The following is a 72,089-nucleotide window of genomic DNA, read 5'->3' on the forward strand; positions in this document are numbered from 1 at the left end:
CAAACACATTCATTTTTGGTATTATAGCAGATCTCATGATGACGCATCATATGTCTAATCAACTATGTGAGCTGCTCGGCCCCTACAACGCTGCTTGCAGCTTTAATCTTCTTCTTCCTCTTCTTCCGCCGCTTTTTTGCCCCTCTTGATCTCAGGAACCGCTTAACGTTAACCTCTCAATCTTACAGCGCTAATAGGGACTAATGGGTACTAATGCATGTTACCCTTAAAATTTTGATCGGTTACGTGACCTGGCGGCCACTTTGGATTTTCTAAAAACCTAAACATGCCTTTTGCAGCTTTTCTGCCCCTCTTGATCTCAGGAACCACTTAACGTTAACCTCTCAATCTTACAGCGCTAATAGGGACTAATGGGTACTAATGCATGTTACCCTTAAAATTTTGATCGGTTACGTGACCTGGCGGCCACTTTGGATTTTCTAAAAACCTAAACATGCCTTTTCCTGCTAACCTAGGGGTCTAGTCAGCTTCAAGTTTTTTATATAGCAAGCTTGACCTAAGGTCATAAGAATTGGCAAATAAATCGCGTGCGGTCACGTGACCTTGGCCGCCATATTGGATTTCCGATAAATAGCTATTTAATCTTTAAAAATCTTCTCCTCCAGAACCAACACTGATTGAGCTGAAATTTTTCTCATGTCATCCTTAGAGTGGTCTTTTTCAATTTTGCGAAAGGCGTCCCGATCAGTCACGTGGTTTGGCCGCCTATTGGATTTTGAGAAAATCGTGATTTAATCTTTAAAAATCTTCTTTTCCAGAACCAACACACGGATTCGACTGAAATTTGACATGTAATATCTTAAATGTGGTCTCTTTCAAGTTTGAGAAAGGCGTTTTGATTGGTCACGTGGTTTGGCCGCCATATTGGATTTTGAGAAAATCGTGATTTAATTTTTAAAAAATCTTTTACTCCACAACCAACGCACTGATTCGACTGACATTTGACATGCAACATCTTAAGTGTGATCTCTTTCAAGTTTGCGAAAGACGTTTTGATCGGTCACGTGATTTGGCCGCCATATTTGACTTTGCGAAAATCGCAATTTAATCTTCAAAAATCTTCTTCTCCAGAACGAAAACACCGAATGAGCTGAAATTTTACTCATGTCATCCTTAGAGTGGTCTCTTTCAAGGTTGGAAAAAAAACTTTTGGATCGGTCACGTGATTTGGCCACCATCTTGGATTTTGCGGAAATCGAAATTTAATCTTCAAAAATCTTCTTCTCCAGAAAGAAAACACTGATTAGGCTGAAATTTTACACATGTCTTCTTAGAGTGATCTCTTTCAAGTTTACAAAAGACATTTGGATCGGTCACTTGATTTGGCCGCCATATTGGATTTTCGAAAAATAGCAATTTCATCTTTAAAAGTCTTCTCCACAAAAAAGATCACCGATTGATCTGTAATTTTACTCGTGTCATCCTTCTAGTGATTTCTTTCAAAATTGCTCATTTCGATCGTCACGTGATTTGGCCGCCATCTTTGATTTTGCGAAAATCGCAATTTAATCTTTAAAAATCTTCTTCTCAAGAACAAACACACCGATTGAACTGAAATTTCACTTGTATCTTTTTAAGTATGATCTCTTTCAAGTTTGGGAGAGACATTAGATTGGTCACGTGGTTTGGCCGCCATATTGGATTTTTCGAAATTTGCAATTAATCTTTAAAAAACTTCTTCACCAGAAACCAACACACCAAATAAAATGACATTTTACTCATATCTTTTGTAGTTTGAGCACTTTAAAGTTCCTGATAGGCAATTGGAATGGTGAAGTACTTTGGCCGCCATATTGGATTTTCCGTAAAAACATGCAATTCCAGGTGAAATGCACAGTAACTATGAGATGATGTTCAAAATCCTACTTTTCCAAGCTCGAATTTTGCACATAATACATTAGTGCAAGAACTTTCAACCATGTTTACCGCTTGGGCCCCGCCAACGCTGCTTGCAGCTTTAACCCTTGACTACCTATGGCGCTGGATATATCCGGCGCCATATTGAATTACCATATACCTTGAGTGCCGGAAATATCCGGCACAGTTAAATAGGCGTATTTGCTTCGTTTTTGTCGCTAAAAATCCCGTAATTTCGGCGTCGGCACACAGCGCGACTAAGATTGATGTATTCCGATCTGGCCTGAATGTGATTGCGCCCCCGTACGTCCGAGTATGGCCAAAATCCGGAAGTAAATGTCGTGACCCATGACCTCGACCCTGAAAGGTCAGGCTGATCACAGAAGCGTCGTGCTGATTGTTTACAGTTTTCAGAAGTACGGACGATCGCGAAGATGTTTATGGGTTTTTTTTTTTTTTTTTATGAAATGAAATGTTTATTTATTGAAAACAAATGATTTATATGTAAATATGTTCTATTAACAGCAATATTCGTGAATGAAACTAGAGGAAATACAATTTTTTACTATAAGCCAGGGAAATTTTTATAGCAGCCATATTATCAATATGACTGGTCACATGACTGGTCATGTGTTTGGTCATGTGATATGTTGTTCCCTAAAATGTATTTTTAAATATTGTGAATTATTTTTTGATAAATCATAACCATTTTAGATGCATGTTTTTGCAAGGAAGACATAAAACAGGTGTTTACAAATATAAAATGTGTCGATTTTCAAATACAGAATGATATCAGGTGCCGATCGATGTTTGTGGTTCATTTACTCTGCCTTTTGTGAGAAAAATCTTAAATTAGTACATTATAAATATAGTAAAGTGTAGTTATTATTACATATATGTAAAGACAATGCCATGAAAATTGCAACTGTATTAAAATTTGCGTTATTTTATGGATTCAAAACACATCCTGATGGTTAAAATATTCTTATTCTTTGCCAACTCTGGTCACATGATGTGTCATGTGATCAGTCACGTGACCTGGAAATACAAAACTTATGAATGGAAAGTGGGAAATTTCATGCTGATTCAGAAAATATATGGTTTATTGGTACTTACTTAATTTTTACTCTAAGCAGTGTCAATGCAATGACCACACCCAAGATTTTATCAATATTTACATAAGGGGCCTGGTATATAGGAATACATTGGCCTTGGTAGTCAAGGGGTTAATCTTCTTCTTCTTCCTCATCTTCTTCTTCTACTGTCCCTATTTTTGTCACTCTTGATCTCAGAAACTGCATGACATAAACTTCTCAAACTTGCAGTGCTAATAGCTACTTATGAGTTCTCGTGCATATTATCCTTAAAATTTTGATTGGTCATGTGACCTGGCGGCCATATTGGATTTGAAAAACTAAAAAATGGCTTTTCTTGCTGACCTAGGGTTCGAGTCAGTTTGAAATTTTTGTATAGCAAGCATGACCTAAGGTCTTAAGAATTGAAAAATAAAATCGCGTGCGGTCACGTGACCTTGGCCGCCATATTGGATTATCGAAAAATACCAATTTAATCTTTAAAAATCTTCTTCTCCAGAACAAACCACACCGATTGAGCTGAAATTTTGCTCATGTCATCCTTAGAGGGATCTCTTTCAAGTTTGCGAACAGCATTTGGATTGGTCAAGTGATTTGGCCGCCATATTGGATTTTCAAAATCTACCAATTTAATCTTTAAAAATCTTCTTCTCCAGAACTAACACACTAAATGAGCTGGAATTTCACTCATGTCATCCTTAGGATGATCTCTTTTAAGGTTGTAAAAGGCATTTTGATCGGTCACGTGATTTGGCCGCCATCTTGGATTTTGTGAAAATTGAACTTTAATCTTAAAAAATCTTCTCCTCCAGAACCAATGCTCTGATGTGGATGAAATTTTACTGACATCATCCTTAGTCTTTCATAATTGCAAAAACCATATGGATTGGTCACATGGTTTGGCCGCCATCTTGGATTTTGTGAAAATCGCACTTTAATCTTTAAAAATCTTCTTCTCCAGAACAAACGCACCAATTGAACTAAAATTTTATTCCTGTCATCTTAAGTATAATCTCTTTCAAGTTTGCGAAAGCCATCCTGATCGGTCACATGGTTTGGCCGCCATCTTGGATTTTATGGAAATCACACTTAAATCTTTAAAAATTTTCTTCTCCAGAACCAACACACCTCTTGAACTGAAATTTTAACCGTATCATCTTAAGTATGACCTCTTTCAAGATTGCAAAAGGCAGTTCAATCGGTCTTGTGGTTTGGCTGCCATCTTGGATTTTGCGAAAATTGCAATTTACTATTTAACGCTCTTCTGAAGAAGAACCAACACACCGATTCAATGACAATTTACTCCTATCTGAGCACTTTATTGTTTCTGATAGGCAATTGGATTGGTGAAGAACTTTGGCAGCCATATTTGATCTTGCATAAAACATGCAATTACCAGTGAAACATACCAGTACAGTAACCATGAGATGATGCTCAAAATCCTACTTTTGAGACTTCAATTTGCATATAACATTATAAGTGCAAGAACTTTAAACCATATTAGCAGCTTGGGCCCCACCAAGGCTGCTTGCAGCTTTAATTCTTCTTCCTCTTCTTCTGCTGTTTTTTTGCCCTCTTGATCTCAAGAACCGCTTAATGTTAACTTCTCAAACTTACAGGGCTAATAGGTATTAATGGGTACCAGTGCATGTTATCCATAAAATTTCGATTGGTCACGTGACCTGGCGGCCATATTGGATTTTCCAAAAACCTAAAAATGCCTTTCCCTGCTGACCAAGGGGTCTAGTCAGCTTCAAATTTTTATATAGCAAGCATGACCTAAGGTCATGCGAATTGGCAAATAAAATCGCGTGCGGTCACGTGACCTTGGCCGCCATATTGGATTTTCGAAAAATACCATATTAATCTTTAAAAATCTTCTACTCCAGAACCAACACACCGATTGAGCTGAAATTTTGCTCATGTCATCCTTAGAGTGTTCTCTTTCAAGTTTATGAAAGGCCTTTTTAATCGGTCACGTGGTTTGGCCGCCATATTGGATTTTCAGAAAATCGTGATTTAATCTTTAAAATCTTCTTCTCCAGAACCAACGCACTGATTTGACTAAAATTGACATGTAACATCTTAAGTGTGATCTCTTTCAAGTTTGCGAAAGGCATTTTGATCGGTCACATGATTTGGCCGCCATATTGGATATTCGAAAACTACCAATTTAATCTTTAAAAATCTTTTTCTCGAGAATGAAAACACTGATTAGGCTGAAATTTTACACATATCTTCCTTAGAGTTCTCTCTTTCAAGTTTGCAAAAGACATTTGGATCGGTCCCGTGATTTGGCCGCCATATTGGATTTTCGAAAAAATAGCAATTTAATCTTTAAAAATCTTCTTCTCCAGAAAAAGATCACCGATTGATCTGAAATTTTAGTCGTGTCATCCTTCGAGTGATTTTTTTCAAGTTTGAGAAAAACATTTCGATCCGTCACGTGATTTTGCCGCCATCTTGGATTTTGCGAAAATCGGAATTTAATCATTAAAAATCTTCTTCTTAAGAACCAACACACTGATTGAACTGAAATTTCACTCATATCTTTTTAAGTATGATCTCTTTCAAGTTGGAAAGACATTTAGATCGGTCACATGGTTTGGCTGCCATATTGGATTTTGCAAAATTTGCAATATAATCTATAAAAAACTTCTTCTCCAGAACCAACATACCGAATAAATGACATTTTACTCATATCTTTCTTAGTTTGAGCACTTAAATGTTCCTGATAGGCAATTGGATCGGTGAAGTACTTTGGCCGCCATATTGGATTTTCCGTAAAACATGCAATTCCATATGAAATGTACAGTAACTATGAGATATAGTTCAAAATCCTACTTTTCCAAGCTATAATTTTGCACATAATATCATTAGTGCAAGAACTTTCACACCATGTTAACCGCTTTGGCCCCGCCAACGCTGCTTGTAGCTTTAATTCTTCTTCTTCTTAGGGGCCGAGCGCCCTCATGGGCGAGGCCCCTATTGGTATTGCTAAAGTTCTACTTCCTTCTTCTTCTTCTTCTTCTTCTACTTCTGCCGTTTCTTTGTCCTTCCTAATCTCAAAAACTGCTCTATGAAATTTTTTGAAACTTGGTACAATGTTTAAGGTCAATGAGAGGTAATGCATGTTAGTCTTGAATATTAAATTAGTCATGTGACCTAGCTACAATTTTGAAGTGAAAATGTTTTTTATTGTCCCATTTCCATAAAATTTGACCGATCCGAAATCTTTTCGCAAACTTTATAGACAATACTATCTAGATGCTATATATGAAATTTCAAGGAAATTGACCAGGCAGTTTTTGAGAAGAAGATTTTTAAAGTATTATTTTTTTGATTTTTCAATGACCTTTGACCTCCCCTATACCTCTGCAGCTAAGCTATACCAATGTCTTATTCTGGCCTATGTGAGAGTCCTGGGGTGGCGGGGGCTAGTGACTACTGAACAATGACCAACAGGGGATCAAACTGCAAATCAATATTTTGAGGATGAACTTGACCTATGACCCTAGCATGTTTCTATACCTCATTGATTATGCACATATCTAATTCCAGCCTTCAAACAGGAGCTAGAGTTCTAATTTTTGGTACACACGGACATGTATCAGTGTTAAGGTTTTTTAACAAAATGTCACGTGACCTTGATGACCTTTGATCTCAAATATACATATATGTCCATAACTCAGTAACCACAAGGGCTACACCCTTCATACTTGGTATGATGGGAGACCTTATGTTACTATAGGTCATGCCTCATTTAATATGCACATATCTAATTCTGGGCAAGACAATAGAGTTAGAGGTCTGGTTTTTGGTATATAGGGATAACTATGGGATACAATTTTTTTGACCAAATGTCACGTGACCTTGATGACCTTTGACCTTAAATATACATATATGTCCATAACTCCATAACCACAAGGGCTACAGCCTTCATATTTGGTATGATGGGAGACCTTATGGTACCATAGGTCATGCCTCATTAAATATGCACATATCTAATTTTGGTCAAGCCAATAGAGTTAGAGATCTGATTTTTGGTAAATAAGGATAACTATGGGATACAATTTTTTTGACAAAACGTCATGTGACTTCGATGACCTTTGACCTCAAATATACATATATGACCATTACTCAGTAACCACAAGGGCTACACCCTTCATATTTGGTATGATGGGAGACCTTATGGTACCATATGTCATGCCTCATTAAATATGCACATATCTAATTTTTGGCAAGCCAATAGAGTTACAGGTCTGATTTTTGGTATATAGGGATAACTATGGGATACAATTTTTTTGACAAAATGTCAGGTGACCTCGATGACCTTTGACCTCAAATATACATATTTGTCCATAACTCAGTAACCAACAGTGCTATACCCTTTGACCTCAAATATACGTATGTACCTAAACATGAGCAACAATTAGTGCAAACAACTTCATCTTTGGTATTATAGCAGATCTCCTGATGACACATCATGTGTCTCATCAACTATGCGACTGCTCGGCCCCTACAACGCTGCTTGCAGCTTTAATTCTTCTTCTTATTCTTCTGCCGGTTTTTTGTCCTTCCTAATCTCAGAAACTGCTCTATGAATTTTTTTGAAACTTGGTACAATGTTTAAGGTCAATGAGAGGTAGTGCATGTTAGTCTTGAATTTTTAATTAGTCATGTGACCTGGCTACAATTTTGAAATGAAAATGTTTTTTACTGTCCCATTTCCATAAAATTTGACCGATCCAAAATCTTTTCGCAAACTTTATAGGCAATGCAACCTAGATGCTATATATTAAATTTCAAGGAAATTGACCTGGCAGTTTTTGAGAAGAAGATTTTTAAAGTATTATTTTTCTGATTTTTCAATGACCTTTGACCTCCCCTATACCTCTGCAGCTAAGCTATACCAATGGCTTATTCTGGCCTATGTGAGTGTCCCGGGGGGAGAAGGCTTGTCACTACTGAACAATAACCAACAGGGGATCAAACTGCAAATCAATGTTTTGAGGATGAACTTGACATATGACCCTAGCATGTTTCTAAACCTCATTTATTATGCACATATCTAATTATGGGCAAGCCAATAGAGCTGGAGGTCTGATTTAGGTATAAAGAGATAACTATTGAAAACAATTTTTTCACAAAATGTCACATACCTTGTGACCCTTGACCTCAAATATACATATCTGTCAATAACTCAGTAACCACAAGAGCTACACCCTTCATATTTGGTATGATGAGAGACCTATGGTACCATATGTCATGCCTCATTTAATATGCACATATCTAATTTTGGGTGAGCAAACAGAGCTAGAGGACTGATTTTTGGTATAAAGGGATAACAATGGGAGACAACATTTTTAACTAAAATGTCACGTGACCTTGATGACCTTTGACCTCAAATATACATATCTGTCCATAACTCAGTAACCACAAGGGCTACACCCTTCATATTCGGTATGATGGGAGACCTTATGGTACCATATGTCATGCCTCATTAAATATGCACATATCTAATTTTGGGCAAGCCAATAGAGTTAGAGGTCTGATTTTTGGTATATTGGGATAACTATGGGATACAATTTTTTTGACAAAATGTCACGTGACCTTGATGACCTTTGACCTCAAATATACATATATGTCCATAACTCAGTAACCACAAGGCTACACCCTTCAAACTTGGTATGATGGGAGACCTTATGGTACCATAGGTCATGCCTCATTAAATATGCACATATCTAATTCTGGGCAAGCCAATAGAGTTAGAGGTCTGGTTTTTGGTATATAGGGATAACTATGTTATACAATTTTTTGACAAAATGTCACGTGACCTCGGTGACCTTTGACCTCAAATATCATATCTGTCCATAACTCAGTAACCACAAGGGCTACCCCCTTCATATTTGGTATGATGGGAGACCTTATGGTACCATAGGTCATGCCTTATTAAATATGCACATATCTAATTCGGGGCAAGCCAATAGAGTTAGAGGTCTGGTTTTTGGTATATAGGGATAACTATGGGATACAATTTTTTTGACAAAATGTCACGTGACCTTGATGACCTTTGACCTCAAATATACATATCTGTCATAACTCAGTAACCACAAGGGCTACACCCTTCATACTTGGTATAATTGGAGACCTTATGGTACTAGAGGTCATGCCTCATTTAATATGCACATATATAATTCTGGGCAAGCCAATAGAGTTAGAGGTCTGGTTTTGGGTATATGGGGTTAACTATGGGATACAATTTTTTTGACAAAATGTCACGTGAACTTGATGACCTTTGACCTCAAATATACATATATGTCCATAACTCAGTAACCACTAGGGCTACACCGTTCATATTTGGTATTATGGGAGACCTAATGGTACTATAGGTCATGCCTCATTTAATGTGCACATATCTAATTCTGGGCAAGCTTGGCACTGCATGAAAACCCAATAATTCAGATAAATTCACATTAATGAGTTGCCTGTATTATAGTATAATACACGTGAATTCACATGAATCCACATGAATACAGGCTTGCTGAATACAAAAAAAAAAATTCTTGACTGTATTCATCTGTATATGCACTCTTCAGCTAAAATACAGGCAATAATCCACATTAATACAATAAGTATTATAGGGTTTTTATGCAGTGCAATAGAGTGAGCGGTCTGGTTTTTGGTATATGGGGATAACTATGGGATACAATGTTTTCAACAAAATGTCACTTGACCTCGATGACGTTTGACCTCAAATATACATATCTGTCCATAACTCAGGAACCACAAGGGCTAGACGCTTCTTATTTGGTATGAAGGGAGACCTTATGGTGCAATATCCGGTACCTCATTAAATATGCACATATCTAATTTTGAGCAAGCCAATACAGCTAGAGGTCTGATTTTTTGTATATGGGAATCAGTATGGGATAAAATATTTTTGACAAAATGTCACATGACCCCAATGACCTTTGACCTCAAATATATATATTTGTCCATAACTCTGTAATCAACAGTGCTATACCCTTTGACCCCAAATGTACGTATGTACCTAAACAGGAGCAACAATTAGTACAAAAACCTTCATGTTTGTTATGATTGCAGATCTCAAGATGACGCCTTATGTTTCTCATCAACTATGCGAGCTGCTCGGCCCCTAAAACGCTGCTTGCAGCTTTAATCTTTTTTAGGGGCCCAAGCCGACCGGCTGGGACCCTATTGGTATTGCTCGAGTTCTACTATTTCTTCTTCCTCCTCCTCCTCTTCTTCTTCTTCTGCCGTTTCTTTGTCAACCTAGATCTCTTAAACGGCTGAACGAAAACTTCTCAAACTTGCAGGGCAAGTGCTTGGTAGTTAGTACTCGTGCACCTGACCCTTGAAATTTCGATTGGTCACGTGACCTGGCCGCCATATTGGATTTTCCAAAAACCTAAAAATGGCTTCTCCAGAATACCTAGGGGTCTAGTCGATTTGAAATTTTTTGTATAGCAAGCATAGCCTAAGGTCTTAAGGATTTGCAAATAAAATCGCATGCGGTCACGTGACCTTGGCCGCCATATTGGATTTTCATTAAATACCAATTTAATCTTCAAAAATCTTCTTCTCCAGAACCAACGCACCGATTGAACTGAAATTTTACTCATGTCATCCTTAGAGTGATCTCTTCCAAGTTTGCAAAAGACATCTGGATCGGTCACGTGATTTGGCCGCCATCTTGGATTTTGCGAAAATCGCAATTTAATCTTCAAAAATCTTCTTCTCCACAACCAAAACACTGATTGAGCTGAAATTTTACTCATGTCATCCTTAGGGTGATCTCTTTCAAGTTTGCGAAAGACATTTTGATCGGTCACGTGATTTGGCCGCCATCTTGGATTTTTCAAAAATCGCAATTTAATCTTTAAAAAATCTTCTTCTCCAGAACCAAAACACCGATTGAGCTGAAATTTTACTCATGTCATCCTTAGAGTGATCTCTTTCAAGTTTGCAAAAGACATCTGGATCGGTCACGTGATTTGGCCGCCATCTTGGATTTTGCGAAAATCGCAATTTAATCTTCCAAAATCTTCTTCTCCAGAACCAAAACACCAATTGAGCTGAAATTTTACTCATGTCATCCTTAGAGTGATCTCTTTCAAGTTTGTAAACGACATCTGGATCGGTCACGTGATTTGGCCGCCATCTTGGATTTTCGAAAAATACAATTTAATCTTTAAAAAATGTTCTTCTCCAGAACCATCGCACAGATTGAACTGAAATTTTACTCTTATCATCTTAAGTTTAATCTCTTTCAAGTTTGCAAAAGGCATTTTTATCAGACACATGGTTTGGCCGCCATCTTGGATTTTGCGTACAATATGCAATTGCTAGTGAAACACACAGTAACTATGAGATGATGTTCAAAATCCTTCTTTTCCAAGCTTAAATTTTGCACATAATATCATCAGTGCAAAAAGTTTAAACTATGTTATCCGCTTGGGCCCCGCCAATGCTGCTTGCAGCTTTAATTAGGGGCCCAAGCCAACCGGCTGGGCCCCTATTGGTTTTATAGGAGTTCAACTTTCTTCTACTTCTTCTTCTTCTTCTCCTTCCGCTCTTTTTTTGTCGACCTAGAACTCAAACACCGCTTACCGCAAACTTCTGAAACTTGCAGGGCTAATAGGTACCTATGAGATCTCGTGCACCTGGGTATACAAATTTCGATTGGTCACGTGACCTGGCGGCCATATTGGATTTTCAAAAAATACCGATTTAATTTTAAAAATCTTCTTCTCCAGAACCAACATACAGATTTAGCTGAAATTTTACTCATGGCATCCTTAGAGTAATCTCTTTCAAGTTTGCATAAGACGTTTGGATCGGTCACATGATTTGGCCGCCATCTTGGATTTTACGAAAATCGCAATTAATCATTTAAAATCTTCTTCTCCAGAACAAACACACCGATTTAACTGAAATTTTACTCATGTCATCCTTAGAGTGATCTCTTTCAAGTTTGCGAAAGACGTTTGGATCGGTCACGTGATTTGGCCGCCATCTTGGATTTTACGAAAATCGCAATTTAATCATTAAAGATCTTCTTCTCCAGAACCAACACACCGATTAAACTGAAATTTTACTCATGTCATCCTTAGAATGATCTCTTTCAAGTTTGCGAAAGACGTTTGGATCGGTCACATGATTTGGCCGCCATCTTGGATTTTACGAAAATCGCAATTTAATCATTAAAAATCTTCTTCTCCAGAACAAACTCACCGATTTAACTGAAATTTTACTCATGTCATCCTTAGAGTGATCTCTTTCAAGTTTGCGAAAGACGTTTGGATCGGTCACGTGATTTGGCCGCCATCTTGGATTTTACGAAATCGCAATTTAATCATTAAAATCTTCTTCTCCAGAACCAACACACCGATTAACTGAAATTTAACTCATGTCATCCTTAGAGTGATCTCTTTCAAGTTTGCGAAAAGACGTTTGGATCAGTCACGTGATTTGGCCGCCATCTTGGATTTTACGAAATCGTAATTTAATCATTAAAAATCTTCTTCTCCAGAACCAAAACACCGATTTAACTGAAATTTTAGCTCATGTCATCCTTAGAGTGATCTGTTTCAAGTTTGCGAAAGACATTTGGATCAGTCACATGATTTGGCCGCCATCTTGGATTTTACGGAAATCGCAATTAAATCATTAAAAATCTTCTTCTCCAGAACCAACACACCAATTTAACTGAAATTTTACTCATGTCATCCTTAGAGTGATCTGTTTCAAGTTTGCGAAAGACATTTGGATTGGTCACATGATTTGGCCGCCATCTTGGATTTTACGAAAATCGCAATTTAATCATTAAAAATCTTCTTCTCCAGAACAAACACACCGATTTAACTGAAATTTTACTCATGTCATCTTTAGAGTGATCTCTTTTAAGTTTGCGAAAGACATTTGGATCGGTCACATGATTTGGCCGCCACATTGGATTTTCGAAAAATCGCAATTTAATCATTCAAAAACTTCTTCTCCAGAACTAACACCAAATCTTTTCGCAAACTTTATAGGCCACACTACTAGATGCTATATAATAAATTTCAAGGAAATTAACCACCGCAGTTTTTGAGAAGAAATTTTTATAGTATTATTTTTCTGATTTTTCAATGACCTTTGACCTCCCCTATACCTCTGCAGCTAAGCTATACAAATGGCTTATTCTGGCCTATGTAAGAGTCATATCTAATTCTGGGCAATCTAATAGAGCAAGAGGTCAGATTTTTGGTATATAGGGATAACTACGAAAAACAATTTTTTAACAAAATGTCACATGACTTCGATGACCTTTGACCTCAAATATACATATACGTCCATAACTTAGGAACCACAAGTGCTACATCCTTCATATTTGGTAGGATGGGAGACCTTATGGTGCCATATCCGGTACCTCATTAAATATGCACATATCTAATTCTGGGCAAGCCAATAGAGCTAGAGGTCTGATTTTTGGTATATAGGCATAACTTAGCAATACAATTTTTTTGACAAAATGTCATGTGACCTCGATGACCTTTGACCTTGAATATACGAGTGTATGTCCATAACTAAGTAACCACAAGTGCTACACCCTTCATATTTGGTATGATGGGAGACCTTATGACACCACATCCTGTACCTCATTAAATATGTGCAAATTTAATTCAGAGCCAGCCAATAGAGCTAGAGGTCTTAATTTTGGTATATAGGGATAACTTAGCAATTTTTTTGACAAAATATCACGTGACCTCGATGACCTTTGACCTTGAATATACGTATATGTCCATTACTCAGTAACCACAAGTGCTACAGCCTTCATATTTGGTATGATGGGAGACCTTATGACACCACATCCTGTACCTCATTAATTATGCGCATATCTAATTCTGAGCCAGCCAATAGAGCTAGAGGTCTGATTTTTGGTATATAGGGATAACTTAGCAATACAATTTTTTTGACATAATGTCAATGACCTTTGACCTCTCCTATACCTCTGCAGCTAAGCTATATCAATGGCTTATTCTGGCCTATGTAAGAGTCATATCTAATTCTAGGCAATCCAATAGAGCTAGAGGTCTGTTTTTTTTGTATATGGGGATAAGTATGGAATACAATTTTTTCAAAAAAATGTCATGTGACCTCGATGACCTTTGACCTCAAATATACGTATATGTCCGTAACTCAGTAACAAAAAGAGCTACATGATTCATATTTGGCATGATGGGAGACCTTATGATGACACATCTTGCACTGCATTAAATATGCACATATCTAATTTGGGCACGCCAATAGTGCTGGAGGTCTGATTTTTGGTATATGGGGATAGGTAAGGAATACAATGTTTTTCAACAAAATATGACATGACCTCGATTAACTTTGACCAAAATATACATATACGTGCATAATTAACGAACCACAGGTGCTACATCCTTCATATTGGTTATGATGGGAGACCTTATGGTGCCATATCCGGTACCTCATTAAATATGCACATATCTAATTTTGGGCAAGCCAATAGAGCTAGAGGTCTGATTTTTGGTATATAGGGATAAGTATGGGATACAATTTTTTTGACAAAATGTCACATGACCTCAATGACCTTTGACCTCAAATATACATATATGTCCATAATTCAGTAACCACAAGTGCTACATCCTTCATATTTGGTAGGATGGGAGACCTTATGACGCCACATCATAAACCTCATTAAATATGCACATATCTAATTCTGGGCAAGCCAATAGAGCTAGAGGTCTGATTTTTGGTATATGGGGATAAGTATGGGATACAATTTTTTGACAAAATATCACGTGATCCTGATGACCTTTGACCTTTAAAATAAAAATTTGTTCATAACTCAGTAACGAACATTGCTATACCCTTTGATCTCAAATATACCTATGTACCTAAACATGAGCAACAATTTGTACAAACACCTTCATGTTTGGTATGATTGCAGATCTCAAGGTGACGCCTTATGTTATCATCAACTATGCGAGCTTCTCGGCCCCTACAACGCTGCTTGCAGCTTTAATTAGTAGGAGCCCAAGCCGACCGGCTGGGCGCCTATTGGTATTGCTCGAGATCTGCTTTTTCAATTTCTTCCTCTTCTTGTTCTGCCGTTTCTATGTCCACCTAGATCTCTTAAACGGCTGAACGGAAACTTCTCAAACTTGCAGGGCTAAAGGTGTCAGTTAGTACTCGTGTACCTGACCCTTAAAATTTCGATTGGTCACGTGACCTGGCGGCCATATTGGATTTTCAAAAAACCTAAAAATGGCTTCTCCAGAATATACCCAGGGGTCAAGTCGATTTGAAATTTTTTGTGTAGCAAGCATGGTCTAAGGTCTTAAGAATTTGCCAATAAAATCGCATGCAGTCACGTGATCTTTGGATGTTTGAAAAATACCAATTTAATCTTTAAAATCTTCATCTCCAGAACCAAAACACCGATTGAGCTGAAATTTTGCTCATGTCATCCTTAGAGTGTTCTCTTTCAAGTTTCCGAACGGCATTTTGATCGGTCACGTGGTTTGGCCGCCATATTGGATTTTGCGAAAATCGTGATTTAATGTTTAAAAATCTTCTTTTCCAGAACCAACACACGGATTCGACTGAAATTCGTCATGTAGTATCTCAAGTGTAATCTCTTTTGATCGGTCACGTGGTTTGACCGCCATATTGGATTTTGCGAAAATGGTGATTTAATCTTGAAAAATTTTCTTCTGCAGAACCAACACACTGATTCGACTGAATTTCAACATGTAACTTCTTAAGTGTGATCTCTTTCAAGTTTGCGAAAGGCATTTTGAACGGTCACGTGGTTTGGCCGCCATATTGGATTTTAGGAAAGTCATGATTTAATCTATAAAAATTTTCTCTCCACAACAAACACACCGATTGAGCAGAAATATTATGTGTAACATCTTAAGTTTGATCTCTTTCAAGTTTGCAAAATGGATCGGTCACATGGTTTAGCCGCCACATTGGATTTTCCGTAAAATATTAAATTCCAAGTTAACGTACAGTAACTATTAGATGATGTTCAAATCCTTCTTTTTCAAGCTTGAATTTTGCACATAATATCATTAGTGCAAGATTTTCAACCATGTTTACCGCTTGGGCCTCGCCAACGCTGCTTGCAGCTTTAATTAGGGGCCCTAGCCTACCGGCCGGGGCCCCTATTGGTTTTACTGGAGTTCAATATTCTTCTTCTTCCTCATCTTCTTCTACTGTCCCTTTTTTTGTCACTCTTGATCTCAGAAACCGCATGAAAGAAACTTCTCAAACTTGCAGTGCCAATAGCTACTTATGGGTTCTCGTGCATATTATCCTTAAAATTTTGATTGGTCATGTGACCTGGCGGCCATATTGGATTTTCTGAAAAACTAAAAATGGCTTTTCTTGTTACCTAGGGGTCTAGTCGATTTGAAATTTTTTGTATAGCAAGCATGGCCTAAGGTCTTAAGAATTTGCCAATAAAATCGCATGCGGTCACGTGACCTTGGCCGCCGTGTTGGATTTTTAAAAAAAAAAACATTTAATCTTTAAAAATCTTCTTCTCCAGAACCAAACGCACTGATTGAGCTGAAATTTTGCTCATGTCATCCTTAAAGTCATCTCTTTCAAGTTTGCGAACGGCGTTTTGATCGGTCACTAGGTTTGGCCGCCATGTTGGATTTTGAGAAAATCGTGATTAAGTCTTTAAAATCTTCCTCTCCAGATCCAACACACTGATTCGACTGATATTTGACATGTAACATCTAAAGTGTGATCTCTTTCAAGTTTGCGAAAGACATTCGGATCGGTCACGTGATTGGCCGCCATATTGGATTTTCGAAAAATACCAATTCAATCTTTAAAAATCTTCTTCTCCAGAACCAACGCACCGATTGAGTTGAAATTTTGCTCATGTCATCCTTAGAATCATCTCTTTCAAGTTTGCGAACGGCGTTTTGATCGGTCACGTGGTTTGGCCGTCATATTGGATTTTGAGAAAATCGTGATTTAGTCTTTAAAAATCTTCTTCTCCAGAACCAACATATAGATTCGACTGAAATTTGACATGTAACATCTTAAGTGTGATCTCTTTCAAGTTTGCGAAAGGCGTTTTGATTGGTCTCGTGGTTTGGCCGCCATATTGGATTTTCGAAAACTACCAATTTAATCTTCAAAAATCTTCTTCTCCAGAGCTAACACATCGATTGAGCTGAAATTTTACTCATGTCATCCTTAGCCTGCTCTCTTTTAAGTTTGTAAAAGGCATATTGATTGGTCACGTGGTTTGGCCGCCATCTTGGATTTTGTGAAAATTAAACTTTTATCTTAAAAAATCTTCTCCTCAAGAACCAACGCTCCGATGTAAATGAAATTTTACTGATATCATCCTTAGTGTTATCTCTTTCACGTTTGCGAAAACCATATGGATTTGTCACATGGTTTGGCCGCCATCTTGGATTTTGTGTAAATCGCGTTTTAATCTTTACCAATTTTCTTCTCCAGAACAAACACACAGATTGAACTAAAATTAATTCCTGTCATCTTAAGTATAATGTCTTTCAAGTTTGCTAAAGGCATCCTGATCGGTCACATGGTTTGGCCGCCATCTTGGATTTTGTGTAAATCGCGTTTTAATCTTTACCAATTTTCTTCTCCAGAACCAACACATCTCTTGAACTGAAATTTTAATCTTATCATCTTAAGTATGACCTCTTTCAAGATTGCAAAAAGGCAGTTCAATCGGTCTTGTGGTTTGTCTGCCATCTTGAATTTTGCGAAAATCGCAATTTACCCATTGAACCCAACTCGGACATAAATTTCCGATGACGTCATAAAGTACCGGGGGGGGGGGGGGTCAGGATGCAAAGGGTTAAAGTGCTTCTTCTCAAAACCAACACACCGATTCAATGACATTTTACTCCTATCTGAGCACTTAACTGTTTCTGATAGGCAATTGGATTGGTGAAGAACTTAGGCAGCCATATTTTTTTTGCATTCAACATGCAATTACCAGTGAAACATACCGGTACAGTAACCATGAGATGATGCTCAAAATCCTACTTTTCGAGACTTCAATTTTGCATATTACATTATAAGTGCAAGAACTTTAAACCATATTAGCAGCTTGGGCCCCGCTAAGGCTGCTTGCAGCTTTAATTCCCTCTTTTTCTAGTTACCTATTCTTTGTCGACCTAGATCTTGTAAACGGCTGCACATAAGCTTTTTAAACTTTGCACAGTTTTTGGGGTCAATGAGAACTTGTGCACCTAGGGTTGAATTTTTGATCAAACACGTGACTTGGCGGCCATATTGGATTTAAAGAAAATATTGTTAATGTTTACATCTCAAAAATTACGAACCCAATTACTTTCAAAGTTTGTATGTGGCATGCTTACATCTACCTTTATTTTCATAATTGGAACTTATGAACTTGAACAAACAATTATGGCGCCATATTGGATTTTTTTGAAAATCTCCTTAAAATTTCAAAAATCATCTTCTCCAGAACCAGAATCAGAGCATACTTGGATTTGTAGTATATGTTTAACTAACGTATGTCTACAAAAGTTGCTTAAGAGATTGTGATTGGTCGATCCATACGCGGCCATATTGTTTATTCCATATATGTTCATATATGGCAAACAAATTAAAAAATCTTCTTCTCCAGAACCCAAAACACCGATTTGAGCTGAAATTTTACTCATGTTATCCTTAGAGTCATCTCTTTCAAATTGGTTAAGACATTTGGATCGGTCACATGATTTGGCCGCCAAATTGGATTTTGCGAAAATCGCAATTAAATCTTCAAAAATTTTCTTCTCCAGAACCAAAACACCGATTGAGCTGAAATTTTACTCATGTCATCCTTAGAGTGATTTTCTTTGAAGTTTGAAAACGACTTTTGGATCGGTCACGTGATTTGGCCGCCATATTGGATATTCGAAAAATACCATTTCATCTTTTTTAAGTTTTGCATAAAATCGCAATTAAATCTTCAAAAATCTTCTTCTCCAGAACCAAAACACCGATTGAGCTTAAAACTTTACTCTTGTCATCCTTAGGGTAATCTCTTTCAAGTTGTGAAAGACATTTGGATCGGTCACGTGATTTGGCCGCCATATTCGATTTTTGAAAAATACCAATTTAATCTTTAAAAATCTTCTTCTCCAGAACCAACAAACAGATTGAGCTGAAATTTTACTCATGTCATCCTTAGAGTGATCTCTTTCAAGTTTGCGAAAGACATTTGGATCGGTCACGTGATTTGGCCGCCAACTTAAATTTTGCAAAAAACGCAATTTAATTTTCAAAAATCTTCTCCTCCAGAACCAAAACACCGATTTAGCTGAAATTTTACCCATGTCATCCCTAGAGTGATTTCTTTCAAGTTTGCGAAAGATATTTGGATCGGTCAAGTGATTTGGCCGCCATTGAAACTTATGACCTTGAACAAACAATTATGGCGCCATATTGGATTTTTTTGAAAATCTCCTTAAAATTTCAAAAATCATCTTCTCCAGAACCAGACTCAGAGCATACTTGGATTTGTAGTATATGTTAACTAACGTATGTCTACAAAAGTTGCTTAAGAGATTGTGATTGGTCGATCCATACGTCGGCCATATTGGTTTATTCCATATATGGCAAACAAATTAAAAAATCTTCTTCTTCAGAACCAAAACACCGATTGAGCTGAAATTTTACTCATGTCATCCTTAGAGTCGTCTCTTTCAAATTTGTTTGCGACATTTGGATCGGTCACGTGATTTGGCCGCCATATTGGACTTTGCGAAAATCGCAATTAAATCTTCAAAAATCTTCTCCTCCAGAACCAAAACACCGATTGAGCTGAAATTTTACTCATGTCATCCTTAGAGTGATTTCTTTCAAGTTTGCAAACTACTTTTGGATCGGTCACGTGATTTGGCCGCCATATTGGATATTCGAAAAATACCAATTTCATCTTTTTTAAGTTTTGCATAAAATCGCAATTAAATCTTCAAAAATCTTCTTCTCCAGAACCAAAACACCGATTGAGCTGAAATTTTACTCTTGTCATCCTTTGGGTAATATCTTTCAAGTTTGTGAAAGACATTTGGATCGGTCACGTGATTTGGCCGCCATATTTGATTTTCGAAAAATACCAATTTAATCTTTAAAAATCTTGTTCTTCAGAACCAAGGCACAAATTGAGCTGAAATTTTACTCTTGTCATCCTTAGGGTAATCTCTTCAAGTTTGTGAAAGACATTTGGATCGGTCACGTTATTTGGCCGCCATATTTGATTTTCGAAAAATACCAATTTAATCTTTAAAAATCTTCTTCTCCAGAACTAAAACACAAATTGAGCTGAAATTTTACTCATGTCATCCTTAGAGTGATCTCTTTCAAGTTTGCAAAAGACATTTGGATCGGTCACGTGATTTGGCCACCATATTGGATTTTCCAAAAATATCAATTTAATCTTCAAAAATCTTCTTCTCCAGAACCAACACACCGATTGAGCTGAAATTTTACTCATGTCATCCTTAGAGTGATCTCTTTCAAGTTTGCAAAGGACATTTGGATCGGTCACGTGATTTGGCCGCCAACTTAAATTTTGCAAAAAAGACAATTTAATTTTCAAAAATCTTCTCCTCCAGAACCAAAACACCGATTGAGCTGAAATTTTACGCATGTCATCCCTAGAGTGATTTCTTTCAAGTTTGCGAAAGACATTTGATCGGTCAAGTGATTTAGCCGCCATTGAAACTTATGACCTTGAACAAACAATTATGGCGCCATATTGGATTTTTTTGAAAATCTCCTTAAAATTTCAAAAATCATCTTCTCCAGAACCAGACTCAGAGCATACTTGGATTTGTAGTATATGTTTAACTAACGTATGTCTACAAAAGTTGCTTAAGAGATTGTGATTGGTCGATCCATACGTCGGCCATATTGGTTATTCCATATATGGCAAACAAATTAAAAAATCTTCTTCTTCAGAACCAAAACACCGATTGAGCTGAAATTTTACTCATGTCATCCTTAGAGTCGTCTCTTTCAAATTGTTTGCGACATTTGGATCGGTCACGTGATTTGGCCGCCATATTGGACTTTGCGAAAATCGCAATTAAATCTTCAAAAATCTTCTCCTCCAGAACCAAAACACCGATTGAGCTGAAATTTTACTCATGTCATCCTTAGAGTGATTTCTTTCAAGTTTGCAAACTACTTTTGGATCGGTCACGTGATTTGGCCGCCATATTGGATATTCGAAAAATACCATTTCATCTTTTTTAAGTTTTGCATAAAATCGCAATTAAATCTTCAAAAATCTTCTTCTCCAGAACCAAAACACCGATTGAGCTGAAATTTTACTCTTGTCATCCTTTGGGTAATATCTTTCAAGTTTGTGAAAGACATTTGGATCGGTCACGTGATTTGGCCGCCATATTTGATTTCGAAAAATACCAATTTAATCTTTAAAAATCTTCTCCAGAACTAACCCACCGATTGAGATGAAATTTTACTAATGTCATCCTTAGAGTGATCTCTTTCAAGTTTACAAAAGACATTCGGATCGGTCACGTTATTTGGCCGCCATATTGTATTTTCGAAAAATACCAGTTTAATCTTTAAAAATCTTCTTCTCCAGATCCAAATCACCGATTGAGCTGGAATTTTACTCATGTCATTCTTAGAGTGATCTTTTTCAATTTTCAAAAGACATTTGGATCGGTCACGTGATTTGACCACCATATTGGATCTTTGAAAAATACCAATTTAATCTTCAAAAATCTTCTTCTCCAGAACCAAAACACCGATTGAGCTGAAATTTTACTCATGTCATCCTTAGAGTGATTTTTTCAAGTTTGCAAAGGACATTTGGATCGGTCACGTGATTTGGCCGCCAACTTAAATTTTGCAAAAAAGACAATTTAATTTTCAAAAATCTTCTCCTCCAGAACCAAAACACCGATTGAGCTGAAATTTTACTCATGTCATCCTTAGAGTGATTTCTTTCAAGTTTGCAAAGGACATTTGGATCGGTCACGTGATTTGGCCGCAACTTAAATTTTGCAAAAAAGACAATTTAATTTTCAAAAATCTTCTCCTCCAGAACCAAAACACCGATTGAGCTGAAATTTTACGCATGTCATCCCTAGAGTGATTTCTTTCAAGTTTGCGAAAGACATTTGAATCGGTCAAGTGATTTAGCCGCCATTGAAACTTATGACCTTGAACAAACAATTATGGCGCCATATTGGATTTTTTTGAAAATCTCCTTAAAATTTCAAAAATCATCTTCTCCAGAACCAGAATCAGAGCATACTTGGATTTGTAGTATATGTTTAACTAACGTATGTCTACAAAAGTTGCTTAAGAGATTGTGATTGGTCGATCCATACGTCGGCCATATTGGTTTATTCCATATATGGCAAACAAATTAAAAAATCTTCTTCTCCAGAACCAACACACCGATTGAGCTGAAATTTTACTCATGTCATCCTTAGAGTCGTCTTTTTCAAATTTGTTTGAGACATTTGGATCGGTCACGTGACTTTGGTTGCCATATTGAATTTGCAAAAAATTCCAATTTAATCTTCAAAATCTATTTCTCTGGAACTTACACATCGATTGAGCTTAAATTTTACTCATGTCATCCTTAGAGTGATCTGTTTCAAGTGTGCAAAAGGCTTCTGGATCGGTCGCATGAGTCGGCTGCCATATTGGATATTCGAAAAATACCAATTTCATCTTTTTTAAGTTTTGCATAAAATCGCAATTAAATCTTCAAAAATCTTCTTCTCCAGAACCAAAACACCAGATTGAGCTGAAATTTTACTCTTGTCATCCTGAGGGTAATCTCTTTCAAGTTTGTGAAAGACATTTGGATCGGTCACGTTATTTGGCCGCCATATTTGATTTTCGAAAAATACCAATTTAATTTTTAAAAATCTTCTTCTCCAGAACCAAGGCAAAAATTGAGCTGAAATTTTATTCTTGTCATCCTTAGAGTGATCTCTTTCAAGTTTGCGAAAGACATTTGGATCGGTCACGTGATTTGGCCACCATCTTTGATTTTGCAAAAAACGCAATTTAATTTTCAAAAATCTTCTTCTCCAGAACCAAAACACCGATTGAGCTGAATTTTTACTCATGTCATCCTTAGAGTGATTTCTTTCAAGTTTGCAAAGGACATTTGTATTGGTCACATGATTTGGCCGCCAACTTAAAGTTTGCAAAAAACACAATTTAATTTCAAAAATCTTCTCCTCCTGAACCAAAACACCGATTGAGCTGAAATTTTACTCATGTCATCCTTAGAGTGATTTCTTTCAAGTTTGCAAAGGACATTTGGATCGGTCACGTGATTTGGCCGCCAACTTAAATTTTGCAAAAAACACAATTTAATTTTCAAAAATCTTCTCCTCCAGAACCAAAACACCAATTTAGCTGAAATTTTACCCAAGCCATCCCTAGAGTGATTTCTTTCAAGTTTGCGAAAGACATTTGGATCGGTCAAGTGATTTAGCCGCCATTGAAACTTATGACCTTTAACAAACAATTATGGCGCCATATTGGATTTTTTTGAAAATCTCCTTAAAATTTCAAAAATCATCTTCTCCAGAACCAGACTCAGAGCATACTTGGATTTGTAGTATATGTTTAACCAATGTATGTCTACAAAAGTTGCTAAAGGGATTGTGATTGGTCGATCGATACGGCGGCCATATTGGTTTAGTCCATATATGGCAAACAAATTAAAACATCTTCTCCAGAACCAGACTTCAGAGCATACTGAGATTTGGTGTATATGTTTAACTAGTGTATGTCTACAAAACTTGCTAAAGAGATTATGATTGGTGAACCCATACTGCGGCCATATTGGTATATACCATATATGGCAAAAGAAATTGACAATGTTTTTTCTCATGAATGAAACATCCGTTTTGACTGAAATTTGATATATAGTGCAAACACATCATCCAGATGTAATGTAAATTTTTTTGGAAATTTCCGATGACCTTTGACCTCATTTTCACCAGGCGTCTTAATATGACTGTTTTTAATTCTTGGATTTCTACACATACTTGATAAAAGTTCTTATCTCGACATTCTTCAACACTGAACAATGTAATATAAAAAAAACCTTACAACATTGAACATACTTACAAATCAACATCTTCATCAAAATCTTATTCTATGCACAACAATTCTGTACCATTGACACATTGCTTGGGCCCCGGCAACGCTGATTACAGCTTTAGTTAGGGGCCCAACCCCCGTTGGGGCTTGGGTCCCTATTGTAATTACTTGGTTTTTTTCCCTCTTTTTCTACTGAACTATTCTTTGTCGACCTAGATCTTGAAAACAGCTGCACATAAGCTTTTCAAACTTTGCACAGTTGTTTGGGTCAATGAGAACTTGTGCACCTGCTGTTTGAATTTTTGATCAGTCACGTGACTTGGCGGCCGTATTGGATTTAAAGAAATATTGTTAATGTTTACATCCCAAAAATTACGAACCCAATTACTTTCAATGTTTGCATGTGGCAAGCTTTGCATCTACCCTTCATTTTCATAAATGAAACTTATGACCTTGAACAAACAATTATGGCGCCATATTGGATTTTTTGGAAAATCTCCTTAAAATTTCAAAAATCTTCTTCTCCAGAACCAGACTTCACAGCAACTGGGATTTGTAGTATAGGTTTAACTGATGTATGTCTACAAAATTTGTGAAAGGAATTGTGATTGGTCGATCCATACGGCGGCCATATTTGTTTTTCATATATTCCATATATGGCAAACAAATTAAAAAATCTTCTTCTCCAGAACCAGACTTCAGAGCATACTGAGATTTGGTGTATATGTTCAACTATTGTATGTCTACCAAACTTGCTAAAGAGATTATGATTGGTGAACCCATACGGCGGCCATATTGGTATATACCATATATGGCAAAAAAAATTGACAATATTTTCTCATGAATGAAACATCCGTTTTCAATAAAATATAATATATAGTGCCAACACATCATCCAGATGTATTGTAATTTTTTGGAAATTTTCCGATGACCTTTGACCTCCCTTTCAGGCAGTTTTTGAGAAGAAAATTTTTAAAGTATTATTTTTCTGATTTTTCTATGACCTTTGACCTTCCTATACCTGTACAGCTAAGCTATGGCAAAGGCTTTTTCTGGCCTATCTAAGGGTCGCAATAGCAAGTGTGTCTTGAACAATGACCTTTTTGGGGACCACATTGTACACTGAAATTTTGGGAATGCCCTTGACCTTTGACCTTGGCATCATGTAGCACACTATTAAATATGCACATATGCAATTCCGGAGTACCAGATACTGCAACTGGTCTGATTTTTGCTATAAAGAAGCAAACAAAGTTTGTGAGGTCAAAGGTCATCCTGGTCACGTGACTTTTTGTCAACAAACGTTACTGCTATACTTCTGCCTGTGTACCAAAAATCAGATCCCTAGCTCCATCGGCTAGCCCGGAATTAGATATGCGCATAATTAATGAGCTACATGATGTGGTACCATATTGTCTTCCATCCCACCAAATATCAAAGCAGTAGCACTTGTGGTTACTGATTTACAAGCCCATTCGTGAAATCGAGGTCAAAGGTTATCTGGTCACGTGACTTTTTGCCAAAAATCTTTGCTTTCACACGTCTCCCCATGTACCAAAAATCAGAACCTAGCTTTATTGGCTTGCCCAGCATTGGCATTAGCAGCCCTTGTGCAGTAATGCTGGCTGAGCATATTTCTTATTCATAAGCTATAGGCTGGCCTCGTACGTAACTCAATGAGATGAAAGCTCGCTTGCTTCACATTCTGAAAAACTGATCTGATTTTGCAATGAATCTCATGTCGGCTCTAAAATCAGCTTACAACCCATGCTCTATCTTTGTAAGCCACTAGCTGTGTGCTGATCAGCTCCTATTCAAACATAGACACACGCACTTTTTTTAACGCACTATTATAGGGACACGCACTATTATTTGAACCGGACTATATTTGTGGGTAACGGATGACCTTTGACCTAGTAGCTCTACCTTTGACCTAAGCATCTCAACAGCATATCCCCGTGTATGTGTACCCTGGCCCATATGCCTACAGCTTTCCCCTATTGCTTTCATTGGGTTTTTCTTATCAGGAATTCGACACCATGGGTGCGAAACCCTCTTGTAATCGTTCTATTTTTTATTAGTGGCCCAAGCCCCAACGGGCTAGGGGCCCCGATTGTAATTACAGGTTTTTTTTCTCTTTTTCTACTGACCTATTCTTTGTCGACCTTGATCTTGAAAACGGCTGCACATAAGCTTTTCAAACTTTGCACAGTTGTTTGGGTCAATGAGAACTTGTGCATCTGGGGTTGAATTTTTGATCAGTCACGTGACTTGGCGGCCATATTGGATTAAAGAAATATTGTTAATGTTTAAATCTCAAAAATTACGAACCCAATTACTTTCAAAGTTTGCATGTGGCATGCTTTGCATCAACCCTTCCTTTTCATAATTGGAACTTATGACCTTGAACAAACAATTAAGGCGCCATATTGGATTTTTTGGAAAATCTACTTTAAATTTCAAAAATCTTCTTCTCCAGAACCAGACTTCACAGCATACTGGGATTTGTAGTATAGGTTTAACTAATGTATGTCTACAAAATTTGTGAAAGGAATTGTGATTGGTCGATCCATCGGCGGCCATATTGGTTTATTCCATATATGGCAAACAAGTTAAAAATCTTCTTCTCCAGAACCAGACTTCAGAGCATACTGAGATTTGGTGTATATGTTAACTATTGTATGTCTACAAAATTTGCTAAAGAGATTACGATTGGTGAACCCATACGGTGGCCATATTGGTATATACCATATATGGCAAAAAAAATTGACAATTTTTTCTCATGAATGACACATTCGTTTTGACTGAAATTTGATATATAGTGCCAACACATCATCCAGATGTATTGTAAATTTTTTGAAAATTTCCGATGACCTTTGACCTCCTTTCAGGCAGTTTTGAGAAGAAAATTTATTAAAGTATTATTTTTCTGATTTTTCTATGACCTTTGACCTTCCTATACCTGTGCAGCTTAGCTATGGCAAAGGCTTTTTCTGGCCTATCTAAGGGTCCCAATAGGCAAGTGGTCTTGAACAATGACCTCTTTGGGGACCACATTGAACACCAAAATTTTGGGAATGCCCCTTGACCTTTGACCTTGGCATCATGTAGCACATCAATTAAATATTCACATATGCAATTCTGGAGTACCAGATACTGCAACTGGTCTGATTTTTGCTATAAGGAAGCAAACAAAGTTTTTGAGGTCAATGGTCATCCTGGTCAAGTTACTTTTTGTCAACAAACTTTACTGCTATACTTCCTCCTGTGTACCAAAATCAGATCCCTAGCTCTATCGGCTAGCCCGGAATTGGATATGCGCATAATTAATGAGCTACATGATGTGGTACCATATTGTCTTCCATCCCACCAAATATCAAGGCAGTAGCACTTGTGGTTACTGATTTACAAGCCCATTCGTGAAATCGAGGTCAAAGGCCATCCTGGTCACGTGACTTTTTGCCAAAAATCTTTGCTTCCACACGTCTCCCATGTACCAAAAATCAGAACCCTAGCTTTATTGGCTTGCCCAGCATTGGCATTAGCAGCCCTTGTGCAGTAATGCTGGCTGTGCATATTTCTTATTCATAAGCTATAGGCTGGCCTTGTAACTCGATGAGATGAAAGCTGGCTTGCTTCACATTCTCAAATACTGATCTGATTTTGGAATGAATCTCATATCGGCTCTAAAATCAGCTTACAACCCATGCTCTATCTTTGTAAGCCACTAGCTGTGTGCTGATCAGCTCCTATTCAAACATAGACACACGCACTTTTTTTAACGCACTATTATAGGGACACGCACTATTATTTGAACCGGACTATATTGTGGGTAACGGATGACCTTTGACCTAGTAGCTCTACCTTTGACCTAAGCATCTCAACAGCATATCCCCGTGTATATGTACCCTGGCCCATATGCCTACAGCTTTCCCCTATTGCTTTCATTGGGTTTTTTCTTATCAGGGTTTCGACACCATGGGTGCGAAACCCTCTTGTAATCGTTCTGTTTTTTATTAGTGGTCCCAAGCCCCAACGGGCTACGGGCCCCGATCGTAATTACAGGTTTTTTTTCTCTTTTTCTACTGACCTATTCTTTGTCGACCTTGATCTTGAAAACGACTGCACATAAGCTTTTCAAACTTTGCACAGTTGTTGGGGTCAATGAGAACTTGTGCATCTGGGGTTTGAATTTTTGATCAGTCACGTGACTTGGCGGCCATATTGGATTAAAGAAATATTGTTAATGTTTAAATCTCAAAAATTACGAACCCAATTACTTTCAAAGTTTGCATGTGGCATGCTTTGCATCAACCCTTCCTTTTCATAATTGGAACTTATGACCTTGAACAAACAATTAAGGCGCCGTATTGGATTTTTGGAAAATCTACTTAAAATTTCAAAAATCTTCTTCTCCAGAACCAGACTTCACAGCATACTGGGATTTGTAGTATAGGTTTAACTAATGTATGTCTACAAAATTTGTGAAAGGAATTGTGATTGGTCGATCCATACGGCGGCCATATTTGTTTATTCCATATATCCATATATGGCAAACAAATTAAAAAATCTTCTTCTCCAGAACCAGACTTCAGAGCATACTGAGATTTGGTGTATATGTTTAACTATTGTATGTCTACAAAACTTGCTAAAGAGATTACGATTGGTGAACCCATACGGTGGCCATATTGGTATATACCATATATGCCAAAAAAATTTGACAATGTTTTCTCATGAGTAACACATTCGTTTTGAATGAAATTTGATATATATATATATGCGTGCGTGAGTGCTTCACGAACTCTACAACGTGTTGAGCGGTCTCAGTCAGAAAAATGTAACAACTTAGCCGGCTATTGAACCACTCTTTTTTGGGAGTGGAGATTTAGCTGACTGGTTCTGTCTCTGGCCTCTTAGCTAGGCGACTGATGCCGTATGTTGTGGGTTCGAATCCGATTGAAAACTATCCGTATTTTCTATCCTGGGTTGTTAACACTGCTGGTGGACAGAATTGTCCCCGAGGTTATCGTTCGCCCAGTTAAAGCGATGAAATTCGTTTCTTCGCTTCGATGTAGTGTGTATGTGCGATGTATGATAGTGAGCATGCGTGCGTGAGTGCTTCACAAACTCTACAACGTGTTTGAGCGGTCTCAGTCAGAAAAATGTAACAACTTAGCCGGCTATTGAACCACTCTTTTTTGGGAGTGGAGATTTAGCCGACTGGTTCTGTCTCTGGCCTCTTAGCTAGGCGACTGATGCCGTATGTTGTGGGTTCGAATCCGATTGAAAACATCCGTATATAGTGCCACACATCATCCAGATGTTTGTAATTTTTTTGGAAATTTTTCGATGACCTTTGACCTCCTTTCAGGCAGTTTTTGAGAAGAAAAGATTATTAAAGTATGATTTTTCTTATTTTTCTATTACCTTTGACCTTCCTATACCTGTGCAGCTTAGCTATGGCAAAGGCTTTTTCTGGCCTATCTAAGGCTCCCAATAGGAAGTGTGTCTTGAACAATGACCTTTTTGGGGACCACATTGAACACCGAAATTTTGGGAATGCCCTTTGACCTTTGACCTTGGCATCATGTAGCACATAATTAAATATGCACATATGCAATTCCGGAGTACCAGATACTGTAACTGGTCTGATTTTTGCTATAAGGAAGCAAACAAAGTTTTTGAGGTCAAAGGTCATCCTGGTCACGTTACTTTTTGTCAACAAACGTTACTGCTATACTTTGCCTGTGTACCAAAAATCAGATCCCTAGCTCTATCGGCTAGCCCGGAATTAGATATGCGCATAATTAATGAGCTACATGATGTGGTACCATATTGTCTTCCATCCCACCAAATATCAAGGCAGTAGCACTTGTGGTTACTGCATTTACAAGCCTATTCGTGAAATCGTGGACAAAGGTCATCCTGGTCACGTGACTTTTTGCCAAAAATCTTTGCTTCCACACGTCTCCCCATGTACCAAAAATCAGACCCCTAGCTCTATTGGCTTGCCCAGCATTGGCATTAGCAGCCCCTGTGCAGTAATGCTGGCTGAGCATATTCCCTATTCATAAGCTATAGGCTGGCCTTGTAACTCAATGAGATGAAAGCTGGCTTGCTTCACATTCTCAAACACTGATCTGATTTTGGAATGAATCTCATGTTGGCTCTAAAATCAGCTTACAACCCATGTTCTATCTTTGTAAGCCACTAGCTGAGTGCTGATCAGCTCCTATTCAAACATAGAGACACGCACTATTATATGAACTGGACTATCTTCATGGGTAACGGATGACCTTTGACCTAGTAGCTCTACCTATGACCTAAGCCATCTCAACAGCATATCCCCGTGTATGTGTACCCTGGCCCATATGCCTACAGCTTTCCCCTATCGCTTTCATTGGGTTTTTGAGAACAACATTTTTACAGACATTTTTGTATGATGGAAGACCTTATGGTACCATATGCTGTACCTAATCAAATATGCACAATCTATTTTTGGGCTAGCCAACAGAGCTTGAGGTCTGGTTTTTGGAATATAGGGATAACTAGGGGATACAATGTTTTTGACAAAATGTCACGTGACCTCAAAGACCTTTGACCCCAAATATACATATCTGTCCATAACTCAGTAACCACAAGGGCTACACCCTTCATATTTGGTATGATTGGAGACTTATGGTACCATATGCCGTACCTAATTAAATATGCACATATCTAATTTGGGCAAGTCAACAGAGCTAGCGGTCTGATTTTTGGTATATAGGGACACCTATGAGATACAATTAATCAAACACCACAGGGCAAATCATCTCCAAATTTGGTGTGTGGCATGCTTGCACTTTGCCCTTTAAACTTGACCAATAAAATTCTTAGCGGTCACGTGACCTTGGCCGCCATATTGGATTTTGAGAAAATCGTGATTTAATCTTTAAAAATCTTCTTCTCCAGAACCAACACACCGATTAGACTGAAATTTTACATGTAACATCTTAAGTGTGATCTCTTTCAAGTTTGCGAAAGGCGTTTTGATCGGTCGCGTGGTTTGGCCGCCATATTGGATTTTGCGAAAATCGTGATTTAATCTTTAAAAATCTTCTTCTCCAGAACCAACACACCAATTCGACTGAAATTTTACATGTAACATCTTAAGTGTGATCTCTTTCAAGTTTGCGAAAGGCGTTTTGATCGGTCGCGTGGTTTGGCCGCCATATTGGATTTTGCAAAAATCGTGATTTAATCTTTAAAAATCTTCTTCTCCAGAACCAACACACCGATTCGACTGAAATTTTACATGTAACATCTTAAGTGTGATCTCTCTAAAGTTTGCGAAAGGCGTTTGGATCGGTCACGTGGTTTGTCTGCCATATTGGATTTTGAGAAAATCATGATTTCATCTTTAAAAATCTTCTTTTCCAGAATCAACCGATTCGACTATAATTTCATTCATGTTCGACCCAATTCAGCATATTTAGTCCCAACGGACACCGTCCGGGGGGGGGGACTTATAGGTTTGGTCATGTCCATGCGTCTGTGCGTCCTTGCGTCCGTGCGTGTGTCCGTCCGTCCGTCCGATCACGCAGATATCTCAGACATGCCCTGGTCAATTTCTTTCAAACTTTGCAAAAGGATTGCACCCTACCCAATACATATCCACTCGACTTGTTTCACAATGCGATCAAATTTGGCCGTGTTAGAGGATTTTTCAGTTTACACCTCCATAGACTCCCATGTATAAGTCACTTCTCAATAGAATCCCATGTATAAGGCCAAGAAAAATAAAATTTAGTTTCTCTCATCGTATTCATATTGAAAAAAGGATGTAGCGACACACGGCTTAGTCAAATCAGGGTTCTCTAGAGTGTTTCACTTTTGTCAAAATTTCATCTTGTAGACACATATCTAAATATACTAAATTCACAAAGCTTGAGCTTTGATACATATTTGCTTGTAAAGTTGTGAACCAAAATTTCTCAGTATTCCATGGTAACCAGTTCTTTATTGTGTTGACACACCGTCACGGACACTACAAAATATTATGAGTTGATGGAGAAATAACATAGTAGACTATACAACATTTGTACAAATATTCTTTTTAAAAGTTTAACAAGAAAATATATACATCTGTTGTAAAAAATAAGGTGAATGTATCAGGATTTTACCCATCTTTGCATGATTTCCTGCAAAATGATTTATTACGAATAAAAAAGAATTTTTCATTTTTTTCTCCCTATGAGCTTATGATTCCTCTAGTTTACAGATTTGCCCATTAGTAAATTTAAGTTATTTTTTACTGCAATTGTTGAAGTCTTTAGAAAACATTAATAGTATTTGCAGCAAAATTTTGATTTATTTTTGTTAGTTTTCTAGTCATTTTTGTAGTATGGTAAAAGCGTCACGGACACTACACATTCAGGAATATGTGTGTGAAACAACTATTGTTTATTATAACAGTAAACTATTGTTTATTATAACCAGTAAACCTGTAAAAATAGTAAAATTATGACAAGAATTGATTACAAACAAATCAAAAACATATTATTAAGGAAGTTTGACATACAGAATATTTGTAGTAGCTTGTATTTTTCAATAACCAGAAAGTTTATCAGAAAAACAACACTGAATGCGAAAACCCTGGAGATAACTGGTATGTAGACAATGATAACTGGTATGTAGAAAATGCTATACAATGCAAAACTGTCCTAGTAACACTATAAAGTGAACAATAAATGATTTACTGAACATTTGGTTTCCAACATATTATTGTGATCTGTATTCTGTAGCGTCACGGACTCTACACATTCAAATACTTAAAGGGGCAACTTCTTTATCAGTTTTAACAGACAATATTAAACACAAATTCTCTATATCAGAAGTCTAATTAAAGTCATGAAGAGTATAATATAATACTCTCTTGCCACTCATAGTGATATTTGTAGGTAACTGAGTATTTTAAGTATTTGGTCAGCTTCTATTGTGTATAAGGAGGAAAGAGGTTGCGCATCTGACTATTTATGGTGGTACTGCAGTACACTGCATGAAAAGCCAATAATACTTACTGTATTTGCATGGATTATTGCCTGTATTTTAGCCGAAGAGTGCATATACAGATGAATACAGTCAATAATCCTTTGCGTGTATTCAGCAAGCCAGTATTTATGTGGATTCATGTGAATTTACATGTATTATTCATTAATACAGTCGACTCATTAATGTGAATTTATCTGTATTATTGCGTTTTCATGCAGTGGTAGTGTGGGCTCCAACATGGATCTTTGTCATAGTGATGTATATGAGGGGAGGATTTATGTTCTGTTCTATCGCTCTTGTTGTATTATTTGTGTGCTGTTTGTTAGGGAAAGCTATGGCGAGACATAGTCGGATCTAGCATGTGGTGTCTTTTGAATGCTGTGATCCTGAAATCAATGTTTCAAAACCCAAGTGTGTGGTTTCTCCTCAGTCGCAAAGTCCTGTCTTTCCTAAGTTGTTGTGTCAGATATTTTGATTTTATATGCTTGTTCTTGTTGTCGTTTTCATGTGTTATTGGCTTCAAAAAATAAAGCCAATATTTCCATATTTTTATCTTGTGTTGAGATTTTTTTGTGAATTTTGTTTTTGACAAATGTGTCTTTTATGTTTTTGTTTCTTTTGTAGGCTGTTATTGGGGGTTCAGGGAAAAGGGTTTTTAATGTTTCGTCCTTTTCAAGTTCCTCCCAATATTTTGCAAGACTTTCTTTCATGTCTTTTGTTTTAATGTATGGCCTATATGTTGTTGTGAAGATTAGATTATTTGTTGTTTCCTTCTTTATTTTTCTTGTACTTTTTGTTTAGTTCAATTCCTGTGTTTGATTTCTGTTGTAATTCTAGTTATTTCTTTTTCCGTGTATTCTCTGTAAATTAATTTGCTTGTAAAGAAATCAACTATCTCCTTGAAATCGTTTGAGTCTATTGCATGTACAGACGTATCTGAGAATTTCACCTTCAATTAGCCTTTAAAATTTTGATTTGGGTAACATGATTTTCTGTGCAGGTATTGGAATGTTCCAATTAGTTTCGTGTGGGTTTTAATATCCAAAATATTTTCTTGGTTGTGCCTTGGGCCCTTCAAAATTTTGACGTCGAGAAATTATATTTTTTTCTAGTGATTTCTTAACTGTCAATTAAAATGTTGTGTACATTTTGTTTATTCTATGGCTGAACTCTGCCAGTTGGTTTTGTGTTCCAGTAAAATTATGAAAATGTCATTTCTGAATCTTTTCCAAAAGTGAATTACATTTTGGTATCCAGAGATGATTTCCATTTCCAGTTTATGAAATGCAATCATGGCAATCTCCAGCAATGCCTTTCAGCCCATTAAACAGCCACATATTGGCGGTAGAATTCATTGTTGAAAAGCCCAAAGACTTGAAAGACAGTATGCAAAATACTGGCAGGAACTTGAAAAGGACGAACATTAAAATCCTTTTCCCAAACCACCCAATAATAACCCACAAAAAGAAACAAGAACGTAAAAGACACACTTGTCAAAACAAAGTTCACAAAAAGAGACAAAACGTTAACAATAATCTCAACACAAGATAAAAATATAGAAATATTGATGTCATTATTTGAAGCCAATAACACGTGAAAACATTAACATCAACAAGTATACACAAACAACAAAATATCTGACACAACAACTTAGGAAAGACAGAACTTTGCGACTGAGGAGAAACCACACACTTGGGTTTCGAAACAGATTTCAGGATCACAGCATTCAATAGACACCACATGATAGATTCAATTAAGTCTCACCATAGCTTTCCCTTAACAGCCGTCACGCAATTGAAATTTCATCAAACACTTATGATACAGCCTTATAATGCAAACAAAGGCTTAAAACAGAAAAATAATTTTAAGGGATATAAACCCTCCCCTTATATACATCACTGTTGACCAACTCTACTACAGCACCATGATAAATAGTCAAATGTGCGACCACTTACTCCCCTTATATATCGCCATAGCTTTCCCTTAACAAACAACACACGATTGAAATTTCATCAAACACTAATAATACAGCCTTATAATGCAAACAAAGGGTTAAAACAGAAAAATAATTTGAAGGGACATAAACCCTCCCCTTATATGCATCACTGTTGACAGAGATCTGTACTGGAGCTAACACTACTGCAGCATCATCATAAATAGTCAGATTTGCAACCACTTTCCCCCTTATATAATTCAAAAACACATTTTCTTTTGTTTTTAAAAGGATTTATATGGTCTATGACGTTTACTTCAGATGTCAGGTGAATTTAAATGTAAATGCAGTAAAAAATGGTTAACCACTTGTTAGGTGTAGTGTCCGTGACATGAAGCCAGTTGCAAATGGAAAGTGGTTTAATGTGAAAGTAAATAGTTTGTTAAGTGTTATGCCATAATTTCACTATAAATAACATTTCTATCTTAAAGTTATATTGGGAAATAACTGATAACACTATTTCTGTTCCTTTTTTAAACCCCTATACCGTTATTTCATAGGACAGTTTTTTAACATTACAATCTTAAAAGGTAGAAAAATATCTTCACTGGTTTAATATATTTCATTTCATGTCTTACTCAAGAACTAAGTTAATCTCTTATAAAAATGTAACTTCAGCTGGTAACAATAGAATTACCAGCTTAAATCACTGTAACAAGTAATGTATGGATTTGGTGTCACGGACACTACGGCTGTTACAGACACTACATTTGGTCCCTTTTTGATATACTGAAACAATACAAGTGGTAAATGGATTATATTTTTATAACACATAAGGAAGGCAAACAGGGCCACTTTGGCTAATGACATCAGATCTCTACTATCTGAATATGGCTGAAAGTTATAGGGGTGTCACGAACACAACAAAATTTTGGGACAAAAATGTGGGCAACTTTCATGATTTGTCATTCATAATCAATACATTGACCCTATAAACATTTAGTACCAACTAATCACAGTTGGTCTTCCAATCAAATAGATGTTTTAGGAAACATTCGAGGGTAATGTTTTCCAAGTGATAATAGAGAGATAAATCAATGCTTGTGGTCAAAATAATAACAGCGTAACGACAAACCGATTTCACTTGTTATCACGCCATTTCCATTCAAATCCATGTATTCAGATGAAATAACTTGCAAAAGAAAGACAAAATGCTATGTGATACTTTAATTATTCTGAATAATCAAAAAACATCAATCTAACAGTTTCAAAAAGTGAGTTTAAAAAATGTGCTTTTTCAGATGAAACACCGTAACGGCCCATTTTGACCCATTTTTAGGGTACTTTGTTTCACTAATCAGGTCCAAATCATCAAAAAAACTCCATTTTTTCGATGGGGCTTGTTTTGTTCTACTGGTTGTTTCATATTAACACTGAGGCGACGGGTTCCCACAAGGCCGATCTCACGTTTCCATGTTTGTCAGTCGGCAGCTGTCAGTTTGAGCAATTATGGTCTGAACTACCCTGAGCTGACATGTGATCTTTACTGTGTTGATGTATTCGAGGTTTGTACAGTCTAGGGAGCCGTATGTAAATGTCGAATACTATTTGCATAATAAAAAATATTTTTATTACGCATTTGCGAGATTACAGACTGGGGAAATCGACTGTTAGCTACTCAGATGCATTTTTCATCGCACATCGACTCGCTCTCTGCCAAAACAGGAACTGCTCTGGCTGAGACCTTGTCTTGCAATCGTCCGATGCAATCATCGTTGTAACTCGATCTTTACCCCAAACGCAAACGTGTTAGACTCAATCATTCACTTCACACAACCATACACAAAAGTACATCGTACTCACCGATAGTTTGCGAGTGAATATTTTTTTATTTCCATGTCAACTGTGTAATAAAGGGTTGTAATACCGACAAATGTTCAGTCCGTGCATAGTCAAGTTCTGCGGTCCTCTGCAAACGGCATTCACACATTGTGCTCTCGCCAGCACACTTGTCAGTACGGTGGGTGACACAGTGGTAACTGGCAAGTGAGGCAACAGTTGATTGTCTCATGAACACGATTGGGACGAGTTCCATGGCCTACTATCCGTCCTGCACGTCGACACATCACGCAACTACGTCTTCCGTCCGGATTGCGACCCATTCGGTGACCAACTCTTTCACATTGGTAGGAATGAGACGTGATGCCGTCAGACTAGTTCCTCTTGGGGGACGTTGCCGAGATGAGAAATTACCGATCAGCTGTTTTGCTACTTGGGCGCGAAACATGAGCTGACGTCTGTATCTCGATCCACTTTGACCGTATCCATGAACTGATGCCATGTTGTGGAAAGCGTTCATGAGTGCCTTGTTCAGCTCGTGGTAAAACACAGCTCTGTGCCACCGTGGCGATGATCGACCTGGCGTGTAGTAATAGACATCAAATCAGGTCCAATAATCGTTATCATTCAAGGTAACTAAGAAAGTTACCAGGTCCAAGGAACATATTGAAAATGACAAAGGCAATGGGGTCATCTTGAACCACAAAGTAGTGGTGGTACCAGGTGTCCGGAATGGGTAAGCGTACCCTGCCAGCTAGCCGCACCCGTCAAGATTGACCCAAAGCGACAAATCCATTGTTATTTGGTGAATTCACCAAATTACTTTTGTGAGTCAAAATTTGGTATGCTGTCACTCATCATTTGAGTAACAGACAGTCATATTTTGATACAACATCTCCGTATCTACCGTAGAACTTCTTAAATGATTTCACTAATCTACTTTCTGAGAACCCTTGCCTCACTAACTTTTGAGCTAATAGGCTGTGTCTAACTCGAAAGTCTTCATATGAATTGCATGCTCTACTGTATCTAAGAAGTTGTGAAATATACACACCATAAGCTGGAGATGATGGTATATTGCTCGACAAAAAGGGAAAGTTTATGATTTCAAAATTGAAATGGTCTCTTTTGTCATACAGCTTAGTATATAGTGTATTTTGTCTAATTTCAAACAATACGTCTAGGTATGAAGCCGAGTCCACACTTTCAGTTGTTTCTTTTATTTCTAAATCATCTGGGTAGATGTGGTGTAGATAATTGGATATACCAGGATTGTTTAAACTGATGAGATCATCGATATATCTGTGGGTGTTGTTAAACCGTTTGGCAATCCTCTTACATCCAGATTTCTGAAGTGATTGTATGAACTCTGCTTCATACGAATACAAAAATAAGTCTGCAAGAAGTGGGGCGCAGTTTGTGCCCATGGGAATGCCTATGGTTTGCCTGAATGTCATGCCAGCAAACTTGATAAATATGTTGTCAATAGGAAATATAGCATTTGAATCACCATAACATCACTGTATTTGAGTTTGGCATCGCTGTTGTTGGTGAAATAGCCCAAGTTGCACTTGATGGCAATGTATTCATACCTACGACTACCATTATTGTAAAGAAGGCTTTCTTCACGAGAGATGATAGCCTGTCTTTAAGTTTGTTATGTGGGATGGTTGTGTACAACGTTGAAAAATCAAATGTGTGGATTGAATTGTACATGTTTTTGTTATTTTGTAAAATATGTAACAATTCTTTGGAGTTCTTTAATATCCACATTTGATTGACCCCACTAGTTTCATAAACTTTGTCACAATACCGTACCAAACCAGATTTAATGGTTGATAAAATGATGGTTAAAAGTTGTGACAAGCGTTTTGTTGTACACTTACTGGAACCATCTATGAAGCGTTGTTTATAAGGATTCTTATGGATCTTAGGAATCCAATATAGATTAGGCAATACCTTGTCATCTTGCGCTAACTTGATGCCAAACTCACTCAAAACTGTTGAATGGTTCTGCAATATTTTCTCTTCAGATAAGGTTGAAAGAGAGTATGTTGTGCTACTCTCATCATCTGAGTTAATCTGAAGTTCGTTCTTTAAACATTGAATGTAATATTGCTTGCAGACAAAATGATGTTGTTTGATGCTTTGTCTGCAGGCACAACAACATATTTATCGTGTAAAGCATCTAGACATTCCCGTACAGAAGGGTCATCAAAGGCAGATGTACTGTGATGACAGTATGGGAAGAACGAAGACGTGAAATGCGAGATTTTACCTTATCACGGATTGTGGGAAGCCAGTCCGAAAGACATCCAACGTCTTCGTCTTCGAGGGCAGCCACCTTTTTAGCATAGAGCCTCAGCAGCATCCATGATTACTGATTGTACATTACAGCAACGTTCGGGCATAGTACTTCAATTCGTTCAAAAGCACCAGTTCTTTTATCTTTACATACGGCGCCTCACTAGTGCTCGATTCGGTCTCTGTGCAGAGACTGCCGTGCTCATAAATTTCACCATTTTTGTGTCTTTCCAGGCACATACTGTCATTGCGCCGTCTTGAAATACCGAGAAACTACCACGTGGCCATCGCTCTTCGTCGTCAGCATCAGGCGGTACGACTTGTGGTATCATAGTTTTCAGCATTCTTTACTTCATCGGGTAAACCTAAGGTGTACATTCTGCAGGTTCCCGTGGCAGCAATATTATGCACGTAGAGATGGTCAAACAACGGGGCAGAAGTGTAATATGAGTCCATAATGACATGATGTCCTAACTCATAGTAGGGTCGAATCAGCCGGGAAACAACTTTCCCAGGTTTGTTTACCCTGAAAACTCGGGGGTCATCTGCAGCATCTGGATCAAGCGGGTGATGACAGTTATCAGCGACAGCTTGATGGACTTCATCGTTGACTCACTGATAGCGTAAACTCTCATTCCATATTTGTGCGGTTTTGCTGGATTGTAGAGAACATTCTTTGTGCGGCCCCGGTAGGGGATGACTTCCTTGTCGATTGCCAGTTCGCACATCGGGCTCCGGTGCATTCGGCTGTTTGCATTCACTCGATCAATGACATTTCGTACTTTCAACATCCTATCCCGTTTCTCACTTATTTTTTGGGCTGTATACATGGCTGTGTTACGAGCACAGTAGGGCTGTGTGCTGTAGTATAAATATCGCATCAGTAGCTTGAAGCGATCACGGGAAAAAGTTCTCTTGACGAAATTATGACCGAAGCAAACATGGTCCGACCAATACAGCTGGATTTCAGGCTGCAATGCAAATTCCGAACAGCACCATCACTGTCGTCGGTGTCCAGGCCGATCTTTGCCGTTCCCTGGCATTTGCCCTTCTCCTCTGTCTAGCGTAACGATTAGTGCATCGGGTAATGAATCTTATCAGATCCTCGTCGAATATTTGCAAAAACCATTCGACTTCTGAAGCATCGTCTGGCAGCGGGTTGATAAGCCCCGGCTCTGGACCAATGAACTCCGGTAAAAGATCGAAATTACCAGTTCGTAGGTCTGTGTATGGTCTGTTCACGGTACCACCGGCAATACTCGTTTTGTAGTATTCCTGTCTACGCTCTATTTCTTGTTGCATCGTGGTTTCTCACTGCCTGTAATATACAAGTGAGAGAAAGAGATGAGCTTTACGAACCAATGTTTGACGTCAGCGGCAACAGATATAAATGTGCCGTCTAAAATTTCTAGTGTTTGCGTACAGTATAAACACTTTGAGGTCACACGAACGGACACATGTTTCCCAGGCAGAGACACGTAAACACCGCCGATGACAAATAACATTCACTCGCACTTCATTTTTCATATGTATTTCATGATTCTATTCAGATAATAAATTCATGAAATGCATTTTTTCTTTGATATGTAAATAACGAACACCCCAGGTTGCTACACATTGAGGTATTTTCTCACTTTGCCCATTATTTCATGCATCGTTATCGAGAGAACAGATCGTCTGGTTATTGATAAAAACCAGATGTTTTCGCGCAATCCGACGGCTGAGCGAGGTCGTGCAAACCTTAGTAGAAAGGAAGCAGTCTCCGCAGTGTTAAGAACAGTGTTGCATTAAATTTTGCCTCAACATTTTTTTACATTAGAGCGTAACCTGTCGAATCTGTCTAGAGCACCCTGATTTTGACTGACCTGACAGTTTTCAGTCCCCACGGATGAAGTCCAGGGGGCTTATAGATTGGGTCATGTCCCGTCCATATGTCAAGCCGTGAGTCATCCATTCATCAGATATCTCAGATATTTTGACAAAATGTCACGTGACCTTGGTAACATTTGACCTCAAATATACATATTTGTCCATAACTCAGTAACCACAGATGCTGCACCCTTCATATATGATATGATGGGACATCTTATGGTTTCACATATTGTACCTCATTAATTATGCGCATATATAATTTTGAGGGAGCCATAAAGCTAGAAGTCAGATTTTTGGTATATAGGGATAACTTAGCAATACAATTTTTTTGACAAAATGTCACGTGCCCTTGGTGACCTTTGACCTCAAATATACATATTTGTCCATAACTCACTAACCAAAAGTGCTACAGCCTTCATGTTTGGTATAATTAGACACCTTATGACGCCACATATTGTATCTCATTAAGTTATCGCATATCTTATTTTGAGCGAGCCATAGAGCTAGAGATCTGATTTTTGTATAGAGGGATAACTTCGCAATATATTTTTTTTTAACACAATGTAATGTGACCCCCGATGACCTTTGACCTGAATACAAATATTTGTCCATATCTTAGTAACAACAAGTGCTACACCATTCATATTTTGTATGATGGGAGACCTTATGACACCATATCCTCTACCTCATTAATTATGCACATGTCTTATTATGGGCTAGCCATAAGCTGGAGGTCTGATCTTTTTTTCCCCGATTTAGAACCATAACTTCCAACATGCTGATGTGTTTAGAATTGGGAACAACGACATAGAACTCTGTGCCCATAGATTCTCAACATATACACTCCAGTGATTCTTCTTAATGACCACATTTCCAGCCTTATCAGGACTAATACTCCTATTACAAGTGGGGACTATGTCATTGTCAATGACTTGTTTAGACCTTGCAACATGTAAAAACAGGACTTGTCTGCATATCTACAGCGGATCACTGGGCCCGGACAAGGCTGCTTGCAGCTGTAATTCTTCTTCTTTCTTTTTCTTCTTCTTCTTCTTATTCTTATTCTTCTTCTTCTTCTTCTTCCGCCATTCTTCGCCATATGGATAGACGTACAGAAGAAGGGCTCCTACTTGTTTTGATTTTCTACCAGTGAGAAGTGCCATCCTTCGTCAATTGTCATCAGTTTATGTTGTGAGTAGTGTTTAGTTCTTTTGGGTCTTGTTTCCGGTCCGGTTTCATCTTCGACTGGGTGGATTTCCTTCGATTTTATTTTTTGTCATTTGTTAACCCGTGGTCGGCAATATGGCCGCCCAGGAGGACAAGCCATTTTCGGAATCTGACACGCAAGCATGCTGTCAGGTGTACTAATATTGAAGGTGTTCCCGTTGAAAGCTATGTTGAAGAGATTGCAAAGAAAGTCGGAAGTGAAAATGTTATTGCTGCATCTAGAATGAATAAGTCCGTTGTTGTGTTCTTAGCAACACTCGGTAATGTTGATAGCATTGTTGAATCGAAGTTTGTTTGTTTGATGAATTAGTCGATGTGGAACACATGGTGAAACCGGCCTCAAAATTATTTCTGTCGAATGTTCCTCCTTTCATTCCTGATGAAGTTTTGGAGGAATATTTATGGAAACTTGGTAGAGTTGTTAGATATATTAAAGCAATCCCTCTTAGTTGTAAAAATGTTTCGCTGAAGCATGTGAAGTCGTTTAGATGACAAGTTCATGTTTTGCTTCACAATGAGAACGTCAGTGGTGTAATTCAGATCAAACATGATGACCGTTTTTATTCCGTTTACGTATCTGTAGATGAACTGCGTTGTTTTCATTGTGGACTTAAAGGTCATATCCGTAAACGTTGTCCTAACTATCATGATTATAGATCGTCAGAAAACAACGACAATGACACTGAAAATGTTCAAAAAGACAATGATTGTTTGGATTAAAACTCAGGTTTAATGGATGTTGTCGAAAGTGAAGCAAATGCAAATGAAGGTGTTAATCAGCATATCAATACCACAGAAATTAACAGCTCAACTTCAAGTAACGCCTCAACGTCAACTCGCTTTGTCAAAAACAATGAGGCACAATCAGAGTCCGCCCACAAAGTCACATCTGTTGATGAAAATTCTGTTGATCAAAGACCTCTCACCAGTAAAAACAGTCAACCCACTGACGCTCAAGAAAAAGAAAAAGAGGTTAACTCTGCTGCAAACGTTAACGTCCATGCCGATGAAGACAGGGTACCTATGGGGTGAGAACACCGCCAAAATTATCTTGAAATCTTTATTTAAACTTATCTCATCATTATTATTCCATTATTTGGTGATTTGGTCAATTTTACGTTATTATTTGGTCTTTTATTATGTGATTATTTGGTGATTATTACGACATTATCTTGACATTATTATGAATTTATTATGTTAATTCGGTTCTTTTTCATTATTCGGCATTGATGTCTTGATCTGGAACTTATTTCATCATTATTTTGCCATTATTAGGTGATTTGGTCATTTTTATGTCATTATTTGGTCTTTATTATGCGATTATTTGGTGATTATTACGACATTACCTTGAAATTATTATGAATTTATTATGTTAATTCGGTTCTTTTGCCATTATTCGGCATTGATGTCTTGATTTGGAACTTATTTCATCATTATTTTGCCATTATTAGGTGATTTGGTCATTTTTATGTCATTATTTGGTCTTTATTACGCGATTATTTGGTCATGATTACGACATTATCTTGATATTATCTTGACATTATTATGAATTTATAACGTTAATTCGGTTCTTTTGCCATTATTCAGCATTGATGTCTTGATTTGGAACTTATGTCATCATTATTTTGCCATTATTCGGTGATTTGGTCATTTTTACGTCATTATTTGGTCTTTACTGTGCAATTATTTGGTCATGATTACGACATTACCTTGACATTATTACGAATTTATTATGTTAATTCAATTATTCGGCATTGATAACTTGATTTGGAACTTATTTCATCATTATTATTCCATTATTTGGTGATTTGGTCATTTTTATGTCATTATTTGGTCTTTCTTATGCGATTATTTGGTCATGATTACGACATTATCTTGATATTACCTTGGCATTATTATCAATTTATTATGTTAATTCGGTTCTTTTTCAATTATTTGGCATTGATGTCTTGACTTGGAACTATTTCATCATTATTATGCCATTATTTGGTGATTTGGTCATGTTTATGTCATTATTTGGTCTTTATTACGCGATTATTTGGTCATGATTGCGACATTATCTAGATATTACCTTGACATTATTATGAATTTATTATGTTAATTTGGTTCTTTTGCCATTATTCGGCATTGATGTCTTGATTTGGAACTTATTTCATCATTATTTTGCCATTATTAGGTGATTTGGTCATTTTTATGTCATTATTTGGTCTTTATTACGCGATTATTTGGTCATGATTACGACATTATCTTGATATTATCTTGACATTATTATGAATTTATTATGTTAATTCGGTTGTTTTGCTATTATTTAGTATTTATGTCTTGATTTGGAACTTATCTCATCATTATTATTTCATTATTTGGTGATTTGGTCATTTTTGTGTCATTACTAGCCATTATTATGCGATTATTTGGTCATGATTACGACATTATTATGACATTAGCTTGGCTTTCAATATATTGACCTACTTTATTATCTGAACTCATTATTTGACCTGCATTTGAACCCTACCCAGAAATCATTGCACATCACAATGGCGGCTGTGATTTGGTCGGTCTCCTCGGATAGAGAGAGGAAAGCGGGCTTTGTGCAAGTTTTAAAGCGCAGCTCAGCATATCGCGTATCTAGAATAGTTGGGCGTGCTCGAAAACAGAGGTCGACCACGATTTCGGATTAAAAATCGATTGTTTTCGGCGGCGGAACTGGGCGCTCCATACTGGAAGCCAGCGGGCTGTCGACAGCCCCAGCCCTGCCACGTAGACTCTCGCGTTGCTGCGAAAACGAGCCTGCCATCCTTGACGTGTTCTGCCAGCTACCACTCCAATGACCAAGCTACCCGAGTGGCAGAGGCTACGGATTCGCAGCAAAGACTCTCGTAGAGCCACTAGCACCATCGTAGTTGATAGCGCTTTTAGTGTTGTAGAAAAGGGCACTAAAAACGCTATCAACTACGGTGGTGCCTGTGCGTAGAGCTAAAAGGTGTTATTAATACCCGAACTCTATCATATAAATCGGCCCGACACGGTTTACATCATAGGGCACAGCAATGGTGGGGGCCTCGACCTCCACGCCTATCTGCCTGAGTCTATGAAACCCATGGCTATACGTAGCTGTGGGTCGATCCACTGTGGTGTTTTCTGACCGGATTCCTGCCTTTTAAACTTTAGGCTGGTTTTGACTTTTACGATTTTGTGGTGGCGGGGTTAAAATAGTAAAAGTCAAAACCAGCCCGTAAAAGGCAGCAATCCCGTCTGAAAACACCACAGCTATGGACCCACAGCTAGGCTATACGCATCGAGGCAGCATTTTTAAGCTTACTCAATTTTAATAGAGCCGTCTTTTTAAAATTGTGTCCTAAACATTGTGTTTAGAAAACTTCAATGTGATTCCGAACGATTCCTTTTTTGAAGAAAACGTCGAACCTTTGTAATTGAAATATATAAACCATGATTTATCATATCAATGTGATATATATATTATGCTAAATTACAATAGGCCTAAATCATTTATAGGTTATTATGATCACAGTCGCTCGAGAGCTATTCAGCTCTGGGACTATACTCGTCTATGGGGCGAATAGTCCCAGAGCTGAATAGCTCTCGAGCGACTGTGTTATGATGTAGGCCTAAACAGGGCGGAACTTTCTGATTCCACTGTACACAGTCGCTCGAGAGCTATTCAGCTCTGGGACTATTCGCCCCATGATAGACGAGTATACAGAAGCGAGAAATACCCCAACTTGGGTATTTCTCGCTTCTGTATACTCGTCTATGGGGCGAATAGTCCCTGCGCTGAATAGCTCTCCAAACGACTGTGCACTGTACCCGATTATCAGAACTTACTTTTAATTTTCTTGGTATAGTTCTGAACGTTTTAAAAGAAATCCGTTTCTCATAACTGGCTTCACCAAATGTAGAAATTATTGCGGTTTTTCAATATGATTTGAGTTGGGCCGGTGATCGTATATCTTTCATTTGTACTTGAGTACAACGCGTCTCTATAGGCCTACATGCTATAGCCGAGATATTGAGATGTAAGGTTTTGAAATCATTTTTCTAGACGATGTTATATGTAAAATTAAATAAATTTAACAAACAGGAATGATATCGTACATTATTATACACCTACTGCCGTAACCTATGGGAGTTTGACAGTCCAATAACTTTCATTATCATACATGCTATGCCTGTATTGCCATTCTTCTATTGTTCAGACGGTACTGATATGAGCCCATATTTTAACTAGTGAAAATATGGATTATATTTTCACTGTAACCGAACTACTTACAGCGACGCGTACGCGTGACCTTCGCTGTATGCATGACCATCGTTGGTATATGTACATATAAAACAGCTGAGCGAATAAGACAAATGACAATCAGAAACGTCATTATGATTATGGTCAAAATTATGTTGTTTGCAGTCACTTTATGGGCATTACACTTAGGCCAAGTACAGTTGTACCAAAAATATACAAACAAACGTATTGAAAATTTGTATAATTTGCCGACACCTGTCGTGGCGGTGCACGGTGCAGTATTTTCGTGTCGTCTACGCTGCTGAAGATTACACCATGGATGTATGATTACACGTAAAGATATCGGTTGACAGAGCATCATGATAGAATCGCTTTACGACAAGTTTCCTGTTGATGAGCTTGAATTACAAGCGGTGAATTACATAGGGATTTTACATGAAATTGATAGACAACTACAATAATAATAAATTATATATCAAAAGAAAGCTCTCTTAAGACCAATTGATTGCATTTTGTTTGATGAAAATCGGTTCAGTACATGCAGAGATATGTCCTGTTGAATTTGAAAAAAACTTTCTCCTGTTCAGAAATTATGCCATGGTAGACACCTGTAGTTATCATAACCACCAGGTGACCCCATTTTGAACATTGTTTGAGGAAACTAGCTATAGAATTGCAATTTCTTGTGCTTTTTGCAATAACTCAAGCATTTCTTATTGAAAATTGATGAAATTTTTTGTGGATATTGCTGACGAAATGTTCAATGGTTTTTAATTTTTATAAGTGAAAAAGGTTATTTAGAATGCTGTTTACAAGGTAAACAAAAAAACAATACCTGTAAAAAATCAAATGATACCTGTGACATTGATCGCTGTATGCATTATGTATCGTGAACATCTACAGAAATATGATAATCATATTCCATCATATTTACTTTGCATATGTGAAAAAAGTTTAGATTTATATTTACAAGGTAAACAAATAAACAACAATACCTGTAAACAATCAAATGATACCTGTGACATTTTAGAACTTGATTTAAATTTAACAAAATATTTTTTTAAATTTGTTTTAATTTGAACTTCGAATTTTTTTTAAATTTTTTTTGTGTGATTACAACTTTTATTAAATGATTATGAAATATGTCTGATTAATGTCGATTTTAAGTTAAAAAAACAAAAAACAAAAACTTTTCCAAAAGTCAAAAAAACTTCGTTCTCAACCTTTGTCAATGCCGTAAAACAGCAACACGCATTTATAGAATGAACAACTGCATTAAACTGGATGCAAAGTTAAGCTGCCCCGGAAATAACATAGACCCTCGAACATGTCGAAGTCAGCGGTCCGAAATACAAACCAGTATAAATACAACTTTTTCAAAGTCAGGGACACCATCAATGAGGAAAGAACAAATTAATAATCTATGGCCTTGTTCTTCAGAGAGAACCAAAATAGTCCCCTTCTCGGGAACTAAAGATAGAAACGCAGTATAGTATCACAGGCGCACGGAATGTTTCCTAGATCGTCGTCGGATGGGAAGTGACTGACACTGTACTGTGAGGCCGAAGGCCGAACCTCGGTACTGTATAAGAATACATACAGTACCGAGGTTCGGCCTTCGCTCACAGTACAGTGTCAGTCACTTCCCATCCGACGACGATCTAGGAAACATTCCGTACGCCTGTGGTACGCGGAGTCCCGAATACGGGAGACGCGCACGCGCCTGTTTGACCTTTGACCTAGCGATTATCGGATGTAAACAAACTATTTTACGGTGAGTTATAGACATAATAACAACTTCCATCAAAATGTATTCGTAGTATAAGGTTTAAAACAAGCTAAACACAAAACTGAGTCTAAATGCAATAGATTTTTATTTTAAAAAACTAATTAAATTGAAAACATTCACCGAAGTTTGCTTGTACTGCACTGAAAATTAATTGGCTTCGTGCCAACGTAAGGGACTTGTACTACGGAGCAGTAGATCGCGCGTGTTCCACTCATATCGCGCATGCCGCATCCTTCAAAATTTACCATGGAATAGCCTTGTTCACGGTTACAGGTTTGTTACTAAATATAGCTGTACGCGCGCGACATCGGACACGCAGCTTGAAATGCGGACAAATTTTATCAATGTTGCATGCGTGGCTGTTTTTGCAGCTTGTACTCTGAGTCGTGAATATGTTTTTTAGTATTCACTGTTACACTAGCAGTCGCCCACTGAGATGTATTTTCGTCGTTCTTGCATGCGTAATTTTCAAAAGCGTAATCTAAAAATGCGGAAAAATATTTATTTTTGCATATTAATGAGAGAACAGTGACGTAAACTGTGAACGGCCCTATTAGTTTATACAGACGATTAATGGAGGGAGGTGTATAATAATAGGGTTATACACAAAATACGGCCTTCGGCTCGTCCAATACGTCACTCACTGAGCCCGAGTCCATACAGGGCCGTATTTGTGAATAGCCCTATAATATTTGACAAACAATTTATATGGACAGAGTCGGTTGCAAAAATGTCAACAATAAGCAGGGAGGAAATTTTAATTCCCGTGAGTATTTCAATGTAAAACTTCCAAAAGGTAAAATATATTCGTACATTTCAAGAATTTTCCATAACTGATGCATCTTTGAAGTTACGGTTACAGGTATTATCACATGCACAAGCCAAGTTTGTCGTCTCCGAACAAAAAATACGGGATTTATTCTCTGGTCGTTCTACGTCACGACAACCCGCGTCTATGTCATCAATTTTGGTGCGTCGGACCTTTTTTTTGTCGATCTTCGGTGTGCTCGTAAATATGTAAACAAACAACATGGCGGCCGATGTTTCTCCCACGATCAAAAGTCATGTAATGAAATCGATATTTTCACAGACTACGACATTACTAATCCGAACAATGTAAACACAAGAGTGTACCGCCTGTATATTCCGAAGGAATTACGTGAATAATTTGCGGAAACAACGAACTCGAAGTGGTCGCGTATAGCCTATACCGTGGGTTCCGTACGCATTGCAAACAGGCGCGACCTTTTACAGTGTTCGCGCCGTCGAGATTCAGTCAATATTTGTTCCCGAAAAATAGCGTATCTTCGTCTGTGATAAATTTCTAGGACTATGCTATCTTTGAAATAGATTATAACTTTGCGGAAGATAGCCTACGTGTAGACCGAGAGCTGTCATTTGCTCCACACACGAACGAACGTGAGCGCCAACGCACACGACGGACGACTGGAAATGATTGACAACTTGTGCACGGCGTACTGATATTTATTCCTAAAGTAGTTCAAAGTTTAAACGCGGAATCGTCATGGAAAACTTATTTTATTTTGCAAAAAATAACGAATTCTTGGCTTGTGCATGTGATAAGTATATTATTCCCTAATATTTTTCTTCCTTCAGCTCGGAAAATACTCGTGACGTAATGACCGTGTCACCACTCGTCTTCGACTCGTGGTGACACGGTCATTACGTCACTCGTATTTTCCTTCGCTGAACGAAGAAAAATATTAGGGAATAATATCTAAATATTTAATTTCTTCCTATATGCCCGTGGTATAAAAATTGAGTGTGTTTCAAGTCCTCGCATACGTCCTTCCCGACATGTATTTTCAAAAATACTCCTTGCAGTAAATGTTTATTTGTTTTAATAATTGCCAATGTCATGATACTGTACAAGACACGGCACAACAGCTGTGTGTATGGCGATGCTTCGGTGTATGCAGTATGTTTTATTTGCCTAACCAACACAGCAAAAAATACGTACAACTTGCAGCTTGAGGAAACAGCGACTGCATGTTCGGCCGTGTGGACTTGATAAAAACAATTGTTTTCGCTATTAATATCGCGTTCTGCGGAAGAAAAACAACATCGCACAATCGAAAGGGAAAACAAAAGAAAGAATCAAAATCGTGCATAGGGAGACAATACAGTTTTAAAGGTTGGAGTCCTCACAACGAATCAACATACTTCTTTACGGGGGAAAAGTCATAAAGTTTCATGACAAACAACGCAATAAAAAGTCGTTAGGTTAGCGACCGTGCCCCTATGAGTTTACGATAAAAATAACATATGTTCGAGAATAGTTCCTGACAAACAAAAATGTAATGTGGCATACGTATGATAAGACATCTTCATTGAACGAATATTTCCTTGATACTTATCACCGGCTTTTCAGACTGTAGCATACAGATGCAACTCTAACTGGCCTTAAAATAAGATAAAAGGAAAGTAGGCCCTATTGCTTTCTCATTTTTTTTCATAATTCTCATCTGGACTCATCTGGATGAGAAGGCTTCAATAATGGCACGAATATGTTTAAAATGTAATCTTAACCACATAAAGGGACTGTGGCTTAACCTTAACTGTGACTAAGGCAAATAGCCATCAAAGTCAGAACTACTTTCCACAATGTTAAATGTCGGACATTTACTTTCTGGTATTGAAGTTTGACGTCCAACATATTTCCGTCATACACAATCTATATATCGGGTCTAATATCGGCCCTACTAGACGACACAAAAATGACTTGCCGTCTGTCGCAGCACGCCGGGTTTGAGAAATTGCCGATATTTTACTTCAAGCTGATACATATCGGCGATTTTGGGACTCTAAATTATAGTAATCGACACTGGGCAATTCTAGAATGACTTGCCTTGCGTTTCAACACGGCGGATCTGTGAAATCACATATATTTACTCGATATTTATCGGCGATTGGGACCATATGGTCACTAGAATGACTTGCCTTGTGTCTTAGGCACGTCTGATCTATGTAAAATCTCCTATGTTTATCGGCGATTCCGTACAAATGTCCGATATAGGCCTATATGTCAGAGATTTGCCACCTCACAGATCTTGCAAAACCCGCCCGGCAAACCCGATTTCCTCAATATGGCTCTAACTTCGATACTTAACGATACTATACTTGTCAAATCGCGGGCAAATAATTGATGTTTATCTGGGAGATCACTATGTGTAAAAACTGGTCCAGTGGATTAGCCAAGCCCGACTTCCGTAGTCCGAATCTGACTTAAATTATACGATACTTGTCTAAAACAGTGGGTAAATATCCAACATCGGAGATTTCACCATCTCACATATCTGACCATAAAACGTAGTATTTCTCGGGGGTCCACGATCTGACCAAACAATTCTAATTTCGATACTGTGTCGTCGGAAAGTCCAATGTTGCAGTGTCCTCGAAATTCAGTTTACCGAGACACATGCAACACGGTCGATGCGCTATAAAACAATTACGCTATTATGACCACAAGGAGATCTTGAACCTAACAAATGAAATGCTTTACAATATTGCATAGCGCCACTCATTACTTTGGCGATAAAACGTGAGGTGGGCTAGGCCTAAGGTCTTTGGCTTTGACGTCGTGCCGATCAGTCTGTTAACTTTTATTTGCGAATCGCGTTTTGCAAATCTCTTGAAAGAATAAATTTCGTATCTTTGAATAATTTTGTCGGGTATTTAGCTTAGCAAAACATTTTGGTAAACATCTGTACATACAGGAAAAGTTTAACGTTACTGTCCCTCGTCTTTAGGAACAGCAGGACATCTGTCAAGTGTTACTGGTCCGGTGATCTGCGACCTACCCTACCTGCGATCTACTCTTCCACTCATGAATAATTAATTAGGTTTATGCAAAAATGTACAGTTTTATGCAAATTTCCTGTGCGCCCGTGAAATATGGGTGAATAGATCGCAGGTATATACGGCGATCTATGCTGACTTGCGAGCTATGCTGCCTTGCAATCTATGCTCCACGATTGCAGATTTTCAACCAAATGTAGCCGTACATTCGGTCCGTTTACGGTGCATGATGTAATGGAGGCCCCCGGTGGAGGCCTTCAGCTGATTTATATTTCATTTTCATTTTGTACTTCAGATCCTTAGTTACAGCGAGCGCGAGCGTCGTTAGGAGCAAACTACAAATTCGGCAAACTTTGCGTGCTTTTCGCTAATCACCGTTTTCGCTGTAATCTGTTTGCAGCCAGTAATTTTGTTATGACGACTCGGACTGCAAACCTTCAAAATGGGATATTTAAAAATTTCATCTAGCCATCACTTCCTTGCATTGTGTCAAAAACTCTATACTAATGTCTGAGTAAAATAGAGGAAGGTTGCTCCACAATTCTCATTAGTGTATTTTAATGTTTCGTACATGTGGTATGGTTCGATTGTGTATTATTTCGGCATTATTAATATTCATGTTTTATCATGTGTATTGTTTACTATTTGGTATAAGAAATTAGCCATGGTGAGATGGTTGTAATTACTTGCGATGTGAACGTAAGAAACTCATGATGGAATAAATAATGTCCTGACAAAGTTGAAGATGTAAGCATAATCGACACATCCATCCTTTAATAAATCAAATAAATAAAATATTCATCCAATTGGTAGGCCTACAAGTATAGATCAAATTACTACAAGATAGAGTTGGGTAGATCGCATGGTTTTCTGTCAAACACACCTGCGATCAATACTTCCCTTCTACCCACTCCAACAAATTACTTTACAGCACGCATATCTGTTCTTTCGGTCCTGGTTCACAGAAGAATTGCCACAAGCTAACTGCCACACCTCGATACGTACCGCGAATGTCGCAACATCTAACTTTAATAAATGAAGTCGGCCTATCTAAAGGCAGTGTCGGTCTGATCGCGGAACAATGATCATAATCTTAGACGCAGGTGACTGGGATCTATACTTCCCTCTGCGAGCTACGCTTCTCAAATATATTTTATTATTACCGTTCAATTGATAAATTTGATGTGATATTAAATCATACAAAATACAATTATCCAGGACCGATTATCGATGTCACAAGCTTCGCAAGATACGATTCACTGGCATCACCACAATGGCAGCCGGTGGTGATCGCAGAGAGTATAGCTCAACTCTGCGATCTATACTTCCCTTGCGATCCCCCCCCATCTATACTTCTCTCTGCCACCTACGCTTCTCAAACGTACTATATCATTACAGTTCAATTTATAAACTCAAGTTAATATTAAATCATACTAAAACAATTATCCGGGATCGATGTCGATGGCACAAACCTCGCAAAATACGATTCACTAGCATCACTACAATAGCAGCCAGTGTTGATCGCAGGAAGTATAGCTCGCAGGTAACTCTGCGATCTATACTTCCCTTGCGATCTATACTTCCCTTTACCTCTAGGCTTCTCCAACGTATTTTATTATTACCGTTCAGTTTATATATTCGATTTAACAATTATCCGAGATCGTTGATTGACCTCGATGCCACAAACATCGCAACATACTATTCATTGGGATCACCGCAATGGCATGCACATGGCAGGCAGTGTTGATCGCAGGAAGTATAGCTCGCAGGTAATTCTGCGATCTATACTTCCCCTGCGATCTATACTTCTTCCCTTTGCGATCAACACTTCCCAGAAGCATTTTATTGTTTCGTTCGATTGATAATTCAAACTTAATACTAAACGTTCGAAAACAATTACACAGGATCAGATAATTTTCGATACCACAAACCCTGCAACATAAAATTCACATCCATCGCCGCGGGGAAGCCATGCAGTGTTGGTCGCAGGAAGTTTACCTCGCCGATACCTCTGCGATCTATACTTCCCTTGTGATCTACGCTTCCCAAATACATTTTGCTGATTTCGTTCAATTTATAGACTCCAGTCAATACTAAACCATTCTAAAACAATAATAAGGGGTTGGTTATCGATGCCAAAAACCTCACGACATAATAGTCTTAGGCGTCACAGCCCCGGGGTCACAGCTCTTCAGTGCAGCCAATGTTAATGGTCGCCGGGCCGGGGAAGTGTAGTTCGCAGGTATAGCTTGAGCCTGGTAACCATAACACTTCCCTTCGAGACCACGTCAAAAGATAAAAATCCGAATTCTTTAAGTTTGGGGCGGGGAGGGTTTTGTGGTGAGGGGGGGTTAACCCAAAAAAGTTTCATCCTGCAAAAACGATATTCTTGTTCGATTTGTCTGAAAGACATGAAAGACATATATTGACCTGCTTATATTACAGGGACTTATCTTACTGATGAGCTTTTTTAACAGAAATAAATGTGTTTTTTTTTCATTAGAACATTGTCGTTATTTGCAACTTTCCGTCCTGGTAATGTTTTAAGTATGATTGGAATTATCACAGTGAAGATTAAATGGGAACCTCTGATTATTGATATTCATCAATTAAGGTTCAATGGAGGTGGGCGTTTGGGTGTTGGGTCAGAAATTTTGAACTTTTGACGTCGTCTCTTATGCAGGTCATCTATTTTCCCATTGTCATCTATACTCCCATTGCCATCTATACTCCCATTGCCATCTATATATGTTTCGATAAAAAATCCATTAAAATTTGAACAGCGAGTCCCGCATGTCAATAGCCTATTGACAGGCGCGGCGTTGCAAGGTGCAATCGTACGCGGTAAACTTCTACAATTACTCAAAATTACGACTTTATTCATAATTGAGTGTACAAAGGCTTTATCAAGCATTCTAACAAGCATTGGACAGTTTATTAGGCTTAAATATGGTGAATTTTGACGAAAAACCTCCCGCGTGTCAATATAGCAAACTTTTGTCTATTGACAGGCGCCTGTCAATAGCCGGATTCTGTCTATTGACAGGCGCCACGGTCTAAAATAATAGAATTCTTCTCCTTTCTAACATTGGAAAGGTTACTAAACATGGACAAGAAGTTCATCACATCCACGGGTAAGCATAACCTCTCTGTGATTGAGTGATCGTAAAAACCACCTTTCTCCCATTACATTTTCGTATTTACCAGACTCCATTTTGAAATAGGCAGTGTAGTCTGAATAGAACTCGCTGTCATGCATAAGTAGCAATATTTGCATAAATCTAATTAATTATTCATGAGTGGAAGAGTAGATCGCAGGTAGGGTAGGTCGCAGATCACCGGCATGAAAACAGCTGGTCTTAGGCCACGGGGTTAGCGTGAATTTCGCACGCTGGCTATGCGTGGCAGGTTGGGTGTAACCTCGCTCTGCATGGCAGGGCTGTGTGTTACCGGCGTTATACGGCCTGCCTAATGTGGTGGGAGGCCGTATAACGCCGGTAACACACCGCCCTGCTACGCAGAGAGCTAGGTGTAACCACAGTCCCTCTGGGGATGGAGGGACTGTAACTGCCTTGCCTATAGCTATGGAGACATGCCACCGTCGGCTACCCCCACCACAGCCCAGTTCCGCCGCCGAAAACAATCGATTTTTAATCCGAAATCGTGGTCGACCTCTGTTTTCGAGCACGCCCAACTATTCTAGATACGCGATATGCTGAGCTGCGCTTTAAAACTTACGCAAAGCCCGGTTTTTTCTCTCTGTCCGAGGAGACCGACCAAATCACAGCCGCCATTATGATGTACAATGATTTCTGGGTAGGGTTCAAATGCAGGTCAAATAATGAGTTCAGATAATAAAGTAGGTCAAATAATTGAAAGCCAAGCTAATGTCATAATAATGTCGTAATCATGACCAAATAATCGCATAATAATGGCTAGTAATGACACAAAAATGACCCAATCACCAAATAATGAAATAATAATGATGAGATAAGTTCCAAATCAAGACATAAATACTAAATAATAGCAAAACAACCGAATTAACATAATAAATTCATAATAATGTCAAGATAATATCAAGATAATGTCGTAATCATGACCAAATAATCGCGTAATAAAGACCAAATAATGACATAAAAATGACCAAATCACCTAATAATGGCAAAATAATGATGAAATAAGTTCCAAATCAAGACATCAATGCCGAATAATGGCAAAAGAACCGAATTAACATAATAAATTCATAATAATGTCAAGGTAATGTCGTGATAATCACCAAATAATCGCATAATAAAGACCAAATAATGACATAAAAATGATGAAATAAGTTCCAAATCAAGACATCAATGCCGAATAATTGAAAAAGAACCAAATTAACATAATAAATTCATAATAATGTCAAGGTAATGTCGTAATAATCACCAAATAATCGCATAATAAAGACCAAATAATGACGTAAAAATGACCAAATCACCAAATAATGGCAAAATAATGATGAAATAAGTTCCAAATCAAGACATCAATGCCGAATAATTGAAAAAGAACCGAATTAACATAATAAATTCATAACAATGTCAAGGTAATGTCGTAATAATCACCAAATAATCGCATAATAAAGACCAAATAATGACATAAAAATGACCAAATCACCAAATAATGGCATAATAATGATGAAATAAGTTCCAAATCAAGACATCAATGCCGAATAATTGAAAAAGAACCGAATTAACATAATAAATTCATAATAATGTCAAGGTAATGTCGTAATAATCACCAAATAATCGCATAATAAAGACCAAATAATGACGTAAAAATGACCAAATCACCAAATAATGGCAAAATAATGATGAAATAAGTTCCAAATCAAGACATCAATGCCGAATAATTGAAAAAGAACCGAATTAACATAATAAATTCGTAATAATGTCAAGGTAATGTCGTAATAATCACCAAATAATCGCATAATTAAGACCAAATAATGACGTAAAAATGACCAAATCACCAAATAATGGCAAAATAATGATGAAATAAGTTCCAAATCAATACATCAATGCCGAATAATGGCAAAAGAACCGAATTAACATAATAAATTCATAATAATGTCAAGATAATATTGTCATAATCATGACCAAATAATCGCATAATAAAGACAAATAACGACATAAAAATGACCAAATCACCAAATAATGGCATAATAATGTGAAATAAGTTCCAAATCAAGACATCAATGCCAAATAATGTCACAACAACCGAATTACCAAATACGTTCGTTATTATATCAAAATAATATCCAAATAATGAACAAATAATTGCATAATAATGGCACAATATTTACATAATTATCACAAAATCACCAAAATAAATGGAATAATAATGATAAGATAAGTTTAAATAAATATTTCAAGATAATTTGGCGGTGTTGTCACCCATAGGTACGAACCCCTGCTTCGCCTTCGTATTCTCCGCTCCCCTATACTCCCGTTTTATCATTGGACCCCCTTCTTCGTCCTCATATTCACTTATTTAGTCTCAATCACTTGAGTTTCCTGACACTCCTTTTTCAGATATCAATGTAAATGAGTCTCAGTATATTTCTAAGTCACAGTCTCCAAGAAAAGCTTCTCAAAATCAGCTTATTTGGTCAGGAGTAGAATCATCAAACTCCTTTGATGTTTTCAGCGAAATGTCTGATCATGACAACGAGTCTGTTGCGTCTGAAATTTCTGACTTATCAGAATTTCAAGAAAAGTTACAAATCAAGCCGTCCAATTTGCTTGAGTTTTTAGAAGACATTAAAGGCTCCAAAAATATGATAGAAAAATGTAAAGATTACTGCTCAGATTATAAAGTTCTCATAAAGTCATTTGCTAACTTACGCAGGTCAGATATTGTCACTAGTCAACAAAAAGTTCGCATCCATAAACTTGTAGCAAAGTTACAACAACATGTTAGACAATGTAAAAGCTTGCCTATTACTAAACATGGGAAGTAAAATCGTTCTTGTTTTTGCTTGTCTAGTGATGGCAAGTTTCATTTCTTGGAACGTAAATGGTTGCCATTATTCTTTTAAACGGTATAACATTTTGTCTTTGTTGAAGTCCAATCATTACTCTGATTTTTATTTTTTACAAGAAACCCATTCTACAGTGGCTAATCAGGCGCAGTGGCAAGTAGTTTGGCGTGCGCCTATTTATTTCTCACATGGTACTAGTAATTCTCCTGGGGTTGCAGTGCTGTTTCCACGAAACAAAAATGTTGATGTTGTTTCTGTAAAAAGTGTCGTCCGGGGTCGTCTACTTCATTTGCATATTAAAATGGATGACACTTCCTTTAATTTGCTTAATATTTATGCTCCTTCAAGTTGAGATGATCGTTGTATTTTCTTTGATCAGTCTTCGTAAATTTCTCCTTGATTTTGATCTTGATAATGAAAACATTGTCATAGGGGGCGACTTTAATTGTACTCTTGTTTCTGATTTAGACAGGTCGTCTCATATTGAACCAAGGTCGTCTCATATTGAACCACATTTAAAGTCTCCGAAAGTTTTTTCTTCTCTTGTTCATCGCTGTAAGCTTTCTGATGCCTGGCGTTGTTTTCATAAGCAGGCTCAAAATTTTACGTGGCAGAGAGGAGAGCAAAAAAGTCGCATTGATACTTTCTTCATCAACAAGAGGTTGACTTCAAAAATTAAATGTGTGTCTATTGACTCTCTTACTGATTTATCTGATCACTCTCTAGTTTCTCTTGTTTTAACTATGAATTCGAGTGTCAACAAAAATCGTGTTTGGTGTCTCAATACTAGTCTTCTTAACAATGAAAATTACTGTACTTTAATTAAGGAATTCTGGGAAGGTTGGCGTAATGAGAAGGATAGGCTTTCTTCTCTTCAGTCTTGGTGGGATATAGGAAAACAAAAGATTAAAGAATTAAGTCAGCAGTACAGCGCTGAACGAGTTCATCACTTTAAACGTTCAAAACAAAAGCTAATGAGGAAATTCGTACTTTGGAAACATTGATTCATACTCAGCCTTCTCTGGAAACAAGATATCATCAGCAAAAAGACTTGTTAGATAGTTTTCAGAAACTTGATACCAGAGGTGCAGTTATTCGTTCTCGTTTTCAACAGCTCAATGATTCTATACTAATTCACAGTTTTTCTTTTCTCTTGAAAAATACAAAGGCTGTCGTAAATCCATTACTAATCTCCAACGTTAAGATCATACAATTACTGAAAATCAGAGAGAAATTCTTCAACTTACTCGCCAGTTTTATCAAAACCTGCTTACTGCTGAGCCTGTTTCGCCCGAAGCACAAAATACTTTGCTTCATGATCTCCCTCAATTACCTGCTTACAAAGTTATGCAACTTGATGAACCCATTAGTCTTGATGAGTACACCTTTGCACTCAAGAACATTGCGTATGGTAAAGCACCTGGTGTTGATGGCATTCCTTGTGAATTTTATAAAACATTCTGGTCTCTATTGGGGAACGATGTTCACCAGGTTTTTCAAAAGTCAATTTCCGATGGCCTTCTTCCAACGTTCTGTCGTAAAGCTGTTATCACACTCCTTCGAAAACAAGGTGATAACTCCCTTCTTAAGAACTGGAGACCTATCAGTTTGCTTTGCTCTGACTATAAAATTTTCACTAAAGCTTTATCGCTTCGCTTGAAGCAAGTTTTGCAAGATATCATTCATGTAGATCAAAGTTATACTGTTCCAGGCAGACAGATTTTTGACAATATTCATTTATTAGGGATTGCATTAATTTTCATAATGACATGAATCTTCCTCTTGATATTCTTTCTTTAGATCAGGAAAAAGCTTTTGATCGTGTAAGTCATCATTATCTTTTTCAAACTCTGCATGCGTTCGGTGTGGTGAAAATTTCATCAATTTTATTAAATTTCTGTATACTCAAACTGATAGTCTTGATCGTGTTAACAGTTCCCTTATTGCTCCAGTTCAGTTTTCACATGGTATAAGGCAAGGTTGATCATTATCAGGGCAGCTGTATGTAATTGTTATTGAACCTCTTTTACACAGAATAGAAAAGAGATGACAGTATTCAAGGTGTTATGATTCCAAATTCAAGTGATCGTAAATGTAAACTTTCAGCTTATGCTGATGACGTTAATACTCTTGTAACTTTGATACTGATTTTTTGAGGTTTAAATATTGATTTTCTGTCTATGAGCATGCAAGTAACGCAAAAATTAACTATCGTAAGTCCCAAGGTCTTTGGGTCGGCTCATGTCGTGGGCGTGCTGATCATCCGCCTGAAATTCTTTGGAATAGAATTGGTCTCAAAGTCCTTGGTACATATTTGGGTAACAGTACTGAGTATTTTTCAAAAAACTGGAGTGAGTGTGTTACAAAGATTGACAATAAGTTATCTTGGTGGAATAGATATGCTCCTGCTATGTCTATCCAAGGCCGTATTATTGTTATTAATCAACTTGCTGCAACTAAACTCTTTCATCGTTTAATTTGCCTCTGTCCTCCTGCTTTTATCATTGATGAAATTAAGCACAAATTTCTTGATTTCTTCTGGCAAGGAAAACATTGGTTGACAAGTCGAACAGTTTTTGCTCCATTGAAGTTAGGAGGGCAAAATCTTATCGATCTCTCTTTACGTGTGCAAGCTTTCAGGCTAAATTTCTTCAAAGATACTTGTATTCAAGTCTGGATCATGCTTCATTTTTGTTTGCTGTTTTTATTTTCAGAATGTTGGTAATCTCAAGTACACCTCTCAACTTTTTACAGTGAATTTTCAGTCTGTTCCAGATTATCTTCCAAATTTTTATCTTGAGCTTTCGAGAGTCTGGAAGTCGTGTATTTTCCTGAGAAAGGGTGGACCCCTTTCAATCAAATATATCTTCCATGAAGTCCTTTCAACGATTGTATTAGTTTTACAAACCCTCTTGATAGTACTTTTGTTAATCACTTTATCAGTGCTGGCATTACAAAAGTTGGAGATCTTTTTGACCCTTTCAAAAAAAAACCAAAAACTTGGCGCTCCCCAAGCTAGTTTAAAAACATTGTTTCTATTCATTCGGATAGAATTTTAACAAATACTGTCAAGACGTTGGTCGACTCTATTCCCTGTAATTGGAAAAACAAAATCCAAAGTTATTTTGAAGAGGAAGTTGATTTGGATGACGTACATTCTTGTCATCGTCCTTCGTATTCTTTCGAACTTATTTGTAAAGGCAATGATGACCATATTATTTTGAATTGTCCCTTGTATAAACTTGAAAAGGGTAGCATTTATAAATTCTTGATTATGTCCAATTTTCATAGAAACAATAAACGTCAAGAAACAGTTTGGAGAGATCTGCTTTCACTTTCTGAAAATATCAAACCTTTGTTCCTCTTGTTATCTCAGTCCAATTTCAAAAAAGAAGGAGATCTTAAATGGCGTCTTCTCCACGGTGCGTACGCAACTGGCTCGTTTATGTTCATTCTGGGTATAGCTCATCCTCTGATTGTATTTTCTGTAGTGCCAGAGATGACCTTTTACACATATTTTTAGAATGCCCTCGTCTTTCTCCCTTGTTCATTCTCCTTCGTAAACTCTGTCACCGTTTTCTTGGTCAGGAATGCAAGATTTTATACTGGTGGTTTGTTTTAGGCCCACCCTTTGATAAATCATACATGGACAAGAATACTTTTGCGCTTTTAAATTTTCCTTTTACGACAGCTAAAATTGCAATTCATGTGACAAGACGAAATTCAATTAATGGTCATGATCCCTCAATTAGTAATATGATTGTTTCTGTTTTTAAAGGCGAGTTTGTGCTCGCATTTTAGAAGAATATAATTACTTCACGCTCAATTCAAACATAAGTGCTTTCAAAAACATTTGGTTTATTGATGACGTCATTGCTTCTGTAGACATTGATGGAACAATTACTATTGATTCAATTTTGTTGTGAAGAATATGCTTTCACCTCTCAGCACACTTTCCCTTTTGCCAAATCCTATCTCGTCCTGGGCACCATACTCCTCACGGAATGTGAGGGGGTAGTCAGATGGGAGGATTCTTCGTTGGCACATGCCAACGAAAAGTTTTCTCAATGTATCCCTTCTCATTGGCGGTTAGGTGGCTTTTTTTCTGCAAGATGTAAGGTGTTCCTGTCCTATTTCTTTGCAAATTTTTGTCGCTTTTTCTTGTTTCGGTTGTTTGGTTTGCTTTCTCCTATTCAGTGGAGATTTTTCATGCACCTCGCATCTTGCCTTTTGTCATTTACAAATTTGTGCTTTCTTCAGATTTAATTGGTTTCCTTCCCATGTTGTAAGTGATATAGCTACCTGTTTGCCTTTTCACCGTTTCTCTCCGTCTCGCTCCAGCATCAGTGTCATAGCCATTTCACAGTTTTTGATAAGTTTTTGTAGTCCAGCTTTTGCCTAGTATTTTCAGTATTTGAACATCATTTGCCATTTCGCATTTGTCAAATTTCAGTTTTGCTTTTCGTCTCAAAATTTGAATTGTTTTGATATGTACTTTTCTGTACAAGAGATTAATTTTAGTAATAAACGTTCGTTTGAAAAATCAAAAATCAAAATCTTCTCCTTCTCCTTCTTCTTCTTCTTCGTCATTATTTGACAGCCTAGATCTGTAAAACCACTGCATGTACGCTTCTAAAACTTGGCACATTGATCAGGGCCAATGAGAAGGGGTGCACCTAACCCTTGAATTTTTACTTAGTCATGTGACCTGGTGGCTATATTGGATGTCATAAAAATTTCTAAATCACTACTACTCAAAACCACAGGGCAAATCATCTCCAAATTTGGTGTGTGGCATGCTTGCACTTTGCCCTTTAAACTTGATCAATAAAATTCCTAGCGGTCACGTGACCTTGGCCGCCATATTGGATTTTGCGAAAATCGTGATTTAATCTTTAAAAATCTTCTTCTCCAGAACCAACACACCGATTGAACTGAAATTTTACTTGTAAATTTTTAAGTGTGATATCTTTCAAATTTGCAAAAGCCTTTTGATTGGTCACGTGGTTTGGCCGCAACATTGGATTTTGCGAAAATCGTGATTCTATACTTGAAAATCTTCTGCTCCAGAACCAACACACCGATTTGACTGAAATTTTACATGTAAAATTTTCAGTGTGATCTCTTTCAAGTTTGTAAAAGGCGATTTGATCGGTCACGTGGTTTGGCCTTATTGGATTTTCGAAAATCGTGATTAATCTTTAAAAATCTTCTTTTCGAGACATCTTTGACCCAATTCAGCATATTTTAGACCAGGACTTGTCTGCATATCTACAGCTAATCAACTGGGCCTCGCCAAGCCTGCTTGCAGCTTTATTTTTTTATGTTTCTATATGTGTACCTATGCACTGACGGACTGACGTCTCTCTGTCTCTCTGCATTTTATTTATTTGTACTTTTTAGCACAAATAACAGCAATATAAAAGAAAGAACACATCTATAAAATACACTGACAAGGGAATATTTGTGCATGGATAACACAGAAAAGTCCGTGACTTATTTCCACTTGGGTCCACTTAACTAAGAGTAAACAACCTTAAAAACACATAGACATCACAAAATAAAGTTTTAAAAAAGTACAAAAATGAAAAACCTCAACGAAATCCTTGCTTTCAATTTATAAAATCACTGGCAAACTAATCTCACATTTAATTATGTCTATATGTATGAATGTATGTATGTATGAATGAATGTATGTATGTATGTATGTATGTATGTATGTATGTATGTATGTATGTATGTATGTATGTATGTATGTATGTATGTATGTATGTATGTATGTATGTAGGTAGGTAGGTAGGTAGGTAGGTAGGTAGGTAGGTAGGTAGGTAGGTAGTAGGTAGGTAGGCAGGCAGGCGGCAGGCAGGCAGGCAGGCAGGCAGGCAGGCAGGCAGGCAGGCAGGCAGGCAGGCAGGCAGGCAGGCAGGCAGGCATGTATGTATGTATGTATGTATGTATGTATGTATGTATGTATGTATGTATGTATGTATGTATGTATGTATGTATGTATGTATGTATGTATGTATGTATGTATGTATGTATGTATGTATGTATGTATGTATGTATGTATGTATGTATGCATGTATGCATGTATGCATGCATGCATGCATGTTTGTATGTATGTATGTATGTATGTATGTATGTATGTATGTATGTATGTATGTATGTATGTATGTATGTATGTATGTATGTATGTATGTATGTATGTATGTATGTATGTATGTATGTATGTATGTATCGTATGTATGTATGTATGTATGTATGTATGTATGTATGTATGTATGTATGTATGTATGTATGTATGTATGTATGTATGTATGTATGTATGTAGGTAGGTAGGTATGTAGGTATGTACGTATGCATGCATGCATGCATGCATGCATGTTAGTATGTATGTATATATGTATGTATGTATGTATGTATGTATGTATGTATGTATGTATGTATGTATGTATGTATGTATGTATGTATGTATGTATGTATGTATGTATGTATGTATGTATGTATGTATGTATGTATGTATGTGGGTAGGTAGGTAGGTAGGTAGGTAGGTAGGTAGGTAGGTAGGTAGGTAGGTAGGTAGGTAGGTAGGTAGGTAGGTAGGTAGGTAGGTCTGTCTGTCTGTCTGTCTGTCTGTCTGTCTGTCTGTCTGTCTGTCTGTCTGTCTGTCTGTCTGTATGTATGTATGTATGTATGTATGTATGTATGTATGTATGTATGTATGTATGTATGTATGTATGTATGTATGTATGTATGTATGTATGTATGTATGTATGTATGTGTGTATGTATGTATGTGTGTATTGTATGCATGTATGTATGTATGTATGTTTGTTTGTTGTATGTTGTTTAACCTCGCTTCTCTGTGTTGATGTAGAGCAATAGAGTACGATGTCAAAATAAGAGGAAATAAGGTAAATCTTAGAACCCTTTTGTACAACCATCGTTTACAAGCCCTAGTTTTAAACTCTTTGCCAAAAATAATATATTAATACTTTAAGAATATAATCTATGACGTTATTTCCATAAACTCACACATACATTTGACCCTATCACATTGTGGCTATACCACTTGTAAAATGTTGCCATTGTGTTTTCTATACCCCGATGTCGTAGGTTCGACACACAAAATTTGGAATAACCTACAAGTTATTGGTAGTGACGATGTTCTAATTTTCGATTGAAGATTCATCAAACTCTGAAATGAGAACACTATTGTCAAAAATGGTTACTTTTAGATAGTACACGAAAAAATCACGTTCGGTTAGATTGTTTAAAAATTGGCGTATAACTAGGGACAATATTGACACTTTACTTAGTTCTTTGCATAATTTTTGCTCTACCCTTTCCTCACCTATGCTTTATATTTCTCAGCATGAAATTAATAACCGATATACGTTTAGTTATGTTTATAGTTGTGCACTAGGGTTAATTACACAATACCGCCGAGATAGAGGATTCTGTGGCCGAGAAATATAGGACAGAAGAATATAGGTAGCAACTTAGTAGACAACAACAGCTCATGATTTTTTTTCAACGATGCCGGGATAATTTTTTATCAATTATATTATCTTGTCTAACAGTAACAACAAAGCAAGTAAATAACAACAAATCACCAACAACAAAAGGAGACAACGTTCATAAAAGCAAAAACAAAAGGCTACTGTATTTAATAGAGTAATGTTTTCAGCACTAGCTGTTGTCATTGTGCTTATATGGTGATCACAATAATGGTTTACTGCTACATAAAGATTAAGAAGAGCAAGAAGAAATTGAAAAAGACAAGGGTAAGTTTTTTTCTGCACGCAATTGTAGACAAATAATCATAAAAGTTTCTCTTTTAACTCTATTCAGAACCTTTATCCGAGTTAAAAGCTGTAATAGAAAAACAGTGTATGTCTCCTTTGAATAGGCTGACGTAATTACATTCACGTTAAATGTATTTTGTAACTGATATTTTATGCAACTAGTTGCCAGCAACGTGGCAGCTTATATTTCAAGTTACTGTCTCTAACAAATATATTGATTTATGAATTGTTGACGAGTTGTAGGTTTGGTAAGAAAGAAGAATCAGTTTATGAAACTTCATGCGAATCTGGCTATTTCGTGACTTCTCTTTTCTCCCAGTTTTAACATTTCAAAAACATGTTAGCCCGGTTTTATGCGGGGATATGTCTGAAACATTCATAAAAATGTAGTTCGACATATGTGAGTTCGAAATAACAAAACAAAAAACGTTGCTTTAGCTAAAAATTTCTCTATGTTTGAACAAGAGTCCTTTCTGTTAAATCTCTTCTGACTGTAATTCTATTTGTGAGAGTCAGTCTTTCAACCCATCAATTATAAAAGGAAAAGAAATACTGAAAAGTATCATTACTTTTTGTCTGAATATACCGAACTCGTGTTTTAAATAAGGTATTGAATATTATTAACTATTATTAAGTTTTTTACTTACATTTTCTTATTATTACGAAAAATAAGATCTATTTTCCCAAATACATACCTTCTTAAACCTACAGTGTAAACTACCGCTGTGATTTTAAACTTTAGGTTTTCTGATTTTTTAACATAGTGTACTGTGGGTTTTATTTTCATCTTTGATAAAATATGTTGTTAGGAGAATAGTGTCCTGGCTAATTAAAATGCAACGAGAAGTGATGTTTATTTTATTTGTCAAATGACTAATACGAGAAAGTATTACAGTTGTCTATGACGGCATAGTATTCAGTATGAATACTGCAACTGAGCCCATTCCAATCTGAAGTGCATGCCCTTACGAAGTGAATATTGTATGTTAATATTTCTTGCGTATTTATTTGATTTATATATATATATATATATATATATATATATATATATATATATATATATATATATATATATATATATATATATATATATATATATATATATATATATATATATATATATATATATATATATATATATGTATTTGTAATGAACAGCAATACGATTATTGACAAGTGGTAGATGCCTCTATTACACAGGATAGAAGACAGAATATTGACGATAGTAGTGATAGCCATCATCGTACTGAAGACGATTACTCAAGAAATGTTGACGGATGCTTCGCCTTTGTAACTGCCCCAGAAAGAATGGTAGTCAAAGTGAAATATCAAATACTGTCAGTGATAATCTTATCGACAGTAGAGACACAAACGATAAAAAGGTATTAGAATTTCCACGTGACAGGATGTCCGTTTGTGAACAACGTCTGGGTTGTGGTCAATTTGGCGAAGTATTTCTCGCCGTCGTTTTGGACATCATGGGCATTAGTGGACCACGCGAAGTAGCTGTGAAAAAACTGAAAGGTTTGTTAAAATTATGTATATTATTATAAATATGTCAGATCTTGAGTAATGGGAAAACCGTGTAATTATTCCTGTTAACATTGATTAATGTATGATGTATCAATCAAGCCATTTTGTCAAGTCATTTAGAGTTCAATGTAGGACCATTTCAACAGAAAGTATTCTTCATCATGACCTTGGAAAGGTAACAGCGGATTAGCAAGTTGGCAATGTTTTCGGAGCAATTAGAGTGGTGTGTACACAAGTTGGAGAGGAGATAAGGACTTGTCTGTAAATAATTCAGTAAGACGATGTGGAGTCGAAATCTCATTGAAATACCAAGTCAAAATTAATAAAATTACTTGTAGTAATAAAGAAAGCAGTAAGACGGTTTGGAGTTGAACTCTTTATTTGAAATATCGCAGTCAGAATTAATAAAATCAAGTAAGGTAAATCGTTGCACAAAAAAAACCCTACCTACCACCGCAGGGGGCTTATTTCAGTGCCCAGTGATTAAACTATCTATAACATGCGCATAACAACAACTTTTAAAAGCGATCTCTATGCTTGTGAGACAAGTTCTACCACATCTGACATTGATTTTTGCTCGCTGTAGATAGATAGTTATAAGCAAGATAAAGTTTGGGTAGGGTGTGTCCCCAAAGCCAGGTCGGTCGACTGTTTTCACCTTTCCGGAGTTTACACGAAGGTTTTATCTAAGTATTTAACATCTCCAAAGCTCTCCTTACAAGTAAATGTGAATTGCAAAGGATTCAGTTTACACTTGTCAATGACCACCCAACTGAACTACGTCACTCGTACAATTTCTCCACTGTCACGTTTGCTCTGTCACTTCATATGCGTTCAACCAGTCCCTCCTCTTTAATTTCCGGTCAGCCAGATGCAAAAACACTGACGAACCTGAAGATTTCCAAACTTGTCAAATGAATGCCGGAAATTTGGGAAGATTTGCGTCGTAGGGCGATAGTACATTAGCGATGTATAGGACTGCAAAACTTGCACGATTTCAACTTGTTTGTGTAAATTTGCTGAAATTAACATTGGCATCTGTGTGGTCAACTGAAACTTTCTTCATTCCTGGGTCGAAGTGCTAAAAGGGTTTTTAGTACAGGGCCCGATATCCTATAATTTATGCTGATATCTTATAAACCTGCTCGATAACCTATCCGATACCTTATAGTTACCTGGAGGTACCAGAAGATACCGTATCTCCATAATGATTCCGCTTCATTTTTAGACGTCAGCTACATTTTCTTTATTCGTAAAATCAGCGTCTTTTGAACTAAACAATGCACATTGCATTGCATCGAGTGTAGGTACAGACAATGTTTGCACTTTCAAAGCTTCATTCCAGCTTTTCCGCACACAGAAACTGAATAGGTTGGACAGTCACACCTCTCTTAATCCTACTGTTCTCAATGTTTATCTCGTCAATATATCTATCGCACGCTCTTAGCACCTTTTCCATGATTCTTGAACCTAATTTGACGAAATTGGCTGTTCTAGCTATCTTGATTACCCATTTACAACTTTAAAATGGTTGGTTAGGTGACTTGGAAAGCAACCTTGTACAATTAAATGTCTCAATGGCAGTTTAGCTAAAACCAGGAAAATATGACAAATTGCAGTAAAATTACGAAAGCAGCTGCACACATAGGATTAAATTATGTGTGGTTTAACGTTTGTGGCATGGTCTGATTGTGTAATTGTTTGGTGACTATTTAAGTGTAGTATATTCATGCTACGCAGTGTTGGGTGTCAGCGTTTTAGTGTTAGAAATTAGCCATGGCGAAACGAAGCAAGGTCAGTTATGTCTGAGACACTGAGATTTTTCTGCCGCTTTCATTTCGGAACCCTGAGCACTTCCTTTATCAGTCACTTGAGTTTATAGGTTTTCTCGGGTTCTTGTTTGATTACTTTGCTCTACTAACAGTGTTGATGGAATATATGTTTTGATTTAAAGAAGCACAGTCCCTCCACATGGAGGGACTATGGTTGACGCCTTGTTGAAGAACGCTGTTACCACGTCGTTTGCAGTTCGTTTGTTGTTTATCTTGCCTTCGCTTATGTGTCTTTTATGATTTTATTAGGATTTCATGCGATTATTGTTTGTTTCGGAATGATTAATTTCAGTATTTCATGGGATGTATTGGACCGGGTATCTTTTTATTGCTCCTCACCCACGTAGTTTTATTTGTGGAGTGAGTGAGTGAGAATATATTTTCTGAAAGGAGATTCTCGCTCCAAGATCTATGCTGTGGTATACTTCAGAAAATGAAAAGACGTTTATGTAAGAAAGTTCAGGTTGGGCTACTCTTGGTCTTTTCCAGTAACAATGAGCTACTGTCAACGTAACTAATGCACCATAGGTACGATGCTGTGTGGACCTGTGTATACATGTTCTGTTCACTACGTTACAATCCACCACAATGGAGGAAACATAGTGGACGAACACAAATCACTGCACACAGACTTACGTGGCGGCAAATTTTGCCCGGACCAAAGTCTACTAGTCAATAGAAACAGGGCCCTCGATGGCTACTCTGGCGTCAGTCTGCACCCACGATAGTCCGTTCTATGCCGTAGGGCTTTACGGCTACGGCGTAGTCACAGCCGAGCACTCTTGACTCATACCGGCTGTAGGGCCAATAGGTTACCATTGTGACAGAAAATTGTTTTAAATAAATACTATTAGTAACCTCCGTGATTTTATTTTACGGCCACGTGTACGTTAGTCCCTGTAACCTCCACAAATGTAATAGTCTCCATAAATATACCATCAACCATAATTGTAATAAAATGCATTCATAAATGTAATATCACCCATAAATGTAAAAAAAAATCAACCATAAAATAAAATAAAACACCAACCACAATTGTAATAAATGGTAGCCATAAATGTAATAAAAAAATCACCCATAATGTAATACTTGTCAACCATAAATGTAATAAATCTATTTTGTCGTTGCCATTTAGGAATTAGCCCTTAAAGTGGAAGTTCACCAAGGATGATTTTTACATATGTGCTAGCTTTGTGGTCACATACCCTGTAAAAGCTATTTTCGCCATTTATAACTCACAAGATGTTTTACAAAAACCGATAGAAATAGTACAGGCAGTTGCCCATGTAATTTGAATCATGGGAAAAAGCGCCGAGCTTGGAGCTTGCATAATGTGATATGGGAGGGACCATTTTCCCATGGGTATGGCATTGTCCACTCACCCATGCTTAAACTAGGCTGTGCATATTTACATAACTTTTGTTCATACTCAGTTTCCTTGCATAAACGATGATTCACTCATAATAAAAATGTTCACTGTCAGATTTTGTGTTGCTGTTTACTACTGTTTTACTGTGAGTGGACAATGTAGGAGCCATACCCGTCAGGAGATGGTCCCTTCCATATCACATTATGTAAGCTCCCATCCCATGATTCAAATTACATGGGCACCTTCCTATACTATTTTATCGCTTTTTGTAAAAAATCTTGCGAGTTAAAATGATGAAAATAGTCATTCCTGGGTAAATGACAACAGAGCTACCACATATGTAAAATCATTGTAGGTGAACCTCCCCTTTAAATATTATCTTTGTAATAAGGAAACAACTCTACACATTATTCATATCTTAACTGTTTGCGTTCAGTGTGTTTTGTATATTTGAAAGTGTATTTTACGTTTCCCTATTTTGTGTTCAAAAATGATTGGCCATGGCGAGACACAGCTGCAATCTGAACGTCAGTGCAGTCTCTACTCCAGAGTGGAGGAGACTGTATAACACTACGATCCTTTAACGCCGTTTTCTCGAAATTTGCAGTACTTTCTTAATCAGTCACCTAAAATTCATCTTCCCTGGATATATTGTCTGGAATAATCGATAGATATTCTGTATTCCTATGTTGTCCCACTTGAAATGTATTCCTTTGCTTGGATGCTAGGATGTCTAATTTTGTTCTACTGTGTTCAAGATAGTGTTCGTATTGTTTTGACTGGATTTAAATATGGATACATGCTCTCGTCAACATGGTTTATGTCGTAAGTTTCTGTTATAAGGTTGTATATTTCTTTGTTATTTTTTCTGAGTCATGTGTCGTAAACTTTGTGTGGTATCACTGGTCGACGAGTTATTTTGACACTTCCTTATCGTGTAATTATCAGTGTCTAGAACTGCTGTTCCACTTCCATTATCTAACGCTTTGATCGGTACCTCGCCGTTTTCTGATAGTGTTCTCAAGTATTCTATTCTGTGTTTCGGAAAGGAAACCTAGTTTCCGGTAAGTATGCAATAACATTACAGAAAAAGCAGAAAAACAAGCAGAAAAAGGACTCTGTAGCTCGTACTTTCAACCTTACATTTAGATACATAGACGATGTTATTTCATTGAATAACTCTGAATTCAGTAAATATCTCACTATGATTTATCCTCTAGAATTGGAGATTAAAGAAACTACAGAAACGGCCTCTTCTGCTTCATATCTGGACATTTTACTTGAATTTGACTCTAATGGTCACCTTTCTACTAGGCTATATGACAAGAGAGAT

This window comes from Ptychodera flava, chromosome 2 (genome assembly GCF_041260155.1).
Source record: "Ptychodera flava strain L36383 chromosome 2, AS_Pfla_20210202, whole genome shotgun sequence".
Classification (NCBI taxonomy): domain Eukaryota; kingdom Metazoa; phylum Hemichordata; class Enteropneusta; family Ptychoderidae; genus Ptychodera; species Ptychodera flava.